The 71,230-nt window shown below is 44.3% G+C and overlaps 2 protein-coding genes and 1 long non-coding RNA gene across 8 annotated transcripts; 2 read left to right on the top strand and 1 right to left on the bottom strand.

The window, feature by feature from the left end:
- Nucleotides 1-19,303: 19,303 nt before the first annotated feature.
- LYRM7 (LYR motif containing 7) lies at nt 19,304-50,054 on the bottom strand. Of its 6 annotated transcripts, XR_016236068.1 has the most exons (8): nt 49,915-50,054; nt 44,362-44,490; nt 43,781-44,038; nt 34,154-34,226; nt 31,127-31,197; nt 28,078-28,159; nt 19,694-20,108; nt 19,304-19,542 (listed from the first exon to the last, which is right to left on the bottom strand). XR_016236068.1 is itself a non-coding variant. In XM_070076088.2 (7 exons), the coding sequence occupies exons 3-7, from the start codon at nt 43,796-43,798 to the stop codon at nt 20,038-20,040; spliced, it is 315 nt and encodes a 104-aa protein (XP_069932189.1). In that variant the 5' UTR covers nt 43,799-44,038; nt 44,362-44,490; nt 49,915-50,054; the 3' UTR covers nt 19,304-20,037. The 6 variants fall into 6 exon arrangements, 3 of the variants coding, with proteins under 3 accessions (XP_069932189.1, XP_069932190.2, XP_089191974.1); XM_070076088.2 differs by having other exon boundaries at nt 19,304-20,108; XR_011389713.2 differs by lacking the exons at nt 44,362-44,490; nt 49,915-50,054 and having other exon boundaries at nt 43,781-44,100.
- On the top strand, nt 43,149-50,034 carry LOC149126046 (uncharacterized). Its single transcript, XR_016236071.1, has 3 exons — nt 43,149-43,284; nt 46,202-46,303; nt 49,898-50,034. It is a non-coding gene; the product is annotated as an uncharacterized LOC149126046 (long non-coding RNA).
- A 118-nt stretch (nt 50,055-50,172) lies between the features above and the next one.
- Nucleotides 50,173-62,618, top strand: HINT1 (histidine triad nucleotide binding protein 1). The gene is given in 3 exon segments (NM_001082623.1): nt 50,173-50,341; nt 52,578-52,682; nt 62,441-62,618. Coding segments are annotated over 3 exon segments (381 nt in total). The 5' UTR covers nt 50,173-50,230; the 3' UTR covers nt 62,606-62,618.
- The last annotated feature ends 8,612 nt before the right edge of the window (nt 62,619-71,230 follow it).

Genomic DNA, 71,230 nt, shown 5'->3' with positions numbered 1-71,230 from the left:
ATGTAGCCTTTTACAGCCTCTAAAAACCCTAGACAATCATCCTTAGAAAACAGCTCTCTCCTTCAGGGATTCCTCTTGGCATTGCTGCGAGCCCTTCATTCTTTTTTTGCTTTAATCTCTCTGCTTTCTTTCAGTAAACCACTTCTGTTTAACACACTCTTCCACATGAGACACAAACCCAGCAGAGAAAAAGAATTGTCGTAACTGCAAACCCCTGCAGCACCTTGGTCAGCCCTTCCTGATTACTACTTCAGCTGTGCTGCCCATTATGTCAGTCACACCCACCTTGTCTTTAAAAAAAAAAAAAAAATCACTTTTTTGAGAGACACAAAGAGAGAGAAGTCTCCCATCAGCTGATTCATGTCCCAGATGCCCTCAACAGCTGGGCCTGAGACAGATCAAAGTCAGGAGCCAGGGACGCAGTCTGCGCCAGCCACGTGAGTGGCAGGGACCCAACCACTTGAGCTATCGCCTGCTGCCTCCCAGGCCATTCATTAGCAGGAAGCTGGAATCAGGGATGGAGGTGAGACTTGAACCAAGGCATGCTGGTATGGAATGTGGTGTCCCAAGTAGCGTCTTATTTGCTACACCAAAAGCAGGCCCTGCACTTTCTTTGTTGGTCAGGCACATCCACTCGGCCTTGCCAGCCAAGGAGCCCATCATCCTCTGGTTCGAGGTTTCAGTGAATGGCCAAGCACACTGTGAAACCAGTCCCAATTTCTGGGGCACACACAGCGGATCCAGAATCCCCGCTTCATGCATCCTGTCATAAATTTGGCCTGAATCTCTACATTCCTTCCACTCTAATCCAACATTCTGAGGATCCCAGGGTTCACGTGTTGTTAATAAGTTGGCAAAATGTGGCTCTTGTTTTGGTGCAATTGGTTCCTTCTTCCAGAGCACACCGTGTAACCAGGCTCCTGATCTCCACAGGGAATGAAGTCTAAGTGGACTAGAAAGGCTGAAAGGGGGGTGGCGACAGGGCCCGAGGGGGCTCCATCTCCTGCAAAGCCCCCTCTCAATTTCTTCAGGCCTGGCGAGTAGACCTTCTTAGAAAGGAACGGGGTTGCTTCCTCAAGCAAAAAAGGCTTGGAAGAATCTCGAGCAAGGACCAAGCCTGACTCAGCCGTGCCCATGGAGTTCCCACCCCCATTTCCAAAGTCCTCCTTCTCCCGAGTCAATATCTTACTTGAGTGAAGGAGACCCTGAGAGCTGTAAGCTTAAATGGACTTATAATTTACTCAGACGCAGGATGAGCCGCTTTGTCTTTCGGAGAATTTCACCTTGCTACTGCACAGGATAAACCTTCCTTCAGGACAGTGCATGAATGTGAATGGCCCTGGAACACACTGGCTTCTGGGTCCAAACAAAGCCTCTGTAATATTTAGGTCCTAAACTCTGTGTTTGAAAGCTCTCCTGTTCATAAGCAAAACACTAGCTGTCCGTCGAAGTTCTATCCCATGCACCTCTCCAGGGTTTTAGAAGTTGTCACACAGTGTCACACACCAGGCAAAGCCACTGTGTGCAACGTTCCTTTACTTCAGCCATGGCTCACTTTGTCTCGGGGCCACTGCTTTGACTCCAACCAGGCTGCCACACGAGTTGCACTGTCCTCTGTCCACCACTGAGCCATCACCTGACACTCCGCTTTCCCAGGCCATAGCAGAGAGCTGGATCGAAAGTGGAGCAGCTGGATCTCGAACCAGTGTCCATATGGGATGCCGGCACTGCAGGCAGCGGCTTTACCCACTAAGCCACAGCGCCAGCCCCATGCTTTGTTCTCTTGTAGAAGCCCCCACGGGGAGGGAGTATAACCGTGTAAGGAGTCTCACCTTTGGTGTTATTCACATGCCCTCCTATAAAGAGGCAACCGTGCTGGTGATGAGGATGGAGACAGGCCTGAAGAGCTTGAGCCACAGGTTTTACCTTGCCCGGAACTCCTCTTCAAATCCAGCCCATCACCGAGTTTCTGGATCTGCCAGACTTCTCGCAGGAGCAGCACGATCCACCTTCCTTCAGTTCAGTCTTCCGCTCTGTTTGAATTCCTAATTACGAACACAGTCCAAATGCTGTTGCTGGAAGAAGCCTTAACTGGTGACTCAATCAGTGAATGCAAACGAATCCTGTGGTGGGTTCCGGCCCCACTGCACAGGCAAAAATGGAGGATGGGCGCACACCACAGAATTTCACATCTCTCTGGGCATTATCAGAGGGAGAAGACTTTTTATTTTTCCATATATATAAGTAAAATATTTATCAAAACTACTCATCAATTGCACCTACTGTGACATGTTTTGGAACTTTTTGTTTAAGGAGCTTGCACTTTGGTGGCGAGACAATAAACAACAAATACAATAAGTAGGTATGTTTACATTGGAAGGTAATGAGTACAGTAGAATAAAAAGGAAAAGCAGAACGAGGTAAAAACAACCAGAAGTGCCTGGAGTGTGTGCTTGCACATACAGGTGTGTGTGAGTGTGTGCAGCGCACAGCTGTAGGCGTGCACTGGATAGTTGGGGAAAGGCTCATGGAGAAAGCTCCTTCCTTGGGGGAAGACAGGGAGGAAGAGAGGAAACGGGCTAAGGGGGTTTCTGGGGAATGCCCATTTTGGGTAGAGGACAGAGTCAACACAAAGGCCAGGACCGTGTCTTGGTTAACCGAGTAATGAGTAATGGCGTTGGCAGTGACGGGGTCAGGGAGTGAGGGGAGAGCAGGGAGAGGTGAGGTCAGGGAGATGATAGAATGATGGGTTTGATATGATGAGGAGCCTCTTGAAGGAGTCTTGGCTTCTCTGCGTGAGACAGGATGTTTCTGGGGACTCTGGACAGACAGGTGAGGCGATCCATCTTCCATTTCTACAGGTCATCCTAGCTGCTGTTTTGAGGATGACTGTGGGGGACTGGATAAGAGGAAGGAGCAAGGAAGAGGTTATTGAGGTAGGCAGCAGAGAGAGGATGGAGCTCAGAACAGGGAAGGAAGCAAGGGGGGAGTGGTGGATTCTGCACATACGTCAAGGGACAGGTGAGCGGTGGGACGGGAGCTACGAGAGCCAGAGAGGAGTCACAGTACTGCCAAGGCTTCCGACTTGCACGGGTGGAAGGATGAAGCTGCCACAAGCATCCAAGAAGCCAACACAGGGGAGGCTGCACATGGGGCAGGTGTGAAAACGGAGATCTAGAATTCTGTCAGGCCTCTGAAGCTTTATATGCCAATTAGATATTAAAGGGAAGGTGTTAGGTAGAGTTGGATACGTGAGTCAGGAGTACAAGAGAGGCCTGGGCTGTGGAGATGCACTGGGGAGTGATCAGGTTACTGATGGCATTTATAGCCCAGAGAACAGATGAGAATTCCCAGGGAGTAAGTGTGGATAGAAAAGAAGAGATGGCCCAGGACGGAGACGGGGTAGGCTGCTCCCATACAAGGACATCAGAGAGGAGAGACCAAGTCAGCCAGACACTGAGAAGAAACAGCCAGAAAGTCAAAGGAAAACCCAGACTGTGCTTCCCTGGAAGCCAAGTGTAGAGGATGGGGGGCACTTGAAAAGGTTTGTGGAGAGGCAGGCATCGTGGCACAGTGCATTAAGCCACCACATGGGATGATGGTACCCCATGTTGGAGCGCCTGGTTTGAGTCTCAAATCCTCTGCTTCATATCCAGCTTCTTGCTAATATGTATCAGGAGGCAGTAGATGACAGGTCAAAATACTTGGGTTTGTGACTCTCTAGGAGACCAGTTCTGGGCTCTTGGCTTCTGCTCATTCCAGTCTTAGATACTGCAGGCATTTGGGGAGTGAACCAGTGGATGGAAGATCACTCTGTCTCTGATGCTGTCACTCTATCTTTCAAATAAATCAAATCAATAAACCGTTTTTATATTTTTTTTAAAAAAGGGTTTGTGGACAATAGAATTAAAAGGTTAAAATTGGGGTCAGTGCCATGGCATAGCGGGTTAAGTTGCCGCCTGCAGTGCCGGCATCCCATATGGGTGCCGGTTTGAGACTCGGCTGCTCCACTTCCCATCCAGCTCTCTGCTATGGCCTGGGAAAGCAGTGAAAGATGGCCCAAGTGCTTGGGACCCTGCACCCGCATGGGAGACCCAGAAGAAACTCCTGGCTCCTGGTTTTGGATCAGCACAGCTCCGGTTGTTGTGGCCAATTGGGGAGTGAACCAATGGATGGAAGACCTCTCTCTCCCTCTGCCTCTCTTTCTCTCTCTGTGTAACTCTTTCAATTAAATAAAAAAATCTTTTAAAAAAAGTTTAAATCCATGTATATAGAGGTCTTTAGAAGGTTCAGGAAGGAGACGGGATCATGGAACAGTGCATTGAGCCATTGCCTGCAATGCCAGCATCCCATATCGGAGTGCTAGTTCGAGTCCTGGCTGCTCCATATCTGATCCAGCTCCATGCTAATGTGCCTAGGAAAGCTATGGAAGATGGCCCAAGTGATTGGGTCCCTGTTACACATACAGGAGACCTGGTGGGAGTTCCTGGCTACAGGCTTTGGCTCAGCCCTGGGTGTTATGGCCATGTAGGAAGTAAACCAGTGGATTCAAGATCTCTCTCTCTCTGTAACTCTTTTAAATAAATAATTCTTTAAAAAAAAGAAAAATGGATACTATGAAAGAAACTATGCATGGATTTTGAATTTTTTTTCACCAAAATAATCTCTAAATTCTATTTCCCTCTAACTGTTTGAAGTGTATGGTCAGACAGTGCTGCTGGTCAGGTGAAACGAAGACTGAGAACTGACCATTGGAATGATCAACATGGAGGCCACTTGGTGACTTTGACAAGAACAGTGCTGGTGGAGAGATGTGCACAAAAGCCTTGTTGGAACAGGTTCAAGACAGAGTGGGAAGGAAAACACTGAAAACAGTTTACAGATGGCTGCCAAGAAGCTCATCTGGAAAGAAGCAGAAAGAGCGGAAAGGAGATCAAAAGGAGTGTTTCATTCATCTTATTGAAGATGGTACAAACGATGGCGTCCTTGCATGCTGACGGCAGCGATTCAGTGCAGAGCGGAAGGTTGGTAGCATGGTTGGGCAGCAGAAACTACTAGCGACATCCTTTGCTGGGCAAGAGGATAGATCTAGTGCATTAGTGGAGGAACGGGCTTTTTTATTATTCAAGAGAAATAGTTTGTCTATGGAAATAATCCATTTGGGGGGAGTTTTTGTTTTATGTAAAAAAATTGATTTTTTTGGATCTGATTTATAATATTGATCACAGGAAAGTCAGAGTGTTGATCAGATCAATGGAAAGTCAGCTTCAAAGGCAGCAGCTGCACCATCCAGGACCCTTCCCCCAGGAGTCTCCTGCAGAAACACGCCCTGTTCCAGCAGGCCAGGTCAGGGCGCACGACCAGACATGTGCTCCAGGTGCCTGCAGGGCAAGGCCAGACAGGAGCCTGTCTGATGGTCAGTGGCATTCAGTTCTGGTCTAAGGATGCTCCACATAACACTGAAATGTCAGCTAGGAATAGTGTAAAGAAATACTTATGTTTTACAGCTGGTTAAGTTCTATTTAGGACTGGAAAGGAAGGAGAAAGAAGGGGTAGGAACAGTTTTCTATTTTAAAATCAGTGGATAGGGCGATGACGAGTCAATTAAATTAGCTAAGAAACAGTGCCAGGAAGAAGGAGAGAAAACCATCTGCTATTTTAAGAAAATGGATGTGGTGACGATGATTTAATTACATCAGCTAAGAACCAGGCTGTGCTGGTTTCAGGGTGAGAGAGCGAAGACCTGAATCTAGGACAAGGCTGGAACCTCAAGAATGAGAAGGCAAGACTGGAGAAGGTGGGGGGAGGAAACCGGGCGCTGACGCTGTCCTTCCTCCGTCCTGAGGGAATCGAAGGGACAGGTGCTGGGAAGTGAGTGAGGCTGTGCCCCTTCACACCCTCCTGTGTCCACACCAGCAAACACAACTCGGGTTGAGGAAGCCTGTGGAGATCAGATAACTGGACAAGGAGCAGACTGCGTGGATCTAAGTCTGAAACTGGATTGAGGGGGACTCTATTGGTAGTGCACTCGCAGTAGACACACAAAGCAAGTGCAGAGGCGGAGAGTGTCTTCACTTCCATGCGTCTTCAGATGTTTTCATTTCTGTTAAGCAATAGTTCTGGTCTCTCTGAATCAGTGTTCCTATCAAAGAGTGCAAAGAATATCTAACTAGTACCTGTTCACAATGTGCCAGATGCTGTTCTAAGTAGTTTAAATATGTTAATTAATTTCACATAAGCAGTATTGTTTTCTCTTTTACAGATGAGAAGAGCAAGGCACTGAGAGGTTAGGCAAACTGCCTGTGTGCACAGCCAGTGAGGAATCAGGGAGTCCACCTAGGCAGTCTATAGCAAAAATCTATGTTTTTTTTTTTTTTTTTTAAGATTTACTTATTTGAAAAGTGGAGTGATAGAGTGAAAAAAGACAGAGAGCCTCCATCGTCCAGTTCATGCCCCAAATAGCTGCAATGGCGGCAGCCAGAAACTCCATGTGGGAAGCAGAGCAACCGGCACTTGAACTGACTCTCCCTTATGGGATAACGGCAGTGCAAGTGGCAGCTTAATCTGCTGCACCACAACACCAGCCCCAAAAGCCTATGCTTTTGACCACTGAATAATTTATGTCAGGACTCAGGGACTTTTGGATTGCCAAGAACTCCATACAGGTTTTGTGTGTGCTTGTGACAAGTCAATTTTATCTTTGTATTATGAGAATGCATCCCGAATGAATGAAATGTTTGAGTAGAAATTTCTTGTCATCACGGAGATATTAAAGCAGCACAACTCAGCTACTGTTTCCCACGAGTTCATATAATTTCTGGAACACTCTCCCATGTGAGCATTATACAATGATTAGTCAGAACTCCTTGAAAGGTTTTGGAGGGGGCGATACCTTATTCACACTACTGATTGCTTAATCATGCAAAAATTATAACTGTACACAATGCTTACTGCACATGGTCTTCATAAATCTGTTAAATAATTTCCGGCTTTACATGTACATACAAATCAACAGTAATTCACTGTGCTGTTTTAAACACCAATATTTAACAATTCATAAAATATTAAATTGACACCTGATGGGAATGGGAAAAGGGAGAGGAGAAAAGAAATTTACAAATGGAGGGAGAAAATGAAAAGAAGAATTTATTTTTTACAAGTAAGTGGAGATATTTCCTCTTCACTTTAGAAAGTGTTACAGATCAGGGAGGAATGGAGCACAGAAGGCAGAGGAGGGCTGCTGTGGGCTGAAGCTTTTCCATCCTGCAATAATCAGAAGTGGCACACAGAGCTTCAGCCTCTGGGAAAACAGAGTGAGCATTCCGGGGTTGCCTGGTCTCTTCCCACTGGTAATGTGTTCATGCAAGAGAACATTACAGTGTGAACTCTGGTGTGTGCACGTGTATGCCATTTCTCTCTCTCTCTCTCTCTCTGTGTGTGTGTGTGTGTGTGTGTATTTTGCACAGTATCTAGAGCTGTGCTTTGCATTTAGGAGGTTGTTAATAAATATTGATGTGTGAGCCGGCGCCGTGGCTCAATAGGCTAATCCTCCACCTTGCGGCGCCGGCACACCGGGTTCTAGTCCCGGTTGGGGCGCCGGATTCTGTCCCGGTTGCCCCTCTTCCAGGCCAGCTCTCTGCTATGGCCAGGGAGTGCAGTGGAGGATGGCCCAGGTGCTTGGGCCCTGCACCCCATGGGAGACCAGGAAAAGCACCTGGCTCCTGGCTCCTGCCAGGATCAGCGCGGTGCGCCGGCTGCAGCGGCGACCATTGGAGGGTGAACCAACGGCAAAGGAAGACCTTTCTCTCTCTGTCTCTCTCTCTCACTGTCCACTCTGCCTGTCAAAAAAAAAAAAAAAAAAAAAAAAAAAAAAAAAAAAATAAATATTGATGTGGCCTGGAGACAGACTGGATAAACAGAACATTTAAAGTCTCCAGTGAGGTGCTCTTGGAGACGTTTTGGTCTTGCAGACACACAAGCCAAGTGTCTACAACTTGGACATGATACTGTAGTCAATGTGAACAGGCACCCATAGTGGAGTCCTGTTCCTGTAAATTAGGTCATAGCATAAAATTCACAAAAGCACCACCTGGTGCATGGCTCATCCTGAGCAAAATTGCAGTAATAGCTCTGACCTGATTTGCTTTGTGTTCCTAAATAATGCATCATCTTCTGTCATTCCATCTCCTTTTCTACATCTTTAATAGAACATTTTATAAAGGTGCCATCAACTCACACTGGCTAAACGTGCTGTGGCAGATGGAAATAAGCTATTTGTTGCTTGCTTAGAAATCTCTTCTGAGGAAAAAATCTAAAGTATTTTTAAAACATAGCTATTCTGGAAACAAATGACATAATTAAACACAAGCATATGACCAGAGAGAGCATTACATGCTGACAACTTACATTTATAGAAATTCAATACTTCTAAGCAATTCCTGTATCAACCATTACTCAGTTATACTGACATAAAATATAGAGGAATTAGAGTGATCATAAATAGAAGTAATTAAAACCTTGTTCCAACAAATACCCACATTTCAGTTGCTGTGGCAACCCACAACTTTTCTTCTCAGGCTTTGGGTGTGTATCAAAGCCACAAAATGGTGTTTCTGTAAGTGATGTTACAGGAGCCCAAATTCTGAGTCTAATAATGAATGATCCATCTTACTGAATTGTGTCTTTTAGTCTCATTTGTTCACTATTGTGGAAAGAAGTAATAAAGTGCAATAGTTCCTGCAGAAAAAATGGCCAGCCTTTATTTTCACTTTAAAGGATCAAAATTGTAGTCTTCTGAAAAGGAGAGTGAGATATATTCAGAATAAGCAACAAAGATGGCGTTATATATAACTGCCTCTGGGGAGCTTCCTAGTACCAGGCTTAGTTAAATGGTAATTGATGAAAAAAAATGTTTAATTACTTATTTAGAGAAAGACAGAACTGCTCTCCTCTGGTTCACTCCCCAAATGACCACAATGGCTGGAGGCCAGAGTCAGGAGGCAGAGATTCAGTCCAGGTATCTCACGCGGAGAGCAGACAGCCAGCTATTGAGCCATCACAGCCGCCTCCCTGGATGTGCATTACCAAGAACCAGGAGCCAGAGCTGGGCATTAAACCCAGGTACTCTGATGTGGGACATGGGTTCCTTAACCACTAGGCCAAACATCTTCCCTTAACTGATGAGCTTTAAGTCTTTTTCTTTTCTTTTCTTTTTTTTTTTTTTTTTTTTTTTTTTTTTTTTTTGTCGTCAGGCAGAGTTAGTGAAAGAGAGAGACAGAGAGAAAGGTCTTCCTTCCGTTGGTTCACCCTCCAAAAGCCCACTATGGCTGGCACACTGTGCCGATCCGAAGCCAGGAGCCAGGTGCTTCTCCTGGTCTCCCATGTGGGTTTAGGGCCCAAGCACTTGGGCCATCCTCCACTGCCTTCCCAGGCCACAGCAGTGAGCTGGACTGGAAGAGGAGCAACCGGGGCAGAATCCGGCGCCCCAACCAGGACTAGAACCTGGGGTGCCGGCACCGCAGGCAGAGGATTAGCCAAGTGATCCGCGGCGCCGGCCATCAAGTCTTAAAATATAACAGAACTGTAGGCTCAGTGGTGTAATCCATACCATTTCAATATTAGTCTTTTTTTTCAACTATGTGTTATAAAGTCATTATGCCAAGATCACGAGGTCTAACAATCTAACATAAATTACACTTTTTTTTTTGTTGTTGTTGACAGGCAGAGTGGACAGTGAGAGAGAGAGAGACAGAGAGAAAGGTCTTCCTTTGCCGTTGGTTCACCCTCCAAAGGCTGCCGCGGCTGGCACGCTGTGGCCAGCGCACCGCGCTGATCCGATGGCAGGAGCCAGGTGCTTCTCCTGGTCTTCCATGCGGGTGCAGGGCCCAAGGACTTGGGCCATCCTCCACTGCACTCCCGGGCCACAGCAGAGAGGTGGCCTGGAAGGGGGGCAACCGGGACAGAATCTGGCGCCCCGACCAGGACTAGAACCTGGTGTGCAGGCGCCGCAAGGCGGAGGATTAGCCTAGTGAGCCGCGGTGCTGGCACACCGGGTTCTAGTCCTGGTCGGGGCACCAGATTCTGTCCCGGTTGCCCCTCTTCCAGGCCAGCTCTCTGCTGTGGCCAGGGAGTGCAGTGGAGGATGGCCCAAGTGCTTGGGCCTTGCACCCCATGGGAGACCAGGATAAGTACCTGGCTCCTGCCATTGGATCAGCGCGGTGTGCCGGCCGCAGCGCGCTGGCCGCGGCAGCCATTGGAAGGTGAACCAACGGCAAAGGAAGACCTTTCTCTCTGTCTCTCTCTCTCACTGTCCTCTCTGCCTGTCAAAAAAAAAAAAAAAAAAAAAACCACGAAAATTAATATACACAGAAAAGATTTTATATGTTTCATAGGCAGAATTCCAAGAAGACAACCATACTTCCCTCCCTTCCTCACTCTATCAATACCCCCTCCTGTATCCGTTTTTTCCCTTTAATTTTTGCAATGACATACTTTCTATTTACTTTATAATCACAGGTTTCATGTATCACTAAACATAATGTTCAACAAGTATAAAGACAACTATTCCAAAGGATTATAAACAAGGGCTATAAACAATAATCAAATTACAAGACATCAGTTAACTCATACTTTTTTTGGTATTCTATAATAACTACCACATATCAGAGAACACATGATATTTGTCTTATTGAGACTCGTGTATTTCACTAAGCATAATTGTCTCCAGTTGCATCCATTTGGCTGCAAAAGACAGGATTTCAATATTTTTGTGGCAGAGTAGTAATCCATTGTTTATATATACTACATTCTTTTTTTAAGATTTATTTTATTTATTTGAAAGACAGTTAGAGAGAAATAAAAGAGAGAGAGAGAGAGAGAGAGAGAGAGAGAGAGAGAGAGAGAATCTGTCCACTGGTTACTCCTCAAATGGTTGCAATGGTTGTAACTGGTCAAATCCAAAGCTAGGAGCCAGAAGCTTCTTCCAGGTCTCCCACGTGGGTGCAGGGCCCCAAGGACTTGGGCCATTTTTGATGCTTTTCCAGGCACATAAGTAGGGAGCTGATTGGAACTGGAGCATCTGGGACTTGAACCAGTGCCCATATGGGATGCTGGTGTTGCAGGCCGGGGCTTTAACCTGCTGTGCCACAGCATTGGCCCCATCTTTCTTATTTTTTGAAAGATTTATTTGAAAGGTGGAGTTACAGAGAGGGAAAGGCAGAGTCAGAGAGAGAGAGAGAGAGGTCTTCCATCCACGGATTCACTCCCCAAATGGCTGCAATGGTCATGCTGGGCCAGGCCAAAGTCGGGAGCCAGGAGCTTCTTCTGGATCTCTCATATGGATGCAGGGGCCCAAGGTCTTAGTCCATCTTCCACTGCTTTCCCAGGCACATTAGCAAAGAGCTGGATCAGCAGTGGAGCAGCTGGGACTCAAAATGGTGCCCATATGGAATGTTGGTGCTGCAGGCGGTGGTTTAAACTGCTACACCACAGTGCTGGCACCACCACATTTTCCTAATCCAGCCATCAGTTGATGGACATCGGGGTTGGCTCCATGTCTTAGCTATCGTGAATTGAGCTGCAATAAACATAGGGGTACACATAACTCTTTCATATGCTAATTTCGTTTCATTTTTGTAAATTCCCACTAGTATGATGGTTAGGTCACTTGGCAGGTATATTTTCAGATATCTGAGGAATCTCTGTACTGTCCTCCATAATGGTTGTACTAGTTTATAGTCCCACCAGCAGTGTTTTTGGGTACCTTTTCCCTACAACCTCACCAGCATTTATTTTTTTGATTTGGGGGTTATAACCATTCTCACTGGGGTGAGGTGAAATCCCATTGTGGCTTTTGTTTGCATTTCTGTGATAGCTAGTGATCCTGAGCATTTCTTCATATGTTTGTTGGCCATTTGCATTTCATCCTTTGAAAGAAGTATATTCATGTCCCTAGCCCCTTTGTTAACTGGATTGTTTTGTCCTTGTTCAGTTCCATAAGTTCCTTAGCTATGCTGAATATTAACTTTATCAAACACAGTTTGCAAATATTTTCTCCCATTCTGTTAGTTGCTTCTTCACTTTGTTGAGTGTTTCCTTTGCTGTGCAGAGGCTTCTTAGTTTGATATAATCCCACTTGTCTATTTGGCTTTTATTGCCTGTGCTTCTGGGGTCTTTTCCAACAAGATCAGGCTCCTATCCTCTGGTGTACTCCCCAAATGCATACACAGTGGCAAAGGCTGGGGTAAGGCTTTTGGGTAGGCACTCAATCCAGGTCTCCTGCTTTATTTACAAAACAGGTGGAGGTTACATTTGGTTTCAAGTCCTACTCTAGTTTGTCATCAAAATTACCAAATACTTGTGCATTTGACTACTTCCTTGCATGAATGAAATCCTGGTGCAGGAAGAGACCTCAGGCAGACTCCTGCTCAGATTTTTTTTGGTGATTTTGCAGTGGAATTGGTATTGATTCACCCAATTGAAGCTATGTTAGCTCCTTCCTGAGTACTGATGCTGAGACTCACCTCCAGGAAACCACCGCAGGCCGCCACATGGCGAGAGTCTTGGAAGAGTTCATGTGGTATAAATTCTGTTCAGTTAGAAGACAGTGGACTTCTGGAAGCCGCTGCCTGGATCATCCCCCCATCAGGTCATTTTATTGGCAGTTTGACATCTCTGTGGGGACCTGAAGGTGAGGGAACTGTGTCCTTAGGACTGGAAACTCTACTGTGGCCCCTCTGTGTGTGTAGATGAGCTGTGTCCTCCACCTAAGGGAGACTGTGTCATCACCCGTGCCCATCTCTCTACAAACCCTATGATAGCTCCACTCCTACTGACAGATTATGATCTTCATGGGAAGTGATCAGCAACTGCAGTCAGCGCTGTGGCACAGCAGGTAAAGCTGCTGTTTGTGATGCTGGTATTCCATATGGGCACCGGTTTGAGTCCCGGCTGCTCCACTTCCAGTAAAGCTCCTTGCTAATGCGCCTAGGAAAGCAGCAGATGACCCAAGAACTTTGGCCCTTGTACCCACATGGGAGACAGGGAAGAAGCTCTTGTTCTTGGCTTCAGCCTGGCACAGCCCTGACCATTGTGGCCATTTTGGGAGTGAACCAGCGGAAATAGGATCTCTCCCTCTCTGTCCTTCCCCCTCTGCCTCTCCTTCTCTGTAACTCCACTTTTAAATAAATAAATAAATAAGAGCAGCAATTAGAAGTCATAAATCAATCAGGAAAACCCATTTCCAGTCTAAGTGGTTTAAAACATTCAGCCTTTCCCTGCTCTAAGAATGGGCCTAGCGTGCTGCCTGCTATTCATTGACTTGACTGTGTCAGTTCAGCTTCTGAACAGGAAAGTGAAGTGCTGCATGCGTTCTGCTGAGGGCTTCTGCCTTAGCTTCCCTCATTGCCACATTTCCTTTCGTAATTTGTACATTTTATTTAACCAGAATGATTTTTTAAAAATATTTATTTGAAAGACAGAGTTAGAGAGAGAGAGAGGTATAGACACAGAGAGGTCCTCCATCCACTGGTTCACTCTCTCAAATAGCTGTAACGACCAGAGCTGGGCTGCTCTGAAGCCAGGAGCCAGGAGCCTCTTCCAGGTCTCCTACATGAGAGCAGGGGCCCAAGCACCTGGGCCGTCCTCCACTGCTCTCCCAGGCCCCAGCAGAGAGCTGGATGGAAACAGGAGCAGCCGGGACTAGAACCAGTGGCTCACATGGGATGCCAATGCTGCAAGCAGGGGCTTTAACCTGCTGCACCACAGCTACCACAGCTCCAGCACTCATCATTTCTTTTTTCTTTTCTTTTTTTTTTTTTTTTTTTTTTTTTGACAGGCAGAGTGGACAGTGAGAGAGAGAGACAGAGAGAAAGGTCTTCCTTTGCCGCTGGTTCACTCTCCAATGGCCGCCGCGGCTGGTGCGCTGCGGCGGGCGCACCGCGCTGATCTGAAGGCAGGATCCAGGTGCTTCTCCTGGTCTCCCATGGGGTGCAGGGCCCAAGCACTTGGGCCATCCTCCACTGCACTCCCGGGCCACAGCAGAGGGCTGGCCTAGAAGAGGAGCAACCGGGACAGAATCCGGCGCCCCGACCGGGACTAGAACCCGGTGTGCCGTCGCCGCAGGCGGAGGATTAGCCTATTGAGCCGCAGCGCCGGCCAGCACTCATCATTTCTAAGTGTCACTTTAAAACATCATTTAAGGATCAGGGAGACTTTAAGTTTCTTATTTTCTTCCATCAAATCAGAGGATTTTGCAGATGATAGCAGTGCACTTGTTGTCAAGAATTCCTCTAAACCTTTTCTAGAAACTTCTCCTTGAATTCTTTACCTAGACACAAGTGTGGAATCAGAAGCTGTTCCTTTGATCTAAATGAAGCCAATACACTCTTCTTAGACAACTTAGAATCGCGACTAAGGGATTTTTAGTGTAAGTGTAACTGAGTCAAAACTCAGGAGCTACTGCTAACAGTTATTTTCCTCATGGAAATTGAAAAATGGTGTGAGCTGGACCACAGCTATAGTGAAGAATGACAGTGCAGAGGTAACGGCAGGGGCTGCCCCTGGATTTCCTGCTGTACTCCAGGCTGCTCCTAAAGCCCAGATCCAACCCTGAGTCCACAAGGCACAAATTTATTATTTTTTAAAAATTAATCTACTTGAGAGGTATTGAGCCAGATGGAAAGATGGGTAAGAGTTGCGGTTACAGGGGCCGGCACTGTGGCGCAGCAGGTTAACACCCTGGCCTGAAGTGCCGCCATGCCATATGGACGCTGGTTTGAATCCCAGCTGCTCCACTTCAGATCCAGCTCTCTACAATAGCCTGGGAGAGCAGTAGAGGATGGCCAAGTCCTTGAGCCCCTGCAGCCACGTGGGAGACCCAGAAGCTCCTGGCTCCTGGCTTCGGATCAGTGCAGCTCTAGCCATTGTGGCCAAATGGGGAGTGAACCATCAGATGGAAGACCTCTCTCTCTCTCTCTCTCCCTCTCTGCCTCTCCTCTCTGTGTGTAACTCTGACTTTCAAAATAAATAAATAAATATTTTAAAAAAAAGAGTTGGAGATAGAGACAGACAGGGAGCCTATTCATCTCTCAAATCAAATGCCTCCAGCATCTGGGACTGGACTGCGGCAGAAGCCAGGAACAAAGACTTCAATCCAGGTCTCCCACATGGTGCCAGGAATTCAATTATTTGAGATATTACCTGCTGCCTCCATGGAGTGCATTGGCAGGATGTTGGAGGCAGGACTGGAGCTGAGTGTGCAAACTAGGTACTCTGATATGGAACATGGGTGCCTTAACCAGTATTCTAGTTGCTAGGCCAAATGCTTGCCCCATAAATTTATTTTTAAACCAATTATTTCTTCTCTCTCTCTCTCCAAAGTTAAATGAAATATCATTCACAATGAAAGTAACTAATTCTTCATCTAGTCCCAACTTCTCATTGTACAAGAACAGAAAACAGAAGCCCAGGGCTGATGAATGGTTTCCTCAAGACTCCATTTTCAGTGGCATAGCTGTGAGCAGAAGGCAGTCTTCTCTCTTTGGGCTTTCCTCTAGATAATGCGAGAGAGAAATTTACTGAATGACTCCATGCATTAACTGACCCTGCATCTCAACTTGTAATGATGTCAAAAAAAAAAAAAAACCACTTATTTTTGAAAACTTCTTTGAAAAGCGGAGTGACAGAGAAACAGAGATCTTCCACCTACTCATTCATTTCGCAAATGGCACACAATGTGGGATGCTGACACTTCAGTGTCTTAACCTACAGCATCCCAACGCACTCCAAAGAGCTCTTTTCTGATGGCCTTGCCCTCTTTTGGTCTGTATTGCTAACAAACTGTCCCTAGAGCACTTAACACTCGGAGGAGAAACACTCAGCTTTAGGGTTCTGCTTCCAGTGCCTACACATTTCAGCCCACGAAGGAAAAGCCTTCTGTGGAACAGTGGATTCTGTGCTCTGTCCTGAAGCCCCTTTCAGGAGACAATCACTCCCTGGGAGTGTTGGCCACCGAAGGCTCACGGCTATCACTCTCTTGGAGCTGCCCCATTGACAGGAACCGCTGCGCCAGTGCTGGGGTAGCCCTGCTCCCTGTGCCAAGGAACCAAAGCTCAGTCCCTTTGCCTTCATTCAGAATGATTCTGAAGGTCAGTTCAGCCCCAGGCCACCTTTGGAACTGCACTGTAGTCCAGCAGCTCCCGTCCGCAGCGTTCCGGCCCTCCCTTCCAGAGAGCACTCCCAATTTAAACCTCCTGCCAGCAAACCTCTGTCTCAGAGTCTGTTTCTCTGTGAATTCCACCTTAAACAGTAGCCTTCTCACTTTTCTACTAGAGTAAAAGATCACCAGGAGAAAAAAGTGCTACATGAAGCAGTTTGTGACAGAAAGCTTAAGGTCCCTCAATCACATCACAATTCTGTTTTTCTCTTTCTAACGGTGTTTTATATGAGTTATACCTGGTTAGTTTATTTCAGAGGCAGAGCTACGCACAGAGAGAGGGAGTGACAGAGAGAGAGAGGTCTTCCACCCACTGGTTCACTTCCCAGATGGCCACAATGGCTGGAGCTGCGCCAATCCGAAGCCAGGAGCCAGGAGCTTCTTCTGGGTCTCCCATGTGGGTGTGGGTGCCCAAGGACTTGGGCCATCTTCCACTGCTGTCCCAGATGTATCAGTAGGGAGCTGGATCAGAAGAGGAGCAGCTAGGACACATCTCTACTGCAGGCGGAGGCTTAGCCTACTACACCACAGCACAGGCCCCTGGTTAGTTCTCTGAGACTAAAAACATATTATGTGGTACACTTATAATAATTTATAAGCCACATTCTAATAAATTATTTTTATAGTTTTAACACCTTGTGTTTAATCTCTGGGTAGCACTTGTTACATTACAATTGCCCACTTCTTACCATTCTTCTCTGGTAGTGTCTCGTATGTGAATCCCTCGTATCTATCTGTCCCTGAGATGGATCCTGGGCAAGTATTCAGTTAATGTTGCTTGAAGAAATGCAGAGACTGCACTTAGTTGAAATTCGAAAGATTACAGTAGGAAAAAAAAAAACTAACTAAACTGAAGGTCCAAAACCTATTTCACTAAGATTTTTCATCTTCAGAAACCTAGAGATATTAACATTGTATTTCCAGAAAGACATTTGAGAAACACATTTTCTCTTAAAATAATTGGTATCTGAATTCTAAGTTGGGCCACATGTAAACCAAATTAATATAGAACCCTTCCCACAATAAGATGCTGGATGAGATTCAATTTTAATTCCTGACAGTACTTTATTTCAGAAATTTCAAAGCTAGGGGAGAGTTGAAAATGAGGAGGAAAAAAGTTTACTTTCTTTTCTCTTTTTCCCTTTAATTTTTACGCAATATATTAGCCTACTATTATGGTTATTATTTTGAGACACATGGAGTGGAGGGGAGAAGAGGAGAGGAGAGGGGGAAAGTGAGGGGAGAGAGGAAGGGAGGAAAGGAGGGTGGGGAGAGAGGAGAGGAGAGGAGAGGAAGGAGAGAAGAGGGGGAGGGGAGGTGAGGGAGGAAGGGGGAGGGGAAGAAGGAGAGCGGAGGAGGGGTGAGGGGAGGGGAGGAGAGAAGGAGGGAGGGGGTTGGAGGAGGAGGAGGGAGACAGAAGATAGCTCCCGTCTGCTGGTTCACTCTCCAAATGCCCACATTAACTTAAATTTAGTTTCCATAACTTTTGAAGTACTCTTGTATGTGATTTACTTTCTCTAGTTTTTCAAAGTAAATTAATATTAATTTGCATCTACCCATTTTTGTCGTAGAAAATATAGGATATTTTCTATATTTCTGAATTTCTAACATAGAATATATACTAAACTATTTCAAGAAAATTTCCTCAAAATACATCATATAGACACTTCTTTAAATAACAGTAAGTCAGCATATCTATAGTGATTGTGCTATGATGACTTTCAGCATTTGTCTTACAAAAAATTTTAAATCTGAAACAACTTTTTCGTTAGGTATAACTCTATATACATAAAAAGAAACATAGAAGAGATGAAAATTACATAATTTTTTAAAAAATTTATTTTATTAGAGAGAGAGGTAGATACAGAGAGAGATCTTCTATCTGCTGGTTCACTCCTTAAATGGCCACAATGATCAGAGTGGCTATGGACCGGTACATAGCCAGGAGCCAGGAGGTTCTTCTGGGTCTCCCATGTGGGTGCAGGCTTGGGCCATCTTGTGATGCTTTCCCAGACACATTATATTAGCAAGGAGCTGGACTGGGAGTGAAGCAGCTGGGACTTCAACAGGTGCCCATATAGGATGCCAGCATTGCAGGCAGTGGCGTAACCTACTAAGCCACAATACCGGGTCCCCTGAAGTTAATCTTTTGACGGGTATAATCCACCTGATCTCAAAAGTATGAGGAAGCATTAAGGGTAGTCTCAGGTTTAATGTTTAAGCGTATTATGTCTAACTAATTTTGATTTTATCTCCTAGATTTGCAAAGATGATAATATTTGATATTTTGAATATCCAGTATGGGTAAACTAGTAAGTTTGCCATCAAAGAAAGCTTACATGGACAATCTTCAAATTTTCAAAGTTAAAAAACCCTGTTTCATCATGAGATGGGACAATTCATCAGTGAATGAGATAAAACACACTGTTCACTGAGAAAACAGAATGAAAAGGAAGCAAAGATAAAAGAGAAACAAAAATATGAAACATGATCTTCTAGTTCCAAGCATTAGATGGTAGAAGAGCTGATCCTTCAGTGATACTGACAATCTCAACAGGGAAGGAACATGTGTAAAGCGAAGTCATTTAAGTTTTATTGATGAAAAAGAGGAGAAAACAGCCATATATTATATCTTCACAATGAAGTCTGTGGTCTAAACATCGCTTACTCTACTAAGTCTGCATTATAAAGTCTGATCAAGAGCCACTTTTCTTATAAAAATGAGGATTGCTTTATAGTAATTCTGGGAGGTTTTTATATTTTACTTATTTGTCTTCAGAAAAGTGATAAAGAAAATGTCTTTACAAGAACACAAAGACACTGCCTATCTGTAAAATGAAACAATACGATTATTTGTTACCTGCACAAATAACTACAGCTCTTTAGGAAACAGAAGCCTGTTTCAGTAGAAAGCTGTCACACACTATGATTTTTGATCAATTAAAAGTTTGTGAGTATGGGCAGGAGGGAGGGAAAGGTGGGAAGAATCATTATGTTCCTAAATTTGTATATATAAAGTGAAGTTTGTTTACCTCAAATAAAAGGTTTCTAGGTAAAAACAAAAAATAATTTTTGTGGGGCTATACATCATTTTAATCTATTTTTTAAAAATATTTATTTGAAAGTCAGAAGCGTACATAGAAAGAGAGGCAGAGAGAGAGAGAGAGAGGTCTTCCATCCACTGGTCCACTCCCCAATTGGCCGCAACAGCTGGAACTGCACCGATCCCAAGCCAGGAGCCAGGAGCTTCTTCTGGGTCTCCCACGAGGGTGCAGGGGTCCCAAGGACTTGGGTCATCTTCTACTGCTTTCCCAGGCCACAGCAGAGAGCTGGATTGGAAGTGGAGCAGCCGGGACTAGAACCGGCGCCCATATGGGATGCAGCACTACAGGCGGTGGCCCCACCCGTTATGCCACAGTGCCGGCCCCAATCTAATAATTTAAACATAATCATTGCATTTCACAAGAGAGGAAAACTCACCAACTTGCCAAAACACTGCATTCTCAAATAGCTGTTTTAAGTCCAAAATACTATTAAGGTAAAAAAAAATAATGCAATATGCCTCCTTAAGCATTTATTTTACTTTATACGGTTTGATTTTCAATGAAAATGAAATGTGTTCTTATCTAATGTTCTTTAGAAGCACTTATGTTCTGCAGTTCTCAGCAATGTCTTTTTAAAGTGAAATTTAATTATGAAGCTATTCTTTAATTCATCAGTTTTCAATATGTCAGTTATGAGAAGAATGTCTGTACATCTAGGACTTCTGCCAGAGTTATCTCTTAAAATCAAAAGGTACAAAGATTTGGTCCATCCTAAAAAATTCATCGCTTCTGAGTTGGTGCATCGCAATATGGCACATTTTCTAAAAGAAGGTCTTTCCTGGGGACCAATTCTGAAAGAAAAATAAAAAGAATAATTCAAGTTATTAAAACAGGCTAATCATGAGATTATAATTAAGTGTAAATGTACTCATTTCCCCCTAAATTTTTTTCAAACTTCTTTTTTTAAAGATTTACTTATTTATTTGAAAGTCAGAGTTACACAGAGAGAGACAGAGAAAGAGGTATTCCATCTGCTGGCTCACTCCCCAGTTGGCCGCAATGGTTGGAGCTGCGCCAATTGGAAGCCAGGAGCCAGGAGCTTCCTCAAGGTCTCTCACGTGGGCGCAGGGGCCCAAGGACTTGGGCCATCTTCTACTGCCTTACCAGGCCACAGCAGAGAGCTGGATAGGAAGTAGAACAGCCGGGCTTCTAAATGCCGCCCATATGGGATGCCGGTGCTTCAGGCTAGGGCATTAACCTGCTGCGCCACAGTGCCGGCCCCTTCCTCCTAAAATTTATAAAAGTAAAATACCTTGAGGTAAACCTTCCAAGGGTATTTTATTTCAGTTAACATTTAAATTAGAGTCCTTGATTCTAAATGGAGACAGTAAATAGTATTCTCATTTCAGATTATATAAAAACACAGGGGCAGGGCCAGTACTGTGGATTAATGGGTTAAGTATTATGGCAATGGATTAAGCCTCTGCCTGCAACATCAGTATCCCATAGGAATGCTGGTTCAAGTCCCAGTTGCTCCACTTCTGATCCAGCTCCCTGCTAATGCTCCTGAGAAAGCAGAAGACAGCCCAAGTACTTGGGCCCCTGCCACCCATGTAAGAAGCCTGGATGGAGATCCAAATTCTCGCCTTTGGCTTGGTCCAGCTCCAGTTGTAGCTATTTGGGCAGTGAACCAACAAATGGAAGATCGATCTCTCTCTCTCTCTCTCTCTCTCTCTCTCTCTCTTTCCTTCTCTAATTCCACCTTTCAAATAAAATATGAATCTTAAAAAAAAAAAAAACAACAGGAGTGGGTATTTGGCAAACAACAGGAGTGGGTATTTGGCTCAGTGGTTTTTATTGGTCTGTGTATGTTTTTCTTTGTCTCACCAAAGCAAAACATAATCAACTTGATCTTTTATCATTTATTAAATTTAACTAATAAACTAAACAGAATTCAGATAAAATATATTACTGACTATCCAATTATCAATTTCTGAAACTTGAAACTGTCAAATGGGGGGCTGGGCACTGTGGAGCAGTGGTGCAGTGGGTTAAGGGGCCATCTACAGTGCAGGCATCCCATATGGACAATGGTTCAAGTCCTAGCTGCTCCAATTCCCATCCAGCTCCCTGCTAATGCTCCTAGGAAAGCAGCACAAGATGGCCCAACTCCTTGGACCCCTGCACCCACATAGGGACCCAGAAGAAGGTCTTGGCTCGGGCTGCTGCAGCCATCTGGGGGTAAACCAGCAGATCAAAGATCTCCCTCCCTCCCTCCCTCCATCTCTCTAATTCTGACTTATAAATAAATAAAATAAATTTAAAAAAGAACTGTCAAATGAGAAATCTGTTTATACTCCTTACTATAGAAAAAGAAAAAACACTCTCCTAATTTAAAGATTCCAAATTTTAGAGGACAATGGTTGATAACCAAGGGTGTTTGAGTTGTCATACCAACTGGAGAATGTTACTGGAATTTCGTGGGCAGAAGCCAAGGATGCAAATCTGCAATGAATGTGTGGGACAGTCTGGCATGGTAAACAAATGTTCTGTGCAAAAATGCCAGTATGTCCTCACTGAGAAAAATCATTACACAAAAAACTGTTGAGTCCTAGGCATGATATCTTAATGAAGTCAAGAAAAAGATCTTAAGATAAAAAAAAAATCCTGAGGACATAAATGCTTCTCTGTGTATTCTCCAGAAAAGCTAAATCCAGGTAAACTATCATGGTCCAAAAATGCTCACACAACATTCTGTGAAATAACCTGCCTGTATTCTTTTTTTCCCCTATATTCTTCAAAACATCAAGTTTCAGAGAAGTGAACATTGTGGTTCCGCAGGTTAAGCCACTGCTTGGGACACCCAGAGCCCATATCAGAGTACCTGGTTTGAGCTATGGCTACTCTGCTTCTGATCCAACTATCTGCTAAAGCACACTGTGGGGGGCCTGAGTGCCAGCATCCCATGTGGACACTGATTTGAGTCCTGGCTGCTACACTTCCCGTGCAGTTCTGGTCTAGCACAAGTCCTTAATACCACTAACCACCCTGGCCTTTTTCCTTCTCCTCTTCTGCTATACCCCATGTGTGATTTTGTTTTCACCAACGCTGTCACATCACATCTGCACTGCATGCAGAAAGGAGAGGAGAAAAGGGCAAAAGGAGAGCTTCAGCTTAGCCTTTTTTTAACAGGAAAACAATGCTTTCTTGGTTCCAGTAGACAGTTGCTTATGTAATCCAGAAAGATGTTATTGGCTCTAGGAAATTACCTTAATTTTCTGCTTTGCATTACTGCACCTTGAATATAATTTTTTATTTTTTTTATTTTTTTTTTATTTTTACAGGCAGAGTGGACAGTGAGAGAGAGAGAGACAGAGAGAAAGGTCTTCCTTTTGCCACTGGTTCACCCTCCAATGGCCGCCGCGGCTGGTGCGCTGCGGCCGGCACACCACGCTGATCCGAAGCCAGGAGCCAGGTGATTCTCCTGGTCTCCCATGCGGGTTCAGGGCCCAAGGACTTGGGCCATCCTCCACTGCACTCCCGGGCCACAGCAGAGAGCTGGACAGGAAGAGGAGCGACCGGGACAGAATCCAGCGTTTCGACCGGGACTAGAACCCAGTGTGCTGGCGCCACAGACGGAGGATTAGCCTAGTGAGCTGCGGCGCCAGCCCACCTTGAATATAATTTTTCAGCACCTGCCCATTGATTACACAACACGCAAAACTAGCCATCTTCTCATTTATGGAGTACATCCATTCACCTCCTGTCCTCTCAAGTCTCAGCCAGATTAAAATCAAGGATCTCTAGATGATGTGCTAGCCTTTTCATCAGGTTCAGCTGTTGCTAACACGGTAGAGAACCTACAAGAGCTCAGTGAAAATAAACAAAAACGATACAGGAATAAAAGCCTGGAATGAGAAACACACAGCATCACTGGTCTACAGAAAATCTAAAATTCTGCTGGACAAGAAGGACAAACACCCTTGCTTTAGTAAAGGAATAAATTCCTTGGATGGCTAACCTGGCAGTACTTAATTCTATTTGCTGGGAGATCCTCCCTAGTCCACTCTCGTCCTGGTTCTGTCCTCTGCAGGATTCTCCTTGTCTGGAGGTAGAGATGCTGGGCAAATACCCTTCTTTGGAGCTCCGCAAACTTTCATGGTTCACTTGTTGATATTTCAGGAGCTTAGGGATGGTCTCAGCATTAAAGAGAACTAGCCAAACTGTGATTTCTTGGTAATGCAATTTACTAAAATTTTTTTAACTAAAAATCTGCTTCCAGTCATTTCTATATGCAAATTGCCACGAGCAAACAGCCTGACATAATTTTTTATTAATGAAGATTCTCATCTTTTGGTATAGCCTCTATGTTCTGCCCAATCCCTAATTCTTACTGGACAGATACTTCTTAAAGCAATGAAAAATAATCAGCTCTGGTAAGTAGGTCATATATCTGATATGAGAAAGCCTTGGGGCAATGATCTTATTTCATAGTAGAGCCTACTTGTACTGGCTTTGGTTTTAGTGGATATGGGCAACTGGCATTTTCAACTTTGCAAGGCTCTCAAGTATGGGACTCTTAATCAGACTTCAGAGTGCACATAGAAGAGTGGTCCCCCGCAAAGTGATATTTCATTCTATTTCTGCTTTGCAGATGCACTAGCTGAATCTGCATTCATTTTCTTTTGCAGTACTTTGCTGGAAGCAGGAAGAATTTTCCAGCATATACTAACATTCTGGCTATTCCTCTTATTCCTGTAGCCTCAGGTAGTACTCAGTCTATCTTCCAAGAAATAGGAGGCACTGACTTCATAGTTTACCAGCTTGGAGCCTATAACGGTCAGGCCCATGATAATCACACTGCCCTGTACCCTTACCTTCCATTCAACTAATTTCACATTTTAGGTTGTATAGTTTTTGGGAGCTCACTTCTGGGAAAAATTTCTGTTGGTCTTAGTTATAAGCAACAGAATTGGACTCTGGTTAAGCAGAAAAGCCATTTATTAACAGGTCCTTGTCTAACTCATGGATTTGTGAGGCCCAAAGAACCAGGCAAGTTAGAGATTGAGATTCAGGAATGATGACCAAACCCATGCCACAGAACTGGCCTAGTAATAGAAGTTAGTGTCCTCCACACAGCACCCGCAGAAACTGCCACCATTTTTGCCTTACAGAACACAAGGTGCTGTATTTCAGATGTTGCCAGACATTCACTTTTACTACACCCCCTTTTGCCACCACACCAATGCCACTTCTCTGTGAAGAAGCTGATCCTGTACCCACTGACCATTCCTGCCAGAAAGCCAAATTCTGTCCAAGCCTCTTTCCTCAATTTTACTTACCAATATGGGTAACTGTGCTGAATTTTTATCAAATGTCCACACCTGAGCTGCAAAGGAAACTGAGGAACTGAATTTTCTAGGTTCTGTCCTTGGGATGGGGAAGTCATAAAAGACTGAAATTCTCAAAACAAAGGAAGGAAAACCAACGAGTGGTAAAGAACCACAAAACTGTCCAACAGCCATTACTCCATCTCTTCACTCAATGCACCTTATTAAGTAATGTCTGGAATCAAAAACATACTCTACTCTTGAATTTTTCTGGTTTAATTAACTGCTGACACTTAGGCTAAATGCACCCAACTGTATTTAAATATTATGCATTATTTTCACTGTAATGTTGCTTTATTGATTATGAAAATCCTTGACTTTGCTTTCTACATTAGATCTAAGTATTAGAACATTACTTTATTGAAGCTGGAAGATCCTTCATAAGCAACTGTACTGAGATGATGTTTTATTTCCTTATTTAGGCCCCTGAAAAGCCTTATTACTCTGGTGACATTAAATTTATCATTTAAAATAATTTATTTATTTTATTTATTTTTAAAGATTTATTTATTTACTTTGAAAGTCAGAATTACACAAAGAAAGAAGGAGAGGCAGAGAGAGAGGGAGGGAGGGGTCTTCCATCCACTGGTTCACTCCCCAGATGGCCGCAACAGCCAGAGCTGTGCTGATCCAAAGCCAGGAGCCAGGAGCCAGGAGCCTCCTCCGGGTCTCCCAAGTAGGTGCAGGGGCCCAAGAGCTTCAGCCATCTTCCACTACTTTCCCAGGCCATAGCTGAGAGCTGGACCAGAAGTGCAGCAGTCAGGCCTCGAACCGGCACCCAAATGGGATGTCGGCACTGCAGGTGGCTGCCCTACCTACTACGCCACAGCGCCAGTCCCTAAAAGAATTTTTTTTAAAGTAATATTAGGGGCCGGCGCCGCGGCTCACTAGGCTAATCCCCTGCCTTGCGGCGCCGGCACACCGGGTTCTAGTCCCGGTCTGGGCTCCGGATTCTGTCCCGGTTGCCCCTCTTCCAGGCCAGCTCTCTGCTGTGGCCCGGGAGTGCAGTGGAGGATGGCCCAAGTGCTTGGGCCCTGCACCCCATGGGAGACCAGGAGAAGCACCTGGCTCCTGCCATCGGATCAGTGCGGTGCGCCGGCTGCAGCGCGCCGGCCGTGGCGGTCATTGGAGGGTGAACCAACGGCAAAGGAAGACCTTTCTCTCTGTCTCTCTCTCTCTCACTGTCCACTCTGCCTGTCAAAAAAAAAAAAAAAATTAAAAAAAAAAAAAAAGAAAATCTAGTTAAAAAAAAAAAAAAAGTAATATTAGGGGCTGGCACTGTGGCTCACTTGGTTAATCCTCTGCCTGTGGCGCCGGCATCCCATATGGGTGCCGGGTTCTAGTTCTGGCTGCTTCTCTTCCAGTCCAGTTCTCTGCTGTGGCCCAGGAAGGCAGTGGAGGATGGCCCAAGTGCTTGGGCCCCTGCACCCGCGTGGGAGACCAGGAGGAAGCGCCTGGCTCCTGGCTTCGGATCAGTACAGCGCCGGCCATGGCGGCCATTTGGGGGCTGAACCAATGGAAGGAAGAACTTTCTGTCTCTCTCTCTGTGTGTATATCTCTGCCTATACAAAAAAAAAAAAAAAAAAGTAATTTTAAAAAACATATTAAAAGAATCTAATTTATTACATCCTCAAGTTGGAGTTTTTGCTGTTCCAGCTTCCTGCTAAAGTGTATCCTAGGAAGCAGCAGGTGATGGCTCAAGTAGTTGGCTCCCTGCCATTCATGTGGGAGATCCAATTAAGTTCTGGGCTCCTGGCTTCAGCCCTGCCCAGTTCTGGCTGTTATGGGAATTTGGCAGTATATAGGAGGACAGGAGATCTCTCTCTGACTTTCAGATAAAATACGGTAAAATAAATAAATAAATAAAATTTAATGTAGAAGCAATATACTCTAAAATCATGGTAAATGGTATGTATTTTTGGTGTAGCAATTAAGCTGCCACTTGAGATGCCTACATCCCATATTTGAACGTCTGGCTCTGCTTTCAATTCTAGCAACCTGTGAATGTGCACCCTGGGTGGTAGCAAGCAACGGCTCATGTACTTGGGTCCCTGAAACCAACGTGGGAGAGCCAGATTGAGTTCTAGGCTCCTAGCCTTGGTCTGGCCCAGCCCTGGCTATTCTGAGCATTTGGGGAGTCAACCAGCAGGTGGAAAATCTATCTCTGCCTTTCATATAAAATGAAAAGAAGTAAAAATTTAAAATAATATTAAAATAGTAAACACATAAATAACAGCCAATTATTATCAGATATTACGTAACACACCTAAGTGTATGTACTATAGTTTTATATAATTGATGGTTCAGAATGTTTGTTTATACCAGTATAAGCAGAAACATGAGTAATGCCATGGGCTATGATATTATTAATACTGTAACATCACTATGTGGCAGGAATTTTTCAATTCCATTATAACCTAATGGGATTATGATCACGTTATGCACTATGATGTCAACCCAAACACTATGTAAGACACAACCATACATACACTTTTCCCATCAAAAGGCACATACAGGAATGTTCATAAAATTATTCATTATAGTCCAAAACTGTGAACTACTCAAAGAAAAGGAGGATAAATTTTACTATGTTTAAACAATCTTCACAATAATGCTGCTACATACAACAATAAAGATGAATCTCACAAATACAATGTCGACAGAAAGAAGAAGAGAGACAAAAATCGCCATCCTACATGAAACCACTGACCTAACAGTCAAATATTTTACTATATAAAGTTCATAATCTGTAGGGTTAAAAGTCAGGATCGTGGTTATCTTTGCAGAGCAGTGGTGAAGAGCACAAAAGTATGAGGCACTGGCGAGGTTATACAGCTTGATGTGAATGTTGGTTATTCAGGTATTACTGCTCTATTTCAATGGTTTACTTAAACAGCAAAGTCTTTCTAAAATTTTAAACGTCATCTTTTTTGTTGCTGTTACTGATGTCCCCAAGACACTGCAGTGCATGAAAGTGAACTATAATTGTGCAATGAGGTTCTGCTGAAGGCCCAACAGGAAACCTGGGGTAAAATGGAGGATATTCAATTATAGGTCCTTTTCTTATAATTCCAATTCTGAAGCAAAATAACTAATTATAGAGGAAAAGGTATAGAAATAGACTTTGTCTAGGTAAGTAATAAATGATGCCAGAAAATTAAGACTCTAAAATAAATGATAAAAATAATCATATCATCACTCTAACTGCAGTTTTGTAATATAACCAGGACTTAGGATAAAAATAAAGAAGGGAAAAAAGACTGGTAAAACAAAGTTTTATAATTTAGCATCCTTATATTGTACCTATACATATGTATACAGTATATACCGTATTGCCTGGTAAAATAAAGCTGTTTTATTAGGCATTAAAAGTTATAATTGTTCAATGTTTTAAAACATAAGGCAGTCAGAAAGCATTTCTTTTACTTACTCAGTGTATTGTGGTCTGTATGAATACCTTGTATAACAGATGTTCTGAGTAACAATTCCACATCAGAACCTATTTTCATTAGCTGTTAAGAAAAGCAAACAAGTAGAATAAAGCCTTTGAGTATTTTACATGAATATACTTTTCTGAAAGCTATAGTTTTACTTTTAAAGTTATATTGCTTCTACCTTTCTGTAACTATCTAAGTGGTATAGAGATAGCAGACATGCATATGGTTTTAACTTTCATCAATTCATGATTTATTCTTTTGTTAAAACTTGAACTTTTAAATGTTTAAATGTACACTGTTGAGGGAAGATTAAATCTTCCTTTTAGACAGGTGGCTTTTCTGAACACTAGAAAGAGTACTGGATCAAGGAGTCAGAATATTTGGAATCCAGCTCTAACAGTAAGCGGATGGCTTTGGTTAATTACCCGCTCACTCTGAGTTCCAGACCTTGCCACATGCAGGACGAAGAACTGGACTAAACAACAACTTTCAAAGCCAGGGACCCTTGAAGACCTTGAGAACCTTTCAGGGAGCTGTATTTTCACAGAACTGTACAGCCTTTTGCATTTTTTGAATTGTGAACAGAAGTAGAGCTTTCTTCATGGAAAGTATCACCCCCCCCCCATTTTTTTTTTAATGTGAAAGTATCACTTTGATAATTCAGACTTGGCTATTTGGTAGACACTTTCTTGAAAAGGAATAGAGTATGTCACTTCAAGGGAAAAAAATACAACCTAATAGACAGTATTTGCTAAAAATGATAAAATTTAAGCTTTAAAACAAAAACTGGAATTGTGGAGAACATGTTTAGCTTTATAACTTCATAACACTTACAGATTTTTTTATGTTTTTAAGATTCTCCATGACACATTTTTATTCAAATACACAGAATATAAGGGGCCGGCGGCGCGGCTCACTAGGCTAATCCTCCGCCTTGCGGACCGGCACACTGGGTTCTAGTCCTGGTCAGGGCACCGGATTCTGTCCCGGTTGCCCCTCTTCCAGGCCAGCTCTCTGCTGTGGCCAGGGAGTGTAGTGGAGGATGGCCCTGCACCCCTTGGGAGACCAGGAGAAGCACCTGGTTCCTGACTTTGGATAAGCGTGGTGCGCTGGCCACCTCACGCCAGCCGTGGCTGCCACTGGAGGGTGAACCAACGGCAAAAGGAAGACCTTTCTCTCTGTCTCTCTCTCTCACTATCCACTCTGCCTGTCAATAAATAAATAAATAAATATAAGGATGCTCCAAAATATTGGGGAAAACAGAATTTAAAAATGTTTTAGAGCAAAGCAGGTGCCGTGGCTTACTTGGTTAATCCTCTGCCTTGCAGCACCGGCATCCCATATGGACGCTGGGTTCTAGCACCGGCCTGCAACTAACCTTTAAGACATTATCAGTTGTTGTTGTTGTAGTATAGTATCAAAGAATACCCACAATTATCTGAAAAGCCTATTAAGCACTTCTACCCTTCTCCAATTATTTACTGAGATGGGGCTGGATTTCCTTTATGTATTTCAACGTAAAAATTGCATCAAACCAGACTAAGAAGTAGATATGAGAATTTAATTGCTGCCTGTTAAGTAAAACATTAAAGAGATTGGCAACAATGCCACTCTTCTCACTAATTTTCTTTTAGAAAATATAGTTGTTTCTCATAAATATTATGCTATTTGTGAAAAAAAATAATGGGATTATTGCTATTTTAAAGTAAGTTCATATGTATTTAACAAATTCTCAGTTCAAATCTAGTACGATAAATACTGGCAGAAGCAGAGCCTTCTGAAGCCCTCAGTTTTTAAGGGCAAAGGCGTCTTAGGATCACGAAGCATCAGCACTGCTTGTCTACAGGATGCTTAAGATTTCTTTTGGTATCAAGACTTCATAAACCCTCAATACATGAGAATGTAATTATCTAAAAAGTAGTCCATCTGTAATACTTGCAGAATCGCAAAAATACAAAATATACATTAGTAGATGATAATATATACTTTTTAGATTATTTAATTTTTTTTTTGACAGGCAGAGTAGACAATGAGAGAGAGAGAGACAGAGAGAAAGGTCTTCCTTTGCCGTTGGTTCACCCTCCAATGGCCGCCGCGGCCGGCACACTGCAGCCGGCGCACCGCGCTGATCCGAAGGCAGGAGCCAGGTGCCTCTCCTGGTCTCCCATGGAGTGCAGGGCCCAAGTACTTGGGCCATCCTCCACTGTACTCCCTGGCCACAGCAGAGAGCTGGCCTGGAAGAGGGGCAACCGGGACAGAATCCGGCGCCCCGACCGGGACTAGAACCCGGTGTGCCGGCGCCGCAAGGCGGAGGATTAGCCTAAGTGAGCCGCAGTGCTGGCCCTGTACCTCCCTTTTTACAAATTTCTTGGAATCATAACTACCTCTGCAGGTCACTTTCCATTTTTTGTTTTCTTCCTATGGATTCTTTCCCTGCCCTTTATAAAAAGTTAAGACACAGGAAACTCAGACAATGTCTATTTGCTAGAATATACAATGGCACATTTTTTCAATCAATATGTATTAGAACTGTTAGGGAGCTCACAGGTTAGTGTCATCGTGTCTTTAATTACAGCAAGCGACTAAAAATGTTAACACAGAGCTCAAACTACGAAAAGTTCGTAAACTGTGGCTGTTTATTACCCTTGCCCAGATAGGAATTGGGACTCAAACTGCTCGGATGAGATAAAAGAGAGGTTCCTTTGCCGTTCTGAGTTCCTACAACTCAATCTCCTTGTCTGAGTCCCTTGCCTCAGGCGAAGAAAGGTTTTCGGTGGGTTTTGGGGTTGGTTCAGATGCTCCTGCTATGACCACGGCTATTTCTATGTTCTTTTCACTGGGCAACTGGCTGTCTTTGGAGTATAGTCAGAGGCCCTGAGGAGGTGAACCACACCAAACAAGTGAAGGTTTCCTACAGCTGGGATGGCTTTCACTAGCAATTAGTGGGTTTCATTTTACATCAGCCCTCCATTTTCATCACTTCCTCTATGCCAAGAGAATTTGTAATAGCTTTATTGTAACTGAAAAATGCAACTACTGTACCTCTTCTATTTTCTTGGAAGAAGTCTCACTTTTATGACTTTTGAATTCTTCATTTATCTTTATTCTGGCTGCTGGAGAAAGAAAAACACATTTATTAGCTTTTCTAATTTATAATTCTGGTTCTAATAATTTACATGTTATTTATTATGATAGTATAGGAAACGGTTTTACCTCCATGTAAAACAAAGCATAGGAATAAGAATTTGGGGTGGGTGTTGTAGCTCAGATTAAGCTGCTGCTCTGAATGGCTATATCCCATATCTGAACGCCTGGTTCATGTCTCAGTTATTCTGCTTCCAATCCAGCTCCCTGGAAAGGCAGCAGATGATATCTCAAGTTCTCGGGTCCCTGCCACCCGTGTGAAGACCAGGGTGGAATTCTATGCTTCTGGCTTTCATCTGGCCCAGCCCTGGCTGTTGTGGGTATTTGGGGAGTGAACCAGAGGATGGAAGAGCTCCCTCTCGCTCTTCCTGCCTTTCAAGTAACAGAAAACAAAAACAAAAACAAAAACAAAAAACCCTACTAGCACACACACACAAAAAATTTATTAAGGAAGTCTCTGGGAGAGTTTTGACAGGCTGGCAAATTTGCAAATAAACCTAACAGAAACTTTTGTACTCTAAAACTTATGGCTTCATTTGTGGACCTATAGCTAAAGGATTCTAATAAAACCAATTCAATGCTTGATTTCTATAAATCCAAGGATTTGGATTAAAATGCCTTTTAAAAAATAAACAGAATCAACATACACACAAACATTAAAATAAAAATCACAGAAAACAGGAAACATAATTTTGAGTGTTTTGACTGAAAAGTAGAATGAGTGATAAATCAAACTCTTATTCACATATGTCACTGAGATGCTGGTAACATTACAGGAGTGTGACTGAGTCCAATCTGACTTTATTGTGCTGTTTGAGCATTTAATGGAACAGTCACACAAAGTATAAATGAAGTGTGTATATATATATACACAAAGTATATATATATAAATAACATATATATATAAAACATGCAGACATGTTAACTGTTCTTAATATGTATTTATCTTAAAAAATTTAAAGCAAAAAATATACCATGCTGATGGAGAATAGCAATAGCCATAAACCTTCTGTCCAGATACGTTAGAAGGTGAAAATTTCGGGCTTCAGATCAGACTGCTGAGGTTAACTCTCAGCTCCACCTCTTCCTAAATATGATAGGGGACAAATCTTTTCATGTTTTGTCAGTTTTTTTCATCTGAAGAAGTAGGATTATAATTGTAACCACCTCACACAGAGCCGTTATGAGAATTAAATCAAGAATTCATATTAAGTACACATAAAATGGTATATACACTAAAATATTTAAATTATTTTAGGTGAATTACAGAAACTGAATTCCTAGGGGGCAATGGGACACTTTACCCAGGTGCCCTGTTAAGGGGGTTTACAAGTACATGAGGAGCAGACTGAACATGACTAACACAAAACTTAAGGTTTAGAGCTGTGACTTCCACTTGACAGAAGCTACTTAAACCAGTGGAGAGAGTGAATTTGGAATCATTTGGGATGATTCTCTTTCACAGCTGCTGTGACTTGCAGACTAATACACAGCATAACAATATATGGTAGCACGTGGCTCTAGAAAATGTGAAATTTGATTATATAATGGAGGAATGGTGTAGCGTTAGGGAATCATTTTTCTGCCAAGGGCCATTTTGATATTTACATCATTTGTGGGTCATACAAAATTATCAACTTAAGACTAGCCTGCTACAGATTTATTAAATTTTTAGTCCCACTAGTGGCTGCCTTGGCGGGACCACACCAAATGATTATTCAGGCCTTATACAGCTTGTAGGCTGGACGTTCCCCACCCTAGAAAGGCTTGAACAAAGCAATAGAGTGTGGGGAGCAACCCGGACTAGACTAAGTTACTGGAATTAAGACTTATTCTATGCATCTGCTCTCCCACAATGTGGCGCTGGGAGAGGAGCGTACAGCTTCTACCCAGCTGCCCCTTACCAACTTGATAAGTGCAAGAGCTGCTCCTGATTGGAGGAGAGCAGCGTACTCGGCGTGTGGGCAGCCGAGTTGGGATTGGCGGAGGAGGACTATAAAGGAGGAGAGAGACAACATGCACCAGGAACATCTAGGAGGAACATCTAAGGGGAACACCTGTGCAGCCCCCGAGAGAACCGGCCGGCAGTGTGCCGCTCCCCTGCGGAAGTGGGGAATGTGGCAGGGGGAACCGCCCTTCCACGGAGGTGGAAGGGACAGTAGCCAACCCGGGAAGAACCAGCAGCAAACCCGGGGAAGGCCGAGCAGACGAAAGAACAGCGCAGGGTCCTGTGTCGTTCCTCCACGAAGACGGGGAGCGACATAATGGTGCCGTGACTCGGATATGAAGCCTAGGCAGGGCTTAGTGTCGTTCCTCCATGAAGACGGGGAGCGACAAGAGAACACTAAAATTCTTGTTCATTTTTGCTGATTCTTTATGAAAACTTGATCTTTAAAAATTTTCTTTTTGGGAGGCTGCCGCTGTGGAGTAGCGGGTAAAGCTGCCGCCTGCAGTGCCGGCATCCCATATGGGTGCCGGTTTGAGTCCGTGCTGCTCCACTTCTAACCCAGCTCTCTGCTGTGGCCTGGGAAAGCAGTGTAAGATGGCCCAAGTCCTTGGGTCTCTGCACCCGCATGGGAAATCCAGAAGAAGGTCCTGGCTCCTGGCTTCGGATTGGCGCAGCTCTGGCCGCTGCGGCCATCTGGAGAGTGAACCAACAGATGGAAGACCTCTCTGTCTCTCTCTGCCTCTTCTCTCTCTGTGTAACTCTTTCAAATAAATAAATATTTTTTTAAAGAAGTTCTTTTCTAACTAGATATTCCTCAAAGAAGTGTCATGGAAATGAATCTTTAAAGCACACCACTAAGGGAAGGACAGTGAAGGTCATTCCCTGAGAAGGGTCTTGACCATACAGGGTCTTGTGGATAGATCAGCAGCCACGTAAACAATGGACTTGCTTCCAAGGGTAAGAAAAAGTACACTTGCCTTCTAATGCTCTGGCATCATTTTTAAAAACTTGCTGTCTGGTCCTGTGCAGTGTTTTAAAAAGCTGCAAAACCTGTAAAGAAAAATCGGAATTTGGGTCTTACCTCCAAAGAAAAAAAATTCACCATTTACCTAACTGTATAACAAAGATTAAGCAGGATTATTTTTCTGTTTGTTCCTGAGACTATTTTTTCAAAATAGCTGGTGAAAAACAGGGCTTGACAAAATAACTTTCCCTTGTTATTTGTCTTTAAATTAAAAACTACTTGCTTTATTTTTAAAAATTACACACAAAGTTCTCAAAAAGTTAAGAATAGGGGACAGGCAGTGGGATACAGCAGGTTGGGGTACCATTTGAAATACCTGCAGCCCATAACGGAATGCTGGTTCTAGCCCCGGCAACTCTACTTCTGATCCTGATTCCTCCTAATGAATTCAGGAGGCAGTAGATGACAGTTCATGTGCTTGGGCCCCTGCCACCCACATGGGAGACCAAGAGGGAGTTTCAGGCTCCTGGCTTAGGCCTGGCACAACCCCGGCAGCCACCTGAGGAGTGAATCAGCAGATGGAGGATCTGTCTGTCTCCATTGCCTTGCTGTTGAACACAAGCAAGCATTTTAAAGAAGTTCACAGCCGGTACTGCGGCGTAGTTGGCTGAGCCTCTGGCTGCGGTGCCAGCATCCCATATGGGCACCAGTTCTAGTCCTGGCTGCTCCTCTTCTCATCCAGCTCTCTGATATGACCCGGGAAAGCAGCAGAAGATGGGTCAAGGCCTTGGGCTCCCACACCTGTGTGGGAGACCCATTAAAAGCTCCCGGCTCCTGGCTTCGGATTGGATCAACTCTGGCCATTGTGGCCATTTGGGGAGTTAATCAGAAGACGGAAGACCTTTCTTTCTGTCTCTCCCTCTGCTTGTAACTCTTCCTCTAAAATAAATAAATAAAATCTTTTAAAAAGTTTATCAATTGGGGACAGGCATTTAGCCCAGTGGCTAAAATGCCACTGTCTCACAGTTTAGTGCCAATACCAGCTGAAGCTACTAATTCCAGCCATCTGCTAATGCAGAGTCTGGAAACTAACAGGTGATTTGTTCACATGAGCAGGTTCCTGACACCCTGGGTTGAGCTCCTAACTCCCACCTTTGGTTCAACACACTCCAGGCGGGAAAGCATTACGAGTCAGCCAGCAAATGGGAGCGCCTTCCCACTGCCTCTCAAGTAAGTTAAACAACAATAAAAACAAAAATCCTAAGAGATATTTTATCTCATCTGAAGCAAAGCCCAATTCTCAAGTCAAAGATGCATGTCCACTTTGCCTATAAATGAACTGAAACACACTTCTTGAAAAAAGTTTGCAATCCTCTTGCCAGAAACCATTCTTCCAAAATAGCCAACTCGACCAGTCTAGAGCAGTCTCGTCTCGTCTCTTCTCTTCCTCCCTCCCCCCACCTCTTATTTGACAGATAAGAGTTAGTGAAAGACAGAGAGAAAGGTCTTCCTTTCTTCCTTCACCCCCCAAATGGCCGCTATAGCTGGAGCTACGCTGATCCGAAGCCAAGAGCCAGGTACTTCTTCCTGGTCTCCCATGCAGGTGCAGGGCCCAAGCACTTGGGCCATCCTCCACTGCCTTCCCGGGCCACAGCAGAGAGCTGGACTGGAAGAGGAGCAACCGGGACTAGAACCCGGCGCCCATATGGGATGCTGGCGCCGTAGGTGGAGGATTAACCAAGTGAGCCACAGCGCCGGCCCCGAATCATCATTTTTTTTTTTAATTTTTTTAAAATTTTCATTTTATTTGAAAGGCATAGAGACTGAAAGAAAATTCTATCTGGTTCACTCCCCAAACGCCTTCAACAGCCAAGACTATGTCAGGGTGAATTGAGGGGCCCAGAATTCAATCCAGTCTCCCACGTGGGTGGCAGGACCCCAAGTACTTGAGACATCATCTGTTGCCTCCTCGAGTGAGCCTGAGCAGGAGGCTGGATCAGAAATGAGGAGCTGGGATTCAACCTGACACTCCGAGATGGGATGCAGGTATCCCACACAGCAATGGGGCTGCTCTGCCAAATGCCTACCCCTGATCTTTCTTAATATATTGAGGCTTTCACCTTCTCTTAAAATAATACAAACACAAAATCGGGAATTTATTATATTTTAAGGGTCCCCAAAAGGAAGTTTCTAACAATTTAGGCAAATTTGATTTAGAGTTCTCAAGAGCAAAGAGGAAAGCTGAGATTCAAGAACATGCTGAGTCTGTGTGGGAAAAAATGGAGAGAACACAGTCTGGAATTTTTGCAGAAGACAGATTGTGAAGAGGCTTTAGCGAAAGGGTGCGTTCATCTCACACTTCCTTTCACAAAGCACCTTTCACAAAGACACTTAAAACTGTTCTCCCAATGCTGCTCTTTCTCACTTACAGTTATTACAGGTCACTGAGTTCCTCAAGTCAGAAATCTGAAGGTCATTTTTTTTCTTTTTTAAAAAAAGTTATTTATTTCTTTGAGAGGCAGAGAAGTAAATATACAGAGGAGAGGGGGAGAAGGGGATGAGGGAAGAGGGAGAGAGGGAGAGAGAGATCTACCTGCTGATTTACTCCCCAATGACCCAATCCCTGAGCCATCACCACCACCTCCCAGGATCCCCATTAGCAGGAAGCTGGAGTCAGGAGCTGGGATCAGGTATTGAACCTAGGTGTCTTAACTGCTAGGCCATCTGCCTGCCCTATAGGTCAAGTACCTGACCGTACTTGTGGAAACCTTAGGATTTTCACTCATCTTTTTTACATCCTCCAACCCTCCAATCCCCAAACCTTCCCTGTATCTCCCTGAGATTATTGATAAAGGTTTGCCACGCTGCCATCAATGCCTTTTTCCTCCAGGCTGCTCTCCAGAGAGCAGTATCCAACAGGGACATAGCACAGTGTGCTAAGCACCGTCTTGTGTTTCATACACAGTCATATGTTGCTTAATGACAGGGATATGGTTTAAGAAACGTGTCATTAGGTGATTTTGACATTGTGCAGACATCACAGAGCATGTTTACACAAAACCAGGTGGTACAGACCACACAACGTGCTCTCGATGCAATTAAGAAACCTAATAAACACAAGACATAGATGGCTACTGCTGCGTAACGTGGCAAACTACTTTACAATGACTTATTTTTATAAGTAGAAGGAATACCTCTAAAATGAGAACAAAAAGTCTAGTATAGTAAATACATAAACCAGTATTCCAGCGTTTATCATTACCAAGTGTGAGGATCATGGACTGTATATAATTGGATGTGCTATACTTTTATTTGACTGGCAGTACAGTAGGTTTGTTTACACTAGCATGACCACAAACATGTGAGTGATGTGTAACGCTTGCAGACAGGACATTTTCAGCTCCACTACAGTTTTACGGGATTACATTTCTGTGCAGTCATCATTGACCAAAAAGTCATTATGTTACGCATGGCCGTAATAATAAATCCATAATATCAAAGGCAGACACCAAAAGAGAAACAGGGAATGGGGAGAAAACTTAAAAATAAAATAAAACAAAAAACTAAATAACCATAACAAACTTCTTTAGAAACTTGAATTATTGCAAACATAGAATAACAACAAATAAAAGCTATAGTAAATTTAAAAAGGAATATTCAGAAAACTCACCAGAATTAGATATCAAGTGAGTGACAGTGAAGATGAAGAAGGAAACTACCTCAAATGCAGACTAAACATTTAGAGGTACAGATCGAGGAGGGAAAAGATAAGAAAACAGAGAGTAGTCTAGAAGGTCCAACCTATTGCCAGGAGTACCAAAAAGACAGAATAGACAAGTAGAACAAGTTAAAAGGTAAATCAAGAAAATTTCACTAAGTAAACCACTTAAGTTGCTAGACACAAAGGATTCCACCAAGTATCCAACATAAAAGTCACATCATAGCATTTCATGATATAAATTCTGCACATTGCTGATAAAGAGAAAAAAAGAATTTATATGCAGAGGATTACAAAGTCAGAATGGCATTTGACTTCAAAATAGTATCCCTATAAGAAAGAAAATAATCTAACAATAATTTCAAGTTTTGAAAGAAAAGGCGCAGCTCAGAATACCACACATAAACTACCACCCAATACAAGGGCAAGCAGACATTTTCAGAAAGGTCAAGTTTTTTAAACTGTTGTATATCCTTTATTAAAATGCTGAAGAATATGCTTGACGAAAACAAGAGGGTGACTCACGAAATCTAACAACGTGTGATTTAAAATAGGAGACAAAGAGAGGAGGGGGAAGGACAAATAAATGCCCACAACTGGTCCAAAGGACAGGAAAAGGCTGGCCTGCTCCAGAAAAGATACTGTTGGAAGTTGTTAATTTCAAGAAAAGCTAAGAACTAGAAAAGAAAGGCAATGCAATCATGTACTATATTAGAGGGCCCAGCTAGGGACAATTTTTACATAGGAATAATAGGATCAAAGGTGAAAAGTGAGTGACCACCTTTCATATACTAAGAAGACAGGAGGTAAAGGGGGAGATTAGCCCTAATCTTCCATGGTTAAAAGTCAATAAAGGGTAAGTCCAAAGGGGAAAGCAACAATAAAGAGCAGTCTAAACATGTTGTTTAGAAGCAGGGAGGCAAGATAAAATGGCCTTTCCCTGCAGGAATTAAGAACCAATAGAAGGAGGTAGGTAATTATCAGTTTTCTGTAACACCTTTTAGCACCATTTATGCATTCACATCTTTATAAACATATATTTTAAACAGGGAAAGAGAGGGTGCAGTGATTAAGACACCACATGGGATGACCACACTGCACATCAGAGTGCCTGATTTAAGTTCTGCCTCTGGTTTTCATTCTAGCTTCCTTCTGATGCATACGCTGGGAGGCAGCAGATGATGACTCAGTGTTTGGGTCCCTGCCACTTACTCTGGCTTCAGCCTGGCCCAATTATGGTGAAATAATAATAATGAAAATACATTAATTACCTTAAAAAGAAAAATAGGACACTATTAAAAACAACTCACAGAAGGGGAGAAAATATTTGCAAATCATACATATGAGAAAAGTCTAGTAGCTACAGTATATAAACTCTTACAACTCAATGACAATTTTGAAATCCCTAACTTTAAAACATACAAATGTTTGTTTATTTTTAAATTTATTTAAAAGGCAGACAGAAACAGAGATCTTCCACCTGCTAGTTCACCACCCAAATACCTGCAATAGCCAGGGAAGCGAGTGCCAGGCCAAAGCCAGGTGGCAGCAATCAATCAAGATTTCCCAGGCAGGTGGCCAGGACCCAACTATTGAGCCATCACATGCTATCTCCCAGGGTGCATATTTGCAGGAAGCTGGAACTGGAAGTGGAGCCAGGATTAGAATCCAGACACTCCGTTATGGCATGCAGACATTCCAACTATGTCTTAAAATACTAGACAAAATGTGTACCCCTAGGCAAAAGATTTAAAAGACATGCTTATTTAACTGAAAGACAGGGTGACAGAGAGAGGCAGAGACAGTAACAGAGCAAAGAGGGAAGAAAGACACAAAGTATCTTTCATCCACTGGTTCACTCCCTTGAATACCTGCAACAGCTAAGACTGGGCCAGGCCCAAGACAGGAGCCAGGAGGTTAACCTGGATCTCCCATGTCGGTGGGCAGGGACGCAACTACTTGGGCCATCATCTGCTGCCTTCTCAGGTGCATTAGCAAGAAGCCAGACTGGAAATACAGAAGCTGAAAGTTTAACTGACCTCAGATATGGAGGCTTAATCTGTTGCACCATAAATTCTGCCCCTAGGAAAAGGATTTGAATAGAAATTTTTCCAAAAAAAGAATGTACAGTCAATGAGCCATGAAAAGATGCTCAACATCATTTTCCGTCTGGGAAATAGAAACCTAAACCTTGATAAGAAACCCCTTTACTCCAATATGATGCCTAAAGTAAAAAAGATAGTAACAAGTGTTGGCAAGGATGGAAAAATTGGAATTCTTATACTTTGTTGGTGGGAACGTAATGGTGTAACTGCTTTGGAAGAGTTTGGCATTTGCTGAAAAGTTAAATATACCACATTATATGACCCAGTAATTCCACTATTGGGTGTAAATACAGGATACACAAAAGCTTGTACATTAATGTGCACAGCAGCAATATTCATTATAGCCAGCAAATGGAAAAAAAATGTCCATTAACTCATGAATGCGTAAATAAAATGTGGATTTCCCACAGTGTTATGGCTTGAACTGTGTCTTCCCAAAGGTCATGGTAAAGTCCTAATCTCAAGTACCAGTGTGACTTTATTTGGAAATAGGGTCTTTGAAGACATAACAAAGGTTATGTTATTATCATTGAGGTTAGTATTACAACCACACCAAAACTGGACAAAGATATCAAACAAGTCCTCAATAAGTAATAGCAGTGAAGATCCAACAACATAAATTACACAGCATGATTAAGTGAGGTTTAGCTGAAGAAAGCAAGATGCTTTAACATCTGAAATAACTGAATATCAATCCATGTTAATACACCATATTAACAGAATAACAATGAAAAAAATTAGGTTATTAGGGTGACTCTAATCCAATATGACTAATGTCCTTATTAGAAGAGAAAACGCCACATGAAAATAGAAACACACAGGAGAAATACAGTCGTGTGAAGACAACAAAAGCAGCCACTGGTGTGATACAACAGCAAGCTAAAGAACACCGAGGATTAACAGCAGCCAAGAAGAAAAGAAAGCAAAGATTCCAGAATTTCAGAGGGAGCACAGTGCTAACAGCATCTTGATCCAGGACTTCTAGTTTAAAGATCTGTGAAATAATAAATTTCTGTTGTTCTAAGCCACCCAGTTTATGGCACAGATTGAATACTCTTCACCCAAAATATCTGGGACAAGAAGTGTTCCTGATTTCAGATTTTTAGAATACAGATGCTCGACCTGCACCCTTAATGACAGCCATAGAAAATGAATACAGATTTCAGTACTATGACATGGCCTGCTTGTAACAGGTAACTTAAAACAGGAAGTGGCTGTGGAACTGAGTAATGGACACAGAAAGGACGGTTTCTGGGACTAGCACTGTGGCACACTGGGATTAAGCTGCTGCTTAAGAGTCTGGCATCCCGTATCAGATTGCCAGTTCTTCCTGATATTCCACTTCCAGGGAGCATACGGGAAGGCAGTAGAAGACAGCCCAAGTACTGGGGCTCCTAATACCCATGTGGGAGACCAGATTAGAGTTCCGGCTCCTGGCTTCACCTGGAACCAGCCCTGGCTGTCGCTGTCACTTGAAAAGTGAACCCGTGGATGAAGATTTCTTTCTCTCTTCCTCTCTGTTTTTCAAATAAACACACAATCTTTTTTTAAAAAAAAATTTTGAAGTGCTAGATTGTAAAAGCCTACACTGTTTTTGTAGAAATATGCATTTAAAAGCATTATGGAGTGTAGCAGGTAAAGCTGTTGCTTGCAGTGCAGGCATCCCATATGGACACTGGTTCAAGTCCCAGCTGCTCCACTTCCAATATACCTTATTGGAAATGGCCTGGGAAAGTAACAGAAGTTGGCCCAAGTCCCTGGGACCTTGTACCCCTGTGGGAAACCCAGAAGAACCTCCTGGCTCCTGGCTTCAGATTGGCACAGCTCTGGTCACTGCAGCCATCTAAGGAGTGAACCAGTGGATGGAAGACCTCTCTCTCTCTCTCTCTCTCTCTCTCTCTCTCTAACTCTGCCTTTCAAATAAATAAATCTTTAAAAAATATATAGAAATCCAGGGAGTTTAATTATGCAAGAGTGGTAAAAGACAGGTACATAGCACTAGGAAAGTCTAATGTGTATAAACCTAACCACTTCACACACTACTTAAGGGGAAAAAAGAGAAAAAAATGACTCCATTAATATAACAAATTCTATCTCTAAGAACTTGTGTAAGAAAAAGAAAATTTTACTATTTCTGCACAGAACCATTGCAGCTAATATAATCTTGGAGCTTATAGATTTTATTAAAATGCTGAAAGCTAGGTCACAGACTGTCTTCCACTTTTACTTAGGTTGATTGGATAAATTTATGCATCGTATATGGAAAAAGGATTCTTTATAGTCAAATCAGTATGAACCCAACATTGTCATTTATTATAAGCCTGGATAAACTATTTACCCCTTCGACCTCAATATTCTTGAGTAATGGGCCAATTTGAACAGTGTGTAAGTATGATATAATTTCTGTACTAGATTCCACTGTAGACAGCCGTATTCACGCATCCCTTCTAAGTCTCTTCCCTGGTACAGCCATGGCTGTGGGCACTTAGTACACTGTTTGCGTATTAAATGCTTACCTACTGTTGTCCCATATTTCTTCAAAGCCTTCTAGGTTACCTCTGTATCCTCCACATTTACTTAGTATAGGTGCCAACTAAAGATGGTATGCCTTGGCAAGTGTTTGTGGAATGAATCCTACTTAATTTCATTTGTATCCATGCCCTCCAAGCAACCTGCCATTTCAACAGCTTCCCATATGCTAGTTTCTTTCTGAAATACTTGTTCTAGCTGATTAGTGTCAAACGTCAGGCCTCACCTTATTTACACCTCCTTTTCTTTTTCTTTTTTTTGTATCCCTCCAAATAGAATAAATCCTGGTTATATGCTTACAAAACACACTGTATTTTCATTCTGAAGCACTTATTACAATTGTAATTAAAAACTTGTTCAAAATCTTACTACCAGCTAGACTTCATAAAGGCACCCCGGGGCAGTTTACTTTTGCTCCATGAAGCCTGGTCGATACGGGCTGCACGCTGGCTCGGCATTAGACCATTATTAATAGCTTTCACGGGCAGTCACTGTATTCCTCACGTGGGTAACGCTGTACAAGTGTTTCTGTTGGTGCTGTGACACACATTGAAGTCTGCTGATAATCCAAGATCAGAAACACTGAGGACAACCTGGCGGCTCCGTCACGCACCGGCCCAGCGCACTGCTCTCCCTCACGGGGCTGTAGCAGGCCTCTTCCCCTTCCCAGGCCGATTCCTGCTCACCAGCAGCAACCGCGAGTTCCAGCTGGCCGTCTGACGGCGTTAACCTAAAGATGCGTGTCCGGTCAGGAACAAGCATCGGCTGGACAAGAAGCGAGTCAGAGACCAGGTACTGAGAGGGGTGACCGGGGAGGGGCCGGGCCTCCCGCTGCAAACTCAGATCTCGCGGCTCTCTGCTCTGTCTTGCCAAGGCAGTGGTACTCGGGGCGAGTCATGTCAATGCGAACTCGGTTTCCTTGGTTCCTGGGCTTCTGTGCACCTGTTTATCCCCACCAACTCTGCCCATCAGCATAGGGCTGCAGCTCAGGACGGCCCGCGCATCTCCCACGCCTCCCAGAGCTGGGCCGGGCTGAAACGGGGGCGGTGCTCGACGGGCTGGCCTGAATCAGATGCGCACTCCGCACCCTATTAGGAAGCAGAAGTACGAGCCGCCGGGCAGCCTCCCTCCCACCTCCTCCGCCCCTGGCCATTCGGCTCCTCAGAGGCAGCGACCGCGTCCTCCAAGGCGGGTCCTGCGCCCAGCCTCCAGACTCCAAAAACCTTCGAAAGGCCACCCCCTGACCCTCCCAGTCGGCACCACCCCACCCCCTCCTGAGCCCTGTCACCTTCGCCGCCTGACCCATGGCTCTCCTCGCCGCGGCGGCCACTTCAGTAGCGGTCGCGTCGCCCCGCCTCTTGGCAACCAGTTAGAGCCGAGCGTGGATTATCCAACTCCCTGTAGCCACGTTCCTAGAGCGCCGCAACCAATCACTAGTCAGCAATTCCTTCGTTGCCCCGCCTTCCTCGGGAGGACGACGGAGAGGTGTTGCTTACACTGGCGGCAACCCGTAAAACCGCGAGAAGCTGCGGAGCCCAATTACTGGCTGGAAGAGAACGGAAATCACCTTTACGCCATGTTAGTTAGGGGCACAGACACTTCCGGCCCAAGAAGCTTCTGGTGCATAGATTGGGTTATTTAACGGATAGCTACTGCACTTGCGCGTCATTGACGTCCTCTTTGGAGGTCAGGCTAGTGTGTTAAAGAGCCCTTACTTGAACGTTACCGGTTGCAACCTTTTCCAATGAAATGTGCATCAATAAGAGCAGAGCCCTCACCACTACAACCTGGTTTCAACACTGACTCCTCAAAGTTTTATTTGTACTTTCCCTCATTTAACTCATGCAGACACTGAGGTTGAGAACTTACTCAAGTTCACGTGGCTACTAAATGGAAGTCTGGGGTACAAATCCACTGCGTCCGACCCCAAAGCTTCGAGTCTCCCTCTGCATCCTGCCTTCTAAGCTTGTCTCGTTACTTGGTTCTGCTGTAAAGAGGCTGGAAATGGGTGGTTTATTAGTAGCATCATGGTCATAAACAATCATAAAGCACTTCAGTGTTTTACCTTATGTCTTTACAAGCGTCAAGAAAAACAGCAACTTTGTGCTGATTTCATATCTACTTGCACAGCATTCCTGGTAGAAAGATTTGGACCAATGGGTCCCCAAGGCCCTTTTCCTTGATCTGTTAAAGATTATTGTAAGTCATCACAAAACTAACGAGATAATTGTTCACTTTTAAAAAAATATTATTAAGGTGTATTAGACGTACAGAACATTTAATGTGAGTGATTAAACAAACTGAACTGGATAATGCCTTTTATCTAGGGAATCATGAAGCAGGCGTGGGAAACCTATGGCCAGGGGCAGTGTAAGTCCAGCAAAGTCATTTGGTCTGCCCCTGCCAAGGCAACCACAGGTAGGACTCTTAAATTCAATAAATCTGGCAGGCTAATTTTCAAGTTGATAACTTTGTATGCCCCAGGTGTGATGTTATAAATAGCCAAAAAGGCCCTTGGCAGAAGACAGGTTCCCCATATGATGCTGAATTACAGCATCTTCTGAATGCTGACAATGAGGAAAAGATGCTTTTCTCCATTTTCCAGTTCAGGATCATTGCCTAATTTCTGGCTAATCAAAACTCCTTGTCTGCTGATATCTGGAAATAGTTTCTATAGTGCCAAAAAGTCAATTCAGTCTTGGGGTTTCTCTTCTATTGATCTATGGAGTTCCTTCAATGGCTCCACAAATGAGGTGGCTCTTTACTGTTTTGGTTGTTACTGGGAATATGTCCTGATCTGTATGCATCTCCAATTTTATGGCATAGAACTGCATAAGAAATTTCATGTACGTATGTGGTACTGTGTAGTAGACAGAATAATGGTTCCAAAAATGTCCATGTGGCCGGTACCACAGCTCAATAGGCTAATCCTCCACCTAGTGGCGCCGGCACACTGGGTTCTAGTCCCAGTCGGGGCACTGGATTCTGTCCTGGTTGCCCCTCTTCCAGGCCAGCTCTCTGCTGTGGCCAGGGAGTGCAGTGGAGGATGGCCCAAGTGCTTGGGACCTGCACCCGATGGGAGACCAGGAGAAGCACCTGGCTCCTGCCTTCGGATCAGCGTGGTGCGCCGGCTGCAGCGTGCCAGCCGTGGCGGCCATTGGAGGGTGAACCAACGGCAAAAAGGAAGACCTTTCTCTCTGTCTCTCTCTCTCACTATCGACTCTGCCTGTTAAAAAAAAAAAAAAAAAAAAAAAGTCCATGCTTACATCCCTAGAAGCTATGATTATGTTACATGACAAACAGGACTTTGCAGGTAAGATTAAATTAAGGATTTAGAATGGAGAAGTTATCTTGGATTGTCTGGTAGGCCAAATGTAAGCACAAGGCTCTTTGTACGTGGAAGAAGGAAGGGAAGGAAGTTGGAAGAGCCTCCACTGTGGGTCTTAGAGATTAAGGAAGGTGCTACAAATCATGGAATGTAGGTAGTCTCTGGGAGCTGGAAAAAGCAAGGGAAAGGATTTTACCTAGAGCTTCTGGAAAGAAGGGAGCGCTGCTGGAACCTAGACTTTAGTTCAGCAACACTCAGTCTCACTTCCAGAATGCCACCGCCTCTTCATGGATCCGCCATTTTCAAAGCCAGTATTGTAAGTGCTGTTTCCAGCATCACATCTGCTGTTTCCACTCTGTGTTCTGTCTTTCATTTATAAAGGTCCTGGTCCTTACTTGAGGCTTCCTTGGTTAATCCAGCAATCTTTTCATTTCATGATCCTTAACTTAATCGTATCTGCAAGAATCTCCTTTGCAATGTAAGGTAAGATATTCACAGGTTCTAGGGGTTAGGCCTTGGGCATCTACTGCCTTACCTACCCCTCCCAGTTTGGGTGAACACATTCAAAAAGGCTGACATGGAAGGAAACGAGGTAGGAGAGCAGACATGTTGCTGATCACATGGGGCCGTAAGCCACGGTAAGTATGTTTTCTTTTTTTATTTTTAAAAAAAAAGACTTATTTATGAATTTGAAAGTCAGAGCCACACACACAGAGAAGGAGAGGGAGAGGGAGAAGAAGAGGGAGAGGGAGAGGGATAGAGACAGAGAGAGAGAGAGAGAGAGAGGTCTTCCATCCGGTGATTCACCCCCCAGCTGGCCACAATGGTCTGAGCTGCGCCGATCTGGAGCAGGAACCAAGAGCTTCCTACGGGTGTCCCACGTGGGTGCAGAGGTCCAAGGACCTGGGCCATCTTCCACTGCTTTCCCAGGCCATAACAGAGAGCTGGATAGGAAGTGGAGCAGCCGGGTCTCGAACTGCTGCCCACATGGGATGCCGGCACCGCAGGCTGCAGCTTCACTCGCTAAGTCACAGTGCTGGCCCCCAGTATGTTTGTTTTCATTCATCCATGGGATGCCATGGAATAGTACTAGCAGGAGAGTCGCATCATGATTTATATGTTATAATTTGGGGTGCTTTTTGGCAAACTTGTGGGAGGAGAAAATCTCTCCCAACTAGGAGGATCTCAAAGTACTTCAGGCAACTTATGGTACAGGTTTGGACTATAGTCTTTGAAGGTGGAGGAAGTGAGAGGTGATTAGAATCCTGATATGTGTTGAAAACAGAAAAGATTTAGATTTTTCTAGGTTTTTAGCTTGACCAGCTGGGTGAATGGTGATAGAGAATGCTGCAAGAGGAAGTTTTTGTTTGTTGTGGAGGAAGTAAAAACAAAGTTGAACTTCCTGATATATATCCAAGTGGGGGTAGTGAGTAGGTAGCCATGTGTTTCATAGACCATTTTGAAATTAAGTTAACAGGCAGATCAGGAGACAAGTACTTTGGAGTAATTTCTCTATAGGTATTTAAGCTTTTGGATTGAGTGAGAGTTGGCTATATTTATTATTTAAACCAGCACACTTTTTTTTAACATTTAAGAAAATAATTTCCAGTTTCCTGCTATTGAATCCTTGGGAGATAGCCGATGATGGCTCAAGTGCTTGGGCCCCTGCATCCATGTGGGATACTCTGTGTAGTATGGATTCCTATCTTGGCCTGGTCCATCCTGGTTGTTGCAGGCATCTGGGGAGTGAACCAGCACACTGAAGCACGTGCTCTCTCTCTCAGTGTGGCTCTGCCTTTTAAGTGGATGATTAAAAAAAAACTTTAAAAAGTAGAACTCCAATTTAAAAAAAAATTGAGTCACACACACACACAGAGAGAGAGAGAGAGAGAGAGGAGAGACATATAGAACCATATAGAACAATTTTCCATTTACTGGTTCACTGCCCAGTGGCCACAGTGGCCAGAGTTGAAGCGGACCAGAGCTGGGATTGGGAAACACGATTCAGTTCTCTAGGGCCGGCCCCGTGGCTCACTAGGCTAATCCTCCGCCTTGTGGCGCTGGCACACCCGGTTCTAGTTCCGGTCGGGGCGCTGGATTCTGTCCCGGTTGCCCCTCTTCCAGGCCAGCTCTCTGCTGTGGCCAGGGAGTGCAGTGGAGGATGGCCCAGGTGCTTGGGCCCTGCACCCCATGGGAGACCAGGAGAAGCACCTGACTCCTGCCTTCGGATCAGCGCGGTGCGCCGGCTGCAGTGCGCTGGCCGCGGCAGCCATTGGAGGGTGAACCAACGGCAAAGGAAGACCTTTCTCTCTGTCTCTCTCTCTCACTATCCACTCTGCCTGTCAAAAAAAAAAAAAAAAAAAAAAATTCAGTTCTCCCATATAGGTGGCAGGAACCCAATCACCTGAGCCATCACCACTGCCTCCCAGGGTCTGTGTCAGCAGGATGTTCACTGAAGTCAGGAGGCAGAGCCATTCAACTACTTCTGTTGTAGAATGCAGGATCTTAACTGCTGGTCAAACGCCCAGTCTGTGATTTAACCTTTTACTTTGACCATTTCAAAGGTACAGAAAAGTGGCAAGAATAATACATAGAATGAGCATATACTTTTTACTCAGATTGCACAAATGTTAACATTCCACTGCAAATGCTTTTGTCCATTCTTCTACTTTTGTATATATGGAATCTCTCTCTCTGAGCTGTTTGAAATCAAGTTGCAGACATAAACTCTGCAACTCCTAAATACCTCCGTGGGTTTTTGTTCCTCTGCAAGCAAAGGCATTCCCTTTCAGCAGCAGTACTCACAGTATGGTTCCAGGGCCAGCAGGAACTCCAATTGGTAGGACTCTATCCCAGACCAAATGATTTTGATAATTTTGCTGTGGCTATGAAAGGAGATGTTAACATGACTTCCAATTTCTTACTATCTTAGTAAGAGATGAACATTATTTAGATTTCATCAAATGTCCCAGTAATGTCTCTGATAGCAGCAAATGGGAGTTTTGAGATGAAAGTGAATCACTAATTTAAGAGACAATTTCACAGGTAAGCTGTAATCACACAGGGCAGTTCAGGAGGTATAGCTGATTTTCCTAAAGAAGGACACTTGGAAACTGGGTGTTCGCTAGAGAAGAGGGCCAAGCGTACACCCACTGAGAGGTCTGGAATTGGAGGCTCACGGGGAAGGAGACAGAACATTCAGACAGGTGGGAGCATGAAGACTGTCGCTGAAGGTCAGCGGTGGCAAATAATGCCGAGAGGTCTAGCATGATGAGAACTGGAGCTGCCTGTAGGATTTTGTAAGTGGAGGTCCCTAGTGACCTCAGCAAGAGGGAAATGGGCTCAAAAATCAAAGTTGATGCGCTGGTGTTAGGGTACACTGGATTAAGCCAAAGCCTGTGCTGCTGCCATCTCATACTGGAGTACCGTTTGAGTTCTGGCTGCTCCTCTTGACACCCAGCTCTCTGCTAATATGACTGGGAAAGCAGCAGATGATGGCTCGAGTACTTGGGCTCCTGCCACCCATGTGGGAGACCAGGATGGAGTTCCTGACTCCTGCCTTCTGCCTGGCCCATCCGGGGCTGTTTCCACCGTATGGGGAGTGAACCAGTAGATGGCAGATCTCTGTCACTCTCCTTCTAGCGTCCTGCCTTTCAAATAAATAAAATAAATCTGAAAAGAAATGAGAGATGAGCAAAGTAGACACAGTATGTGGAAAACTAAGAGATAGGGAGGGAGATGCAGGACTGAGGAAGGTTTCGTTCCGTTAAGGTGGAGCATCTTACAGTATGAAGGGCGGCTGGGCAAACTACTTTGTAGAACATTCTAGGGAGGCTTGCAAACTACTGATGCCTGAGTCGCCCCACTGGATACTCTGATTTAATTGCTCTGGCGTGCAGCCAGGTTCAGGATTTTGAAAAGCTCCCCAAATAATTTTCATGTGAATTCAAGGTTGAGAACCACTGCTAGACAAAGAGAGCTGAAGCATGGAGGGTTTAACTGCCCTGGCGAAGACCTTAAGCTGCAGAGAAGTGCAGCTGGGGCCTCAGCCAGCCTGAATTATCAAATCTCTTACAGGACTCAGTTTTTCCCACCAACGTGCCTAGGCGAATTAAGGGCTTACATCCGTGACTCCACTTCCGCGGATCCAAGAAAAGAATAAGTAAATACGGCGCGGGTGCGTCTCCCTGGAGCCACCTCGGCCAGTCCCTGGGGGCGGCTCCCTCGCGGCTCCCGCGCGCCGGCCGCACCCGCCGCCCGGGTCGCCGGTGCGCACGCGCGGGCGCGCCCGGGCCCGGGAGCTGCGGTCGGTGCGCAGGCTTGGCCGCGCGCTCCCGCCCTCTGCCGGCTCCGCGGCTTCCTCCCTTCTCTGCGCTTCTCCCGTGGCCGGTGCGCGGGAGGCAGCCCGAGATGGCAGATGAGATCGCCAAGGCTCAGGTCGCCCGACCTGGTGGCGACACGATCTTCGGGAAGATCATCCGCAAGGAAATCCCAGCCAAAATCATTTTCGAGGATGACCAGGTAGGGACCGGGCGTCGCGTCGCCGGGCGGGGGGCAGCGGCCCGGGGCACGCTGGCTTTCCGCCGAGGGACGGGCCCCCCGCCAGCGGGCAGGGCCGCGGGCGCCCGGAGGCGGCCTGCCGGCGCGTGCCGGCGCTCCGGTTACGCGTTATCAGCGGCGGGCGCGGGCCCGGCCGCCGGGCGTCCGCAGAGCCGCGCCGCGGGGCCCAGGCGCGTGTGCGGGTCGCGCCGGCTCCCGGGCGTGCTCGCCCGCCGGCTCCCGGCGGCCTGGGACCTCGCCGGGGTCAGGAATCTCGCAATCTCGTCAGCGCTCTGCCTGACAGGGAGAAACCCGATCGCGCCCTGACTCGGGCCCAATCTCCGCGATCTCCCGCGCACAGCCGGCCTGCCCTGGCCGTTCCGGGGCGCTGCTCCGCCTGGCGTGCTGCCGGCGGCCTGCAGGCTGCCGCGGCGGGGCCGCTCGGCGGGCCGACCCGGAGATAAGCCCGCGCCCACGCCCGGGACTCGCTTCCCCTCCACGTTCCCCGCCGAAGGTTTCCGCGCTTAGAAGCGGTCGGAAGATTCCTTTTATATTCGACAGGAAACACTTGTACGTCGAGGAGCTAAAAATGAAGGTTTTATTTGGTTGGTTTCGTTGGAGGTGGAGTCCCTGTTGATGGGTAAATTGCCAGTGTGTAGCGGACTTTGGTATTTGTGGGTGTGGATCTCAGGTACTCAGCTTGGCAAGACGCTTGGTTCGTTTAGTTAGGAAGTTTCTGCAAACATATGTCAGAAATGGGCAGTATAAGAAAACAATTCATCTGACGCTGCTAGTAGTGTTTACTTAGATTTAAAGCGTTAACTAAGATTGAATTCGGTGCCTTAAAAGTGAATTTCGTTTAAATTCGTTTAAATTAAATTATCTGTCGCTCGTTAGGAGGGTCTTTTGTTTTAGAAGCATGATTTCTATCTAAAAGTCCACAGTTAAGTATTATGAATGATATTCGAAATACTGACGTTTGAACCACAGCATGAAGCATTCTAAATGATGCAGCATTTTGTAGGGCGTGCCCGGTAAGGTTTCCCCAAAGACACATACACACGGGTGGCTTTAAGCATCAGTAGAGAGCCGAGGGCACGAAAACAATCATGTCGTAGGTTTAGGAACAGACGCTTCCAGTGTGGTTGCGAATTTGTCTACATGCTACTTAAACTGCTCAGTTCCACAAAAGAAAATGGGCCTATTTCTTTTCTTTCTTTCTTTTTTTTTTTTTTTGACAGGCAGAGTGGACAGTGAGAGAGAGAGACAGAGAGAAAGGTCTTCCTTTGCCGTTGGTTCACCCTCCAATGGCCGCTGCGGCTGGCTCATCGCGCTGATCCGATGGCAGGAGCCAGATACTTATTCTGGTCTCCCATGGGGTGCAGGGCCCTAGAACCTGGGCCATCCTCCACTGCACTCCCTGGCCACAGCAGAGAGCTGGCCTGGAAGAGGGGCAACCGGGAACAGAATCTGGCGCCCCGACCGGGACTAGAACCCGGTGTGCCGGTGCGGCAAGGCGGTGGATTAGCCTAGTGAGCCGCGGCAACGGCCGTGGGCCTATTTCTTAAGTAGTTGAGTAGAATGGGTGGGTATTAATAGACTATCAAATATGTGACTACCAAGCTGGCACTACAGTAAAGGGAAAAAAGCAGAAAACCAAGACTTTGACCTTGGAAAGATGGGGGAAGGGAGAGGGCAGGGAGAGGGACAGAGGGGAGTCAGAAGAGTTCCTTCAGAAATTGTGTGTGTTGGGAAGGCAGAGGTTGGAGCTGAGGAAGAGAGCACTGCGGGAGAGTGGAGTGGGCGGTAGCTGGAGAGGCCCTGAGGGTGGCGCCCTGAGAAGGACCCCAGATCAGCCTGGAGGGGTAGACGACCAGGAGGCTCATTTCTGCTCATCCACTGGCTCTGTTTAAATGCCACTTCCCTTAGAGTGGCTGTCCGTCACCACTCAACGTAAATCAGGTTTTGCGAGGTAATCATGTATTTCACCCTTTGCTCTTCTTTCCCAACATGCATGACCTTTGGTAATTACACTTTTATTTGTTTAAAGTCAGTGTTCCATGAGACTCACAGGTTCCACAAGAAAAGACCTTGTGAATCCTGTAGATTCCTTAGCATCTAGTACAGCGAGTTCCATGTGGTTAGTGCTCAATATATACTTGAAGTGTTAGCCTACTAGATGATGTACTGAAACTTGGATTTTTTTCCTTTTTCCTAGTGTCTTGCTTTCCATGACATTTCCCCTCAAGCACCAACACATTTTCTGGTGATACCTAAGAAACATATATCCCAGATTTCTGCAGCAGAGGATGCTGATGAAAGTGTAAGTAAATTCCTGACACAGTTTATTTTCTTGCTTTTTAAAATGGGAGATAAAACTTTGTCCTTAAAGTGATGTCACATTTTCATCTTCCTAAGGGTATTACCAAAATGAGTTCAATGTGCTATATAACGTGTGATTTTTCTAAAGGGGGAACATTCAGAAATAAGATACATTTTATTAGCCTGTCTTCAGACCAGGAATTGGCATAGTGTGATTCAATCAGACAGAAATATATGAATGGAAAATATTAAAGCTATGAAATTCTGGTGTTTGAAAGGGTGATTTGCACTGGAACATTGGAGACCTCTTGAAAGCCAATACTATGTACCTGAAACCCCACATCAGACAAATCACCTCCTCCCAAAATAGATACAAAGGCAATGTATATAACTCAGTGAACCTCTTCAATCCTTAATTATGAATACACATACTTAATATATGTAAAGACTTGATTACTAAAATCAATCAACAAATTAAAGCAGGGATTGGCAACCTGTGGCCTGTGGGCCAAATCTGACCAGCTGCCTGTTTGTTTAAAGTATTACTGCAGCACAACTATTCCCACTGTCTAACCATTGTCCGTGGCTGCTTTTGCACTAGAAAAGCAGGGTTGAGTAGTTGTTTTATTTTTTTTTTTTAAGATTTATTTATTTCGGGCCTGGCACCGTGGTTCACGTGGTTGGTCCTCCGCCTGTGGCGCCGGCATCCCATATGGGCACTGGTTCTAGTCCTGGTTGCTCCTCTTCCAGTCCAGCTCTCTGCTGTGGCCCCGGAGGGCAGTGGAGGAAGGCCCAAGTCCTTTAGCCCCTGCACCTGCATGGGAGACCAGGAGGAAGTACCCAGCTCCTGGCTTTGGATCGGCGGCATGAACCAGGGGAAGGAAGACCTTTCTCTCTGTCTCTCTCTCACTGTCTGTAACTCTACCTGTCAAATAAATAAATAAATAATCTTTAAAAAATATTTATTTATTTCATTTGAAAGAGTTACACAGAGAGAGGAGAGGCAGAGAGAGGTCTTCTGTCTGATGGTTCACTCCCCAGATGGCCGGAGCTGCGCTGATCCAAAGCCAGGAGCCAGGAGCTTCTTCTGGGTCTCCCATGAAGGTGCAGGGGCCCAAGGACTTGGGCCATCTTCTACTGCTTTCCCAGGCCACAGCAGAGAGCTGGACTGGAAGAGGAGCAGCCGGGACTAGAACTGGCGCCCCTAATGGATGCTGGCACTTCAGGCCAGGGCATTAACACGTTGTGCCACAGCGCCGGCCCCAGGGTTGAGTAGTTTTGATGGAGGCCATGTGACCCATAAACTTTACAGTATTTACTATCTTTTTGTAGAGAACGTTACTGACTCTTGGAGGGACTGCTAGAGCTAGTCAGAATTGATTACTTAACTGTAGAAGGAATGAAGAAACCTGTGACATAAAGATGTAACTTGTAAAGCATAGTAGTCCAGAAACTACTCATAAAATAAATAGGTTTTAATATCTTACATCCTACTGGATGGGACTGGATAATATGTAAAAATTTCTTTTTTTTTTTTTTGACAGGCAGAGTGGACAGTGAGAGAGAGAGACAGAGAGACAGGTCTTCCTTTGCTGTTGGTTCACCCTCCAATGGCCGCTGTGGCCAGCGCACCACACCTATCCAAAGGCAGGAGCCAGGTGCTTCTCCTGGTCTCCCATCAGGTGCAGGGCCCAAGCACTTGGGCCATCCTCCACTGCCCTCCTGGGCCACAGCAGAGAGCTGGCCTGGAAGAGGGGCAACCGGGACAGAATCTGGTGCCCCGACCAGGACTAGAACCTGGTGTGCTGGCGCTGCAAGGTGGGGGATTAGCCTACTGAGCTGTGGTGCTGGCCTTTTTTTTTTGAATAAATTTCTAATTGTTATAATTAGAACTCTGAGTGGTCACGAAAAGGTAAATTATCTTGAGTAAACTCAGTAAGATGGCATTATATGACATTGAAAGATTTTGTAAATTTCCATCATTTCACCTGTACTGATAAGTTGCTCCTTCTGTGAGGATTTATGACATTTGTTTACCTATCAGGGTTTTTTAGACCTGTAGAGTAAATATTTTTCCAAAGGAAATCTTTACTAAAAGCTTGAATTTCTCAAGCTATTTTAATCTTCATTATTTTAGTGAACATCATTTTGTTGTTTATAAAACTTTATAGAAATACTTTTTCTGGCTGGCACCGCGGCTCAATAGGCTAATCCTCCACCTAGCGGCACCAGCACACCGGGTTCTAGTCCCGGTCGGGGCGCCAGATTCTGTCCCGGTTGCCCCTCTTCCAGGCCAGCTCTCTGCTGTTGCCCGGGAGGGCAGTGGAGGATGGCCCAAGTCCTTGGGCCCTGCACCCCATGGGAGACCAGGAGAAGCACCTGGCTCCTGCCTTCGGATCAGCGCGGTGCGCTGGCCGCAGCACGCCAGCCGTGGCGGCCATTGGAGGGTGAACCAACGGCAAAAGGAAGACCTTTCTCTCTGTCTCTCTCTCTCACTGTCCACTCTGCCTGTCAAAAAAAAAAAAAAAAAAAAAAAAAAAAGAAAAAGAAATACTTTTTCTTTTTCTGGAACCTAGCTGTAGATTGCTAACTTACATGTAAATGAGAGGAATTGTAACAATTTTTGTCATCTATGTTGGAAAACAATATTTTAGAACTGGAAGGTGCCCCAAATCTTATATATAAGCAATTCATCTCATTATACTTGAAAACCAAATATTTAGAAGGCTGATAAATGCTCTAAACATTTGTTTTTTAAACAGATTATTTGAACCATTATGCTTAGTGAAAAGAGACCAGTCCGAAAGACAAATAACACATTTTCCCTGTGATAATTAATAGAAAACAAAAAAATGTAATGTAGATGAGCAAATTTGACATTTTGAGATGTGATTATTGATTACAGTGCTTGTCTATTGCTGAAGAACAGTGGACTTTTTCTTCTATTTATTGCACTCTTAGTGGGATGTTAGCCTTACGATTATAAGATAAACTGAAAGTATGTCACTGGAAAAATTAAAAGAAAAAATAAGAAAGGAAGGAGGAGGGAAGGTAAGGTGGAAAGTATCACCATGCTCCTCAATCTGTATATATGTAAATAAAAAAATTAAAATTATTTGAGAAGCAGAGGGTGCGCCTATCTACTGGTTTATTCCCCAAATGCCCATAGTGTCCTGGTAGGGAGCCAAAGCTGGGATCCAGGAGTTCAATCCAGGTCTCCTATATGGTGGCAGGATCCACATTAGCAGTAAGTTGTAATCAGGAGCCAAAGCTAGGATTCAAACTCACACACTCCAGTGTGGAGCTTGGGCGAAATGGTGATGGCTTACCTGTTAGGACAAAAGCCCACTCTATATCTTTCTTTAAACTATGTTTTCTGGTAATCCTGATTTTAATTATTAATTAATTTATTGGTTCTAAATCTATATTCTACTTGAGTTTCATTATCCTTTAAGATTGAGTAGAAAAAAGGGAACAAAATTCCCTGATATTATATAATAATAAAAAACTGTAAATACTTCCCTAATTCAGGGTAATGGTATTACTTGAATAATACTTGCTTTCTGACAAAACTTTTTATGATATATCTAATTTGAGTAATGTCAAGCTGGATAGTTTTAGGTAGTAGCTGTGAATGCCAGGGAAGGTCAGGTGTTTTTTTCAGTGCTTAGTATCTGTTCATTTTCCTTTGTCTTGAGAATTCCTTTGAGATTGGGTTACTAAGTGTAAGTTTTTGGGGTTTTATTTGGTCTGCAAAAGATGTGAATGATTCTTGGGAGGACTAGAGTTTATTTCAGTTCTTTCAAAGCAGAGAGATGAACATTTCAAGGACATCAAAAAATACGTGAGCTGAAGAATCTCACTTATTTTATTCTTTTAAGAAGAACGATGACCAAATATTCGTCTGTTTACTTGCCAGCAGCCCTCTTTCTGAAGGCTGCATCTTTAATATTTTGATGACGTTTTCCTTTGGTGATAGAAAGTGAATGCCTTTGCTGGCTCTACTGTGCTGCTGTTCCGATAAAGAAAAAGGATATCTTTGTCCTTTTTATTCCCCTTTACAGGGCATAAGCCGGTAGTCTGTGATGAAATCCATTTCATTTTGCTGTGTTTTAAGGGTGGACAGTAGGTTTCTCCCTCTTTACTACTAAACAAAAAGTTTTGGCCAACACTTGGTAGGAGATGGTGGTTTTCCCTCAAGGCAGACAGGAATGGCCTGTTACTGAAGCACAGTGCTTGCTATTTTTTCACTTATTTTCATAAAGAAAAAGTAGGATGATGAGCTTGGTAAGGGATACTTCTCTCAAGGATCCTCTCCGTTTACTACATGAAGTGACTTAACTGGAGCAGTTTGGATAGACACAGGTAAAAACAAAGCAACTTTACTGATGTAATTCACGTCATATGCTCCACCTATTTTGAGTATGCAGGTCACTGATTTTTGCTTTGTTCACAAAATTAGGCAACCATCACCTTAGTTAGTTTCAGAACATTTTCATTCCAAAGGAAACTCCAAAGGTATTAGTAGTCGCTCTCCATTCTGCCTACTTCTCCATGTCCCCCGCCACTGCACCGAAGGGGACCTGTAATCACTTTTTGTCTCTAGATTGGCCTATTGCACATTTCCTAGAAATGGATCCACTATATGATGTTTGTAACTTTTTTTTTCACTTAATGTTGTCAAGCTTCACATAGGAGATGTTTTGGTACTTCATTTTTTTTTTTTTTTGATGACCAAATAATGTCCCATTGTAGAGATAGGCCCCATTTTATTTTTCTACTTTTTGGCTGTTATGAATAATGCTGCTGTGAACGTTTGTTTCACATATTTGTATGGACATATATTTTCATTTACTCAGATATATTCCTAGGACTGAAATTATTGGGCCCTAGGGTAACAGTGTTTATTCTTTTGAGGAGCTTCCCAGATGTCTTCCAAAGCTGCTGGGCCATTTTATATCCTCCCCAGCAACGTGTGAATATTTCAGTTTCTCCACATCCTCACCATCGCTTTTCATTATTTTTCTGTCTTTACTTATTTGAAAGGCAGAGTCAGAGAAAGACAGATGGAGATCTTGATCTGCTGATTCATTCCCTAAATGCCTGCAGCAGTTGGGGCTGGGCCAGCCTGAAGCCAGGAGCCTGGAACTCAGTCTAGTTTCTCACATATGTGGCATGGATTCAAGCACTTGAGACTCCATTTGCTGCCTCTCATGTTGCGTATTAGCATGAACCCCAAATTGGTAGAGAAGCCAGGACTCACACTCAGGCACTTTGTTATGGGATGCTCTTGTCCCAAGCTGTATCAACTGCGAGCACCAATTGCTGCCCTGCCCCCTAGTTGTTTTTTTTTTTTTTTTAAGCAAATCATGGACATAGCATAATGTTGGGATAATTATTATTCCTATCAAAAAATAAAACCGGACAGCTTATTACTTTGTACAAAAATCATTTCAGGTCCACTAAAAATCTATTCGGAATGCTTTTTCTAGTAGCCAAAATTAAGAGTATCTTTATGACCTTGGTGCTGTGAAGGATTTCTTCACAAGAAACAAGAGGTACAGTCTAGAAACAGAAAAGGTTAAATTGAGCACATGAAAATTTAAGAACTTAATATTCACCAACAGATTCCATAAAGAGAGTTAAAAGTCAAACCACAGAGAGAAAAAGATTGGTAACCTTTGGAGTAGGGACATAGGTGGAGAAAGTGTGACTGAGTTGGGGCACTTGGAGTCCTGTAGAGTAAAGTTCTATTTCTTGATCTGGAAGGTAGTGTTCTGTTACTGGTCTTTATTTTGTTCACATGTTTTCATTTTTATCTGTATGTAGTATCTCACAAAATATTTAAAGATATTGAAATTAAGAAATTGATATTTTGTGTTCAGCATTTTACCTATTTATTTGGGGGGTACCTTTTCAAAGCAAGATACTTTTGAAACTTATAACTTTAGGACATTAATTTTTAACCAGAGTTCAAAGCTTACAGTGAGTGCTTAATGGTGAAATGCCTTCTTGCTTGTCATAAGAAGGTTGAAAACATCAGAATACTGTTTTTAACATTCAGTCTAATTGCACAATTCTGGCATTTTGAAGCCAGACCTTATTCAAATGCAGCTCTTGTCTGTAAGGGTAGACTGTGAATTTTTACTCAGTTAACATTCTTAATTGGAGATTTAAGGTCAGCTCTTTTACAAAGAATACACTGTTCCTTGTCAGGAATAATTTACTGGACCAGCTTTAAAATTTTGCTAGCTCATAATTAAATTTGTGACCAGCACAGGTACATGCTGTATATAGTTTAACACTTTAAAATAAGGAATTTTTTTTTTTTACCATTTCAAAACCTGATTTCAGAGTTAACTCACAGAAATCTTCTTTCTTGAATTTGGGCTTTTAATAGTTAAGCCTACTTGGAACTGATTGGAGACTTCTTTGGTTATCAGAATGTTTAGTGACAGAATATTCTGCTTTGCCCAGTAACTTCCTAGTGTCTGTTGGTAGCTTTTCCTGAGGACCTGTCCAGGTCCTGAGGCAAATTGTTGGTGTCACACTGGGCCATCTTGTTTCTGTTTCTTTAATCAGCCTATGGGCAGTTTGCATTTGCAGATGGAGTTTATTTATGTATTGCCAACTTTCTTCTCTAATAAAAGTTAAAGGTGGGAGGGTTGGCCAGAGAAAAACCTGAAACTTGTAGTTCATGGTTTATGGTTTCTCAGGGAAGAGAACAGTGGTGCAGGTTAACCTTTCTTCCCAACATTCTGTCAAGCCCTCAAGGAAGGAAGCTGCTTTCATTTCTATGGCAAGAAAAGAGGGAAGATAGACAGAGTCATGTGTTTCTATTCCCATTGCCCTCTAAGCCCCAGCACCTGTGAACTATGTTGTAAATGCAGTAAGGTCTATTGTAATCTGAATCTTATGGTTGTGTCCCTGTTCTGGTCAAAGCCATAATTTGATTCTTAAAATGTCAATGAGGCACTGAAGGTCACAAGAGACAGAGAAAATGTTTCACATACATTTGTTCAGTATTAAATACAGTAGGGAAACAGTATTTAGCAAATAATATTGGCATCCTGTATTCGATCTTCTGCTTCCAGAAGCGCCCTGATTTCTGGAGCAGGCTTTGCTTTCTCAGCATTTGGGGACAGTGGCAAAGAGGAGCTGCTGTACCTGATAGGTAGGGTTCTCCTGTGCCAGCTGGAGTAAGCTTCCACCAGTGGGAGATGTGAGACTTTCACATTCATTTTTTGAGGCCCAACCTTTAGTTCTTTGGTTTCTCATCAAATTATGTATATATACATATCAAAAGAACAAGTGAAGAAGATTCCTACACAAAAGCATCCCAAACAAGGATTAGTTGGTCAGACTGTTTTTTTGTCAACATAGAAGGGTACAGTTGATTTCACAGGGAGCAGAAAGAATTCCTTGGTTTTGCCTTGGAGCACATGTCTCAATTAAAATAATAATGTTCTTCGTGGTAGATTGTATCTAGATTGTTTGTAAGTACTTATTACTCTTATTTATTAATTGAAAGGATTTATTTTTTATTTATTTCAGAAGCAGAGTTAAGGGGAAAGAGAGGAAGATAGACATCTTCCATCTGCTGTTTTACTCCCCAAATGGCCACAACAGCTGGGGCTGGGATAGGCCAAAGTGAGAGGTCTCCTGTGTAGGTGCAGGGGCCCAAGTACTTCAGCCATCTTCTGCTGCTTTTCCCAGGCACAGTAGCAGGGAGTTGGATTGGAAGTGGAGCAGTTGGGACCCAAACTGTCACCTACATGGGATGCTGGCATTGTAGGTGGCAGCTTTACTTGCTACATCACAACACCAGCCCCATTATTTATTTTTTAAAGATTTATTTTAAAGGCAGAGTAACAGAGAAAGAACCTTTCATCTGCTGGTTCACTCCCCAAATAGCTGCAGTGGTTAGGGTTGGGCCAGGCCAAAGCCAGGAGCCTGGTCTCCCACGTGGGTAGCGGAGGCCCGAGCACCTCAGTGATCTTCTGCTGATTTCCCAGGTGCAGTAGCAGGGAGCTGGATCAGAGGCATAGCAGCGGGGATCCAAACTAGTGCCTCAGTGTGGGATGCTGGTGTCCCAAGCAGTGACTTAATCTGCTGTATCACAATGCTGCCCTCATCAGTCTTTTTTTTTTTTAAGGGGTAATTATACTTCCTGCCTTAGTAAAGGCAGGCCTAGTTGTAAGATTTGATTTGGCCAGTGAATCCAAGCAGAAGTGATTAGTGTCTGTTGAATAGAAATGTTAAAAGCCAGTACTTGGTTTGCTTTATTCCCTTTTTACTCTGTTACTGCTTTATCAGTCTAGATCAGAAACTGAAAAAGATGTGGAATCTATAGCCTAGTTAGCTTGTGATGAACATGTAGAGAATGTGAGACGCTTCTGTACATTTTGTTGTTAACCAAACTTCAGGGTGGTTACCACAGTACAACCAAACCTATCCTGATTGTTACACTCCCCCATACAAAGAAAGCAGGATATCTTGTTTTATTTAAAAAACTTTAAATACCTCTTGGAGTATAAATAGGAAGCTTCAGGGGGCCAGTACTGTGGCATATAGTAGGTTAAGCCTCTGCCTGTGGTGCTGGCATCTCATATGGGCGCCAGTTCACATTCTGGCTGCCCCACTGCTGATCCAGTTCCCTCTTAATAGCTTGGAAAAGCAGTAGAAGATAGCCCAAATAGCCCAAGTGCTTTCTTGGATCCCTGCATCCATGTGGGAGACACAGAAGGAGCTTCTGGCTCCTGGCTTCAGATTGGCCCAGTTCTGGCTTTTGCAGCCATTTGGGGAATAAACCAGTGGATGGAAGATCCGTCTGTTTTTCCCTCTCTCTGTCTGTAATTCTGCCTCTCAAATAAATATATCTTTTTTAAAAAAGTTTTTTAATCTGGGGGCCAGCAGGTAAAGTATTGCTTTATATCAGCATATATTGCTGCCTGCAATACTGATATCCTACACGGGTGCTGGTACGTGTCCCGGCTGCTCTGTTTCAGATCCAGTTCCCTGCTAATGGCCTGGGAAAAGCTTTGGAAGATGGCCCGAGTGCTTGGGCCCCTGCTACCCACGGGGGAAATCTAGAAGAAGCTCCTATCTTTGGCGTGGCCCAGCCCTGACTGTTGTAGCCATTTGGGGAGTAGAAGATAGTAGTAGTAGAGGGGAAGATTTCTGTTTCTGTCTCTCCCTGTCTGTAACTCTGACTTTCAAATAAGTAAATAAATCTTTAAAAAGTTTTTGGAGCTGGTACTGTGGTATAACAGGTTAAGCTGCCCCTACAGTGCTGGCATCCCATATGGGAGCCGGTTCGAGCTGGCTGCTTGACTGCTTGCAATCCAGCTCCCTGCTAATGTGCCTGGGAAAGCAGTGAAAGATGATCCAAGTCCGTGGACCCCTGCACCCACATGGGCGACCTGGAAGAAGCTCCTGGCTTTGGATTGGCCCAGCATAAGTGGTGTGGCCATCTGGGGAATGAACCAGTGGATGGAAGATCGCTTGCTTGCTCGCTCTCTCTGTAATTCAAATAAATAAATCTTTAAGAAAAAATATTTTCAAATTGAGTAACAAATATATGTCCTTATTGAGATTAGTATTGAATAAATACATAATCTTAATGAATTTTAAATTATATAGGGATTGAGTTTTCCAAATATTTGCCCAAGCTTGGAGTTTTTTAATTTGATATTTTGTTATTTAATGCTAAGAAGTCATAAATCCTTTGTTCTTATTGTTCTTTTTTTTCTTTTCCAGCTTCTTGGACATTTAATGATTGTTGGCAAGAAATGTGCTGCTGACCTTGGCCTAAAGAAGGGTTACCGAATGGTGGTGAACGAGGGCTCCGATGGCGGACAGTCCGTCTATCACGTTCATCTCCACGTTCTTGGGGGTCGGCAGATGAACTGGCCCCCTGGTTAAGCACGTGTTAGGGCCAATTGTTCCTTTTCCAGGCAGTGATAAAGTTTGCAGTCCAATGTCAAACAGCATACTTTTGCCTATGTATACAGATTGAGGAAATACTGGAGAAAAATAAAAACATACATAATAAAAGACATTATTGCATGGTTTTTATAGTCTCTCTGAATTGATTATTTTAAAAAATGTATTTGTTGGAATGTAGGGAGTTGGGCTCATAGTTTTAGAGGTTTCATTTGCCTAGCACGACTCAACATATGAACATTGGATTCATAGAATGATAATAGCTTGACTGGTCTTGGAAAACAAATTGTAAGAATTCCTAAATTCAGTGCTTTGACTTAGGAATATCCTTTCATCTCAAAATATTAGTCCAGGAGGAGATTTTCTACTCTTCATTGTCGTATTTTCTAAGAGCATAGGCTCATTGAAGTGACTGGTCCAGAAAATGACAGTGGATCTAGAAACAGGGAATGCTTTATATCCAGCCCACATTTCTTCTCATCTTGAAGAATCTGGAAGGGGTGAAAGGTCTGTCATGGAATCTTTCACTGGAAGCTACACATTGCTATATGGAATTGAGGAAACATCAGAATCTGAGTTCTTTTGTAGATTGCCAACCAACCCTTCTGGTTTTAGTCTCTTTTTTTTGACAGGCAGAGTTAGACAGTGAGAGAGAGACAGAGAGAAAGGTCTTCCTTCCATAGTTCACTCCCCAAATGGCCACCATGGCTGGCGCTGCACCAATCCAAAGCCAGGAGCCAGGTGCTTCCTCCTGGTCTCCCATGCGGGTGCAGGGCCCAAGCACTTGGGCCATCCTCCACTGCACTCCTGGGCCACAGCAGAGAGCTGGACTGGAAGAGGGGCAACCAGGACAGAATCCAGTGCCCTGACCGGGACTATAACCCGGGGTGCTGGGGCCACAGGCAGAGGATTAGCCTCGTGAGCCACGTTGCCGGCCCGGTTTTAGTCTTGACATGGACCCTTCCTAGAGTTCTATAACTGGTGTAGTTTTCCTTCATGTAAGCAGTTTGCAGCTTCCAAAGTTCACTTGACATTTCTTGTTTGGTTTTGTCTCCTCTTCCATTCTCTTTGTGCATATGGATTTCTTCTAGATCTCTAAAAAGATCTTTAGTAAGGTTTTGACATATTTAATTGAAAATTGTTTTTCTAATTTTCTTATACTTAGTGATTATTTTAAAAAAGATTTATTTATTTTTATTTGAACGAATTACAGATAGACAGAGGCTGAGAGAGAGAGAGGGAGAGAGGTCATCCATCTGCTGGTTCACCCGCAAAATGGCTGCAACGGTCAGAGCTGGGCCAATCTGAAGCCAGGAACCAGAAGCTTCCTCTGGGTCTCCCACATGAGTACAGGGACGCAAACACCTGGGCCATCTTCTACTGCTTTCCCAGGCCATAGCAGAGAGCTGGATTGGAAGTGGAGCAGCCAGGTCTTGAACTGGCGCCCATATGGGATGCCGGCGCTTCAGGCTAGGGCATTAACCTGCTGCGCCACAGCTGGACCCTCCCTACTATTTTTATGGCTGTATATTTTTTTCTTGGGGAAAGATCAAGGGAATTAATGTCATAATAAAGAATGACTTAAAAAGGGGGCCAGCATTGTGCTACAGCTGCTCTGCTTCCAGTCCAGCTTCCTGCTAATGAACCTGGGAATGCCACAGAAGATGGCCCAAGTGTTTGAGCCCCTGCACCCACCTAGGAGACTTGGAGTTCTAGGCTCCTTGCTTTAGCCTGGCCCAGCCTTGACTGTTGTAGCCATTCAGGGAATGAACCAGTGGATATAAGATTCTCTCCGCCGGCACACCGGGTTCTAGTCCCGGTCAGGGTGCCAGATTCTGTCCTGGTTGCTCCTCTTCCAGGCCAGCTCTCTGCTGTGGCCAGGGAGTGCAGTGGAGGATGGCCCAAGTGCTTGGGCCCTGCACCCCATGGGAAACCAGGAGAAGCACCTGGTTCCTGCCTTTGGATCAGCGCAGTGCACCGGCCACGGCAGCCATTGGAGGGTGAACCAATGGCAAAGGAAGACCTTTCTCTCTCTCTCTGTCCACTCTGCCTGTCCAAAAAAAAAAAAAAAAAAAAAATCGTCTCTGTAACTCTGCCTTTAAAATAAGCAAATTTATGGCCGGCGCCGCGGCTTACTAGGCTAATCCTCCGCCTTGCGGCACCGGCACACCGGGTTCTAGTCCCGGTCGGGGCGCCGGATTCTGTCCCGGTTGCCCCTCTTCCAGGCCAGCTCTCTGCTGTGGCCTGGGAGTGCAGTGGAGGATGGCCCAAGTGCTTGGGCCCTGCACCCCATGGGAGACCAGGAGAAGCACCTGGCTCCTGCCATCGGATCAGCGCGGTGCGCTGGCTGCAGCGCACCAGCCACGGCGGCCATTGGAGGGTGAACCAACGGCAAAGGAAGACCTGTCTCTCTCTCTCACTGTCCACTCTGCTCTCACTGTCCACTCTGCCTGTCAAAAAAAAAATAAATAAATAAAAAATAAAATAAAATAAATAAAAAATAAAATAAAAAATAAGCAAATTTAACAAAGATTTTAAATTAACTTATTTGAGAGGAAGAGAATGAGTGAGTGAGCCCTTCCATTTGCTGGTTCACTTAGCAAGTACCCACAATGACGGGCTGGGAACTCAATCCAAGTCTCCTATGTGGATGGCAGGAACTGAATTACCTGAGCCATGACTTGCTGCTCCCAGGGTCTACTCTAGCAGGAAGCTGGAGTCAGGATCTGGTAGTGGGTATCAAACCCAGATACTCTAACATGGGATACAAAGATCTTAACCCCTGTCATACCAATAGGCCGAACACCTACTGGATGCTGCAAAGCCTAACCTCTGATTGGCGGTAGGATCTTAGCAGATCATTAGATGGTGAGGACAGACTCTCATCAATGGGATTAGTGTCCTTACAGAATGAGACTGGATAGCTCCTTATGAACCAGGAAGTGGGCTCTCACCAAAACTAGATCTGACAATTTACTTGATCTTGGACTTACCAGCCAAGAGGAAGTAAGAAGTAAATGTTGTTTATAAGCCACCCTGTCTAGTACCAAGACACTCAGGTAAACCAGCCACTACGGCCAAGGACACTTGAGCAGGTCTGTGTTGAGAGCAACGGAGGCCTGCCACCAGTCAGCAACGCTGTCAAGCTGTGTGGACAAACCACCTTGGAAGGAGACTGCCCAGCCAAGTCAGACCTCCACATGACTAGGATCCTAGTCAACATCCCACTGCAACCTCATGAGAGTCCCCGGGTCAGAAGTACCTGGCGACGCTTCCAAATTCCTGATCCACAGAAACAGAGAATGAATCCTGTTTTAAGGCACTAAATTTTGAGTTAACTTATAACATTGCAAAAGCTAACCAAAACTCTGTTCTTTTTTCTTCCCATAAAGCTAGACTGCATTTCCCTGCCTCCCTTCAGCTGCGTGGGGCCGTGTGTCTGTAGGCTGGTCCCTGAGATATGTGAGGAACTGATTCAGGCCATTGCCAAGTCCCTAAAAGATCTCCCTGTATTTTCTTTTCCTTGATTGGCAAGATGCAGAAGGGGTGCAGCAAAGAATGAGCTGTTTGGTGTCTCAGAACTTGGAGATACTGGGATGGTAACTGGCTCGTAAGCTAGTTTCTATGGGGACTATGGTATTATAGCTTGATTGATCTGATCTGTGAGGGAAGTAACTCTTACCCTTAATATCAAATGTCAGATTTTAGATTTGGGGACTTGGTTTATCACTGAATAAGCCACTCACAAAATCAAAGTGGTCATTTATCCTTATTTTCATTATTTTGTATTTTTCATTTGTGTAGGTTAGAAGTAGCCTACAAAATCCATAAAACAGTTGCAAGCCGTTGTGGCCAATTGGAGAGTGAACCAGCAGATGGAATACCTCTCTCTCTGTCTCTCTGCCTCTCCTTCTCTCTGTGTAACTCTGACTTTCAAATAAATAATAAATAAATCTTTAAAAAAAAAGCAAAGAAAATGTCAAAAATCATGTCAGCATTAGACTCCCCCCTCCTTTTTTTAAGACTTATTGTTGGAGAGAAGGAGAAAGAGATCTATCAGCTGGTTCACTCCCCAGATGGCTGCAACGGCCGGGGCTGGGCCAGGGCAAAGCCAAGAGCCAGGAACTTCATCTGAGTCTCCATGTGGGTGCACGGGCCCAAACACTTGGGCCATCCTCTGCTGCTTTCCCAGGCACATTATCAGGGAGCTGGATCAGAAGTGGAGCTGCTGGGTCTTGAACTGGTTTAACTCACTACACCCCAGCCCTGACCTTTGAAGATGTTTTAATATCTTGTCTTACAGTGAGAGATCAATGTTTGACTGCAGTGAAAAAAATTTATTATTTCTCCTGCTTTTGCTTAGTTCTTATTTCTTTCTCATTATTTATTTAGGTAGTCCTGCTTATCTCCCTGGGTTAACTCATGCAGCCATATCCAGTGGAGGGGTTGGCAGTATGATGCATTTATGGTAGATGCTTCGGCCTCTCCCTAAGTTGTCTTCCACCCAAGTTTCATCACAGAATATGGTTCTCAGGAACACCATTCCAAGAGGGCAAACATGCCACAGGGTCTCCTGAGGCATGGTCTTCAGACCTCACATAGTGGTACTGCCAGCACATTCTGTTGGTCAAGGCTAGTTAGCAGGGTAGATTAGTAGACATCACTCCTGCACACGAGGAGAAAAGTCACATTGCAAAGGGATGTGCATACTAGGACTGCGGGAACATACAGCTAATAAAAAGTTTGTCCTACTTCTATTATGTTGTTGACTCAGCTACTTTCTTTCTGTCCTGCCATTAAGACTGTTTCTAGCATCAGTGTTACGGCATAGCTGGTTAAGCTGCTGCCTGCAATGCTGGTATCCGATATGGGTGACGGCTGGAGTCCTGACTATGCCATTTCCCATCCAGCTCCCTGCTAATGCTCCTGGAAGAGCAGCAGAAGATAGCCCAAGTACGTGGGCCCCTGCACCATGTGGGAGACCTGGAAGAGTTCCAGGCAGGAACTCTTGACCAGCTTGACCCAGCCCTGGGCATTGTGCCCATTTGGGGAGTGATCCAACGGATGGAGGACCCCTTTCTCTTTCTCTCTGTAACTTTGCCTTTCAAATAAGCAAAAAATAAGTTTTAACAAAGACTGTTTCTGTCTGACTTGAGTTCATGCTTCCTAAGGGAGATTACGGGGCTGCCAAGGCATGAGTCTGGGGTCAGGACATCTCCTGGGCTGCAGAACATCTTATTGACTGTCTTCTCCTGTGGTGAGGCAAGCTGGTGTGGTGGCCAGTGTGTGAACTCTCATGGAAAGCGACAGGGGGTGTGGCAGAACTTCTGATTAAAAAAATTATTATTTATTTGAAGCACACACAAAGAAACACACACACAGTCCTTCATTCATTAGTTCACTCCCTAATGCCCACAACAGCTGGGGCCAGACCAGGCTGAAAACAGAAGACAAGAACCCAATCCAGGTCTCCCATGTGGTTGCCAGGGACCCAACTAGTTGAGCCATTACCTGCTGCCTTCCAGGGTGCACGTTAGCGGAGAACTGGCATCAGGGACAGAGCCAGAACTTAAACCTAGGGATTCAGATATGGGACCCTGGTGTCTTAAGTGGCATCTTCACTGCTATACCAAACACAAGCTTCTCTCATTTGATTCTTGTTCATTGCTCTCTATAGGTTGACATTTTGTAATGATGACAGTATTATGATAGCAATTACCAAACCATTACAATAATATTAATAGCAATTGCTAATTTTTAGTGCCTGCTATGAGACAGGCACTGTGCTATAAATATTAAACATAGTACTACCTATAAACAACTTGAATATCTACTATATCATGTGGTATTTGCTCAGAGCATCTTATGTGTAATGGATACTTGTAATTATTTTTTATCTCACAGGGTTCCTATATTGTGGTTCATTCCCCAAATGTCTGTAATGGCCAAGGCTGGGCCAGGAGGAAGCCAGGAGCAAAGAACTTAATCCAGGTCTTCTGCATGGGTAGCAAGGCTCCAACTACTTGAGCCATCACTTGCTGTTTCCCCGGGTGTGCATTAGATGGAAGCTGGAATCAGGAGGGGAGCTGGGATTTGAACCCAGGCACTCTGAAGCGGGAAGTGGGAATCCCAACTGCTATCTTAACCAGTAGGCCAGATGCCTGCCCCACTTGTAATTATTGAAGTACAGGTTTTGAATCTCCTCTCTGAGAGATTCCTTGCCTCCCCAAAGGGAAGCTGAAATGAACAGACACCTAGTATCTTAGCTTCTGTGCCAGCTGGGATGTAGGCCCTTGACTCAGGCTCTGCCGATCAGATGCACTCATCTGGGATTTTGAATCTGAAACTAACGGCACAAAGGAACAAGGACAATGGAGACTTCTTTCTGGTGTCAGTGGCAGCAGCATCAGGTTGGCAGGCACAACAGTGTCTGCGCTGCCAACTCTTGGATCCAGTGTTGACTGTCTGGGATGACAACAGTGCAAGCTGGGGCTCCTGTGTGCACTAGCAGCTGCAGCAGCTTTGCAATACACCAGTGCTCTGTTTTTATTTATGGTCCTGGTATTATCTGCAGTTTATTTTTATTCTTTCTATTTTACTTGTCAGGAGCGACCCATCAGAGAGTGTTTTAAGATGGAGAAATTCTTAACAGGAATGTGTGTAAGCAATAGATTCTCAGGAAAATGTGGCATGGGGTGGTGGAGAGCTGGGATTTTCATGACCAGTGGCAAACAGCAAAAACAGCTATTTAAATCAGTCCTTTAATCCCATCTTTATTGATGTACCAATTGAAGGCAAGGCTTTGGGCTTCTAAAAGCTATTGCCACTGGGCCTTATAAACTGTGGGAGGAATTAAAGGACTGTGGAGATGCTGCTACTGTTTCTAGTATCACAGGACGTTTTAAAGAATGAAGCTGGGGCTGGTGCTGTAGCGTAGCAGGTAAAGCCGCCGCCTGCAGTGCCGGCAGCCCATATGGGCGCCGGTTTGAGTCCCAGCTGCTCCTCTTCTGATCCAGCTCTCTGCTATGGCCTGGGAAAGCAGTGGAGGATGGACCAAGTCCTTGGGCCCCTGCATCCACGTGGGAGACCTGGAAGAAGCTCCTGGCTCCTGGCTTTGGATTGGCGCAGCTCCAGCTGTTGCAGCCAATTGGGGAGTGAACCAGCGGATGGAAGACCTCTCTCTCTCTCTCTGCCTCTCCTCCTCTCTTTGTGCAACTCTGACTTTCAAATAAATAAGTAAATCTTAAAAAAAAGAATGAAACTAAGTTTTCCAAATTACTCACTCAAGTTATGAGATGAAACCCAAGAACTTTTGCCATATAAATCTGTAAGAGATTCTGCAAGACGTAAACTCTGAAAGAGTTGTAAGCCAAGCAATGTTTGCTCCTCAAGGTTGCCAAATTTTATTATTTTAGTTCATAACTTTACATAGTCTCTTAAGAGGAAATTAGGATAATGCCAGCCAAGAGTAGGATCCAAATATCTGGGATGTGCTATCTGGAGAACTCGGAACACTCGTATTCCCAACCTCCTGAGCCTCCCACGTCTGCAGAAGTGGCCTCTCCGCAGGCGTGAAGGCTTGAAGGCCTTTCTCCATCTCTCCCTACACTGCAGCTATCCCTACGCCTCTCTCTTCAGAGAGAAAAGGAACTGTCTCATGCCTGATTCACTTCTTGCATGCACCTCCTGCATTTCTCGTCTTTGTAATTATCAGAAAATCCAAGAGACCCAAGTTTCCCTGTTGAGACTACCCCTAGAACTGGACAAAGAGAAGTTGCCAGGCAAAGGTAGAACCTTCTACTGATACGGATAAAGAAGTGTTGGAGACACCGAAAAGTGAGTAATCGGGAAGTACATTACAAAAACAAAAACACAGACCCTGAAGTCCAATATGAGAACCAAGTAAAGTCAACTGAGTATAAATATTGCAGACATGAACGCACAGAGAGTGTTATGCAAGAAACTTTGAACACAGCACACTGACCTCTAAGCATAACTTCTAAAGACAAGCACCAACACAAAGAAATCTTGTACTTTACAACCTGGGTGCTGTAACTTTGTGTGTGTGTGTGTGTTCTGTGGGACAAACAAGTAAAGACACTAGTGAGAATGGGAGAGTTATCATGGTGCAAGAAAGGAGATAAAAACCAAAATGGGGGGTGGTGAGAAAGAATACCTATGAAGTTGAGAAGAATCAGGATACACTGATGACTGAAAACAAAGACACTGGAAAGGCCTAATAACAGTCAGTGCTATGTGACACCCTGCTCGTGGTTTCTAAATGCATCCTCAACCTGAAGGTACCAGGGTTCCTTGAAACACATGGCTGCCTCCAGGTGTTGTCAGGGACAGTTCAAGGTTAACACGGGGTATCTGTGCCTGCAGCCTGGGGAGTGGAAGTGCTTGAAGAATGAGGAGATCACATCAGGGGTTCAGAGGAGATGGGCTGAAGGGGCTTCCAATGGCCAAGTTTGAGCAATTAACAAAATTCAAAATTTATTTTCAATTTATTGGAAAGGCAGTGTCGGGCAGGGAGAGACAGAGATCTTCTATCTGCTGGTTCATTCCCCAAATGCCTTCAACAGCCAGACCAAAGCCAGGGAC

Source organism: Oryctolagus cuniculus, chromosome 6 (genome assembly GCF_051225735.1).
Source record: "Oryctolagus cuniculus isolate XC-2025 breed Fujian yellow rabbit chromosome 6, ASM5122573v1, whole genome shotgun sequence".
NCBI lineage: Eukaryota > Metazoa > Chordata > Mammalia > Lagomorpha > Leporidae > Oryctolagus > Oryctolagus cuniculus.
This window is presented reverse-complemented; position numbering and strand designations above follow the sequence as displayed.

What these genes read in the sequence shown, in the direction of transcription:
- LYRM7 (XM_070076088.2), bottom strand. An exon ending in TGATGCCAGAGCATTAGAAG is followed by an intron (nt 31,198 to 34,153) that starts GCAAGTGTACTT and finishes TTCTTTCTCCAG; the next exon opens with CAGCCAGAATAAAGATAAAT. An exon ending in TACAGACCACAATACACTGA is followed by an intron (nt 20,109 to 28,077) that starts GTAAGTAAAAGA and finishes TTTTTCTTTCAG; the next exon opens with AATTGGTCCCCAGGAAAGAC.